At 43.1% G+C, this 62,479-nt stretch overlaps 1 protein-coding gene across 1 annotated transcript; it reads left to right on the top strand.

The window, feature by feature from the left end:
* The first annotated feature begins 2,547 nt into the window (after positions 1 to 2,547).
* LOC137527366 (tetratricopeptide repeat protein 16-like) lies at positions 2,548 to 43,127 on the top strand. Its single transcript, XM_068247878.1, has 3 exons — positions 2,548 to 2,724; positions 7,422 to 7,522; positions 42,322 to 43,127. The coding sequence occupies exons 1-3, from the start codon at positions 2,548 to 2,550 to the stop codon at positions 42,323 to 42,325; spliced, it is 282 nt and encodes a 93-aa protein (XP_068103979.1). The 3' UTR covers positions 42,326 to 43,127.
* Positions 43,128 to 62,479: the final 19,352 nt, after the last annotated feature.

Raw genomic sequence — 62,479 nt, 5'->3', positions numbered from 1 at the left:
ATGTGTCTGCCTGCTTCTCCAGGTCTGAAGTCCCTTACCACTTCCTTTAGCTCCGCTCTGAAGACCCTAGTGATATCAGCTAGTAGGGTATCCAGAGGTGGGGTCTGAGCTGGAGCAGTGTCCTGGGTAGTGTTTCGCTTCTGGGTTGAAGGTTGCGGCAGGCTGGCTGACTTAGGCGAGGCCTGTTGTGGAGAAGCTGGTGCTCCGTCGGCCATCTTGATTTTTGTGGCGCGTGGCGCCGCCGCTTTTACTCTTGGAGTAGCTGCCGGTTGCGAGGATATTTCCTTATTTTTCTTGCCCCTTCCTCTTCGCGACATACCAGGTGGGGTTTGCGTCAGTTTAGGTGCATATTTCTGGGGCTTAGCCGGTTCAAATTAGCGAAGAGTGTCAGCCCGACTGCGGAGCAGCGGAATCTAGGTCATGTTGCGTCCGCGCCGCGCATGCACCCCCCTTTGTTCTCATTCTAAGGCCCCGTTCACACTGCATGCGTTTCCAGCCGCGTTTTGGAAACCCGTGCAGGAGACAGACACGCACGACGACATCAGACAGTGCATAGAGTGCACTGTCTGATGTTCAAACTGCATGCGTTCCGGACCTGTGCGGTCCGGGAACGCATGCTGCACGCATTTTTTGTAAAAACGCGTGGCTGTCCCATTCACATTTCAGTGATGGGATCAGCCACGCAACGCACACTAACGCGGATGGCGTGCGTTCGTACGTGTTGCGATCCGCATGCGTGGCCGTCCGCGTTTGTGATGTTAACGGGGCCTAATTCATTTTTTTCATTTTCTTTGTAATGGATAATAGCTTAGTGTTGTAAATTGCAGTTTGCCCTTAAATAACACTAACCTTCCCCCTTGCAGAGCCGTGTGCAACAGACGCTACTTACAGAACCTCTGGGTGTCATCATCTGCACTTCCTGCAGCTCCCAGCTGCTTTGTTGCGTCCTCTGTGTACAACTCCTTAGGCCGGTTTCACATTAGCAGCCTGCATTTTAGTTGTGGTGTGATCTAATAATCGCAATGCTAAAAAGAAGCCTCCTATACACCCACAATGATGCGTGATAATGTAATTATTGGCAGCAAACCAAACTATAAGTGAGGCTCTCTAGCTCTCACTTCCTGTGGCCAAAAGACGAATTGCAAGGAAGTGTATTGAAAAAATATGCTTCTGCGCATATTTAAAATTTCTGCGGGGCCATTGACCTACATGATTTCCGGTCAACATACGTCGCCGCGGATGTTGACCTATAATGAGATGATGCTTGCGCACCGCAACAGGTATGAAATGCCCCATACACTTTCATTACTTTAGTGTTACCCTGCAGTAAAAAAGTGTAAAGCAACAGAATGAAAACATCCCAGTGTGTAAGGGGCCTGAAGCGTGCATGTGACCTGATGAGGGTCAGGTGACATGCCGAAAGCCGTATGAGGATGCAGCACAGCAGCTGGGAGCTCCAGGAAATTTAGATGACTGGGCCCAGAGGTTTTGTAAGTCGCTTCTGATGCACACAGCTCTACAATACACTAAAGTTCCGCCCCCATTCTCCCCCTCAGGGATGCCGGTTGGTTAAGACTGCCGGGTACCTGAGTTATGGATAGCAGGGGTTTTACTGTAATTGGATTTTAGCCTGACCACAGGGAAAGCCATGTTAATCTATTTGTATATTTGCCAAGACATCCTCTCATTATTAGTGCTTATGTGCACCATTGTTCTTTCAGCTACGAGAAAGGCCTGCTGTGCCTGTCGCAGGAGGAATGGGAGAATGCTGTCATCTCATTTTCTAAAGCCATCAACCTCTGCCTGGAAAAGGTATCCATCTTACTGAGCTCAGTCATTAAAATCTACCATGTCCCACCCAAATTATGAGAGGGTTGTAGCCTGAAATCTACTGTTCTTTCTAACAGTATAAACCATGTAGTTACATGAGGAGGCGGAACTTGTAGATTACAGGATGTAGGTGGGGAGAATTTGTAAAACCTCAATCTGCTAATAGGAAATGCGCTATGGATAGATGGGCTGCAGTACAGAAGAGGAGGGGACTCAGAGATAGACTAGGAAGGATTGCACAGCACCAGACAATTTGCACCGCACGTTATAGCTGCAGTGAGCCCCCCCAAAAACCTTCAATATAGGTGGGTAGCCTGGTATAGCTGCCCCCAGTATTGTTAGCTAGGTACAGTTGCCCCCAGTATAGGTTAGCCAGGTACAGTTGTCCTCAGGATAGGTTGGCCAGGCACTCTCTTCACTTCATGTTTCTGCCTGGTGCTGTCCCCAGACTTCTGCCGCCTGGGGGAGTTGCCTCACTTGGCATCATGGGCAGACCGGGCATGGTATGGGTATTAGTGATTGGGGGTAGCGAAAGATACCGGTAGTACTTGTGGGGGTGGGGGAGACGACAGATTGATGTCTGTGTATTAGCAGCACAGGTACTATTAAATGTTTAAAAGGAAGAAAATGTGGCAGTCTCTATATCTATCTCCATACAGAGTCATCTTTCAGGTCATGCTGGTGCTGGCTCCTTTGCTCTCACTGTACTGTTCATTAATGCCATCTGGTGGTCACACTGTTGCATTGCAAATAGAGTTATATGTCAAGAGAGCGGAAGCCTTTCTACAGCTAGGTGACTTCCAGTCTGCAGCACTTAACCTACAGAAAGCTTGTTCTGATGCCAACCCCTCTGAAGAGCACATAAAACTGCTGGCGGGGACATATTACCTGCAGGTGAGAGCATGGAAATAACTAACAAATTCATCTAGACCAGGGGTGTCAAACTCAAATACAAATGGGGCCAAAATTGAACACTGAGACCTAGTCGTGGGCCAACCTCAATGTCTACTGGTCACCTTATAAAGTTCCCTGGTGTCTAATGGCCTACTTCCAATGCCCATGCAGTTCTCTGGTGTCTAGTGGATCCCACCTACCCTAAACATTTCCCTATTGTTTAGTTTTTTCGCCTATCTCCCCCATATAGCTTCCCTGGTGGTCTAGAGGGGACCAAAAATAATGCAAAGTGGGGAAAACTCTTGAGGGCCAAATTGAAAGGCTCTGAGGGCTTGATTTGGCCCACGGGCCGGAGTTTGACATGTACGATCTATTCTAGACAATATTAATTACATTTCCAGTAACCTTCCCCCGCCCCGAAGTGTGAATGCGGCTACCCTGCCTGGCCATATGTGTGCATACTTGCAAACACTTGCAAATTACATTACATAATTATTACATTATATGCAGCCTTACTTGCTTCTTAATGGTATTTGCTTAAAAACGGCCCTGACTACTTATTGCACAAAGGAATTGTGTGCCTGGAGTGATATTGGTCCTGGGGGTGCCCTGCCCTTGATTAAGCCCAACACCTGAACTAAGCCACACCCCCACCATAGGCAAACACAGGGGGGATTACAGCTGCCCAGAATTCCCCCTCAGACCAGGGCCAGTGCAGTGTCTGGGGACGGGCACAAGTTGAGACACCAGAATATCTGCAGGCATCCTGCAGCTCACAGCTCTGCCCCCTTTCTTTCCCTGCTACAGTTGAGTTTTGATGGAGCAGCAGTGTGTGTACAGAGCATTAGAGCAGCAGTGTGTGTACAGAGCATGGAGCAGCGGTGTGTGTACAGAGCATGGAGCAGCAGTGTGTGTACAGAGCATGGAGCAGCTCTGGGGAACTTAAGAGTCAGATATGAGCACAGCCCTGTGCCCTGCTGTGTGAATGCTTCACTTTCCCCTTCATTACAAATGTCAGCTGTCCTCATTATTATCTGTATCCAAACTGCTCCTGATTGATCCCGTTGTCGATCGGGAGCAGATGGAACATTTAGGATGGGAAATTGCATTATGTGTACCCAGCATGATGTCCTACCATATTATTGTACTGTATTGTGCGTGGCTGAGGGAGACCTTTCAGGAATCCCCCCCCCCCCTTGGAAATCCTGGGCTTGCCCACTGGTGTTTGTGCCTCCTCCTACAGTCACAGTACTTCGCTGCATTTAGTAAATTTACTGACCTGCTTTTGGCCTTCTTGGGCTTGGTAAAAGCTTTATGTAATGCCCTTCAGTGGAATTCCCAGACGCTAACCTGAATTGGCACATGCCATATTGTATTCTTCAAGATAAGGTGTTGCGCCCAATTTAGACAGCAGCAATAACTGTGAGGGGGTCCCACTTCCTTATATTGTAATACTGGATAAACAAACAGACTGCGCTTGTCAAAAATGGATAATATATGAAAGCTTTAATATGGTTGTCAGGTGCACAACCCAAATAAATATGCATGCAAAGGAAGCAATTTTCCTGTAAAAACTGTTATAAAATCAATGTGGTGGTATTTCCTGAGGTAGCAGGATAATAGGGTCTTTAGTCCTATTAGGATTTGTTGGACACAGAAGTTCTGTTCTCAAATATGACACTATAGATGTCTAATTCCGTGTCTAAATAGTAGTTTATATGGAGGTCTCCAGAGGTGTAACCACGGCCGGCCTTTGACCTGAGCGACCGGTGCGATCGCTCAGGGCGCCGGCTTCCAGGGGGCGCTCCTGCCGCCTGTGTTTTAATGAGGAGCTGCGGCCCCGGCTGGGTCCGTCTTGCTCCACCCCCTGGTACCGCTGCTGGGGGGCAAAGTTGACAAACATGCTGCCCGTGATAGAGGGGGAGCCGCGGGGAGGGCAGCCCAACCTCTCTCTCCCTCCCTTCCTCTCCGGGCCGCCCTCCGTGCTCCCCCCTCCGATGTAGCAGAGAGAACAACTCACCTTCCTCCCTGGTTCCGATCGCCGGCGCCTCTCACTTGCCGCTGGTCTCCTCTTCTACACTGATGCACACTAAACTTCCTGCTTAACAGGAAGTTTAGTGTGCATCAGTGACAATGTAGAAGAGGAGACCAGCGGCAAGTGAGAGGCGCCGGCGATCGGAACCAGGGAGGAAGGTGAGTTGTTCTCTCTGCTACATCGGAGGGGGGAGCACGGAGGGCGGCCCGGAGAGGAAGGGAGGGAGAGGTCGGGCTGCCCTCCCCGCGGCTCCCCCTCCACTATGAGGGGGAGGGGCACCTACCTATCTAATCTATACTGGGGGCAGAAACCTATCTAATCTATACTGGGGGCACCTACCTATGTAATCTATACTGGGGGCAGAAACCTATCTAATCTATACTGGGGGCAGCAACCTATCTAATCTATACTGGGGGCACCTACCTATCTAACCTATACTGGGGGGGCAGCTACTTATCTAATCTATACTGGGGGAAGCTACCTATCTAATCTATACTGGGGGCAGCAACCTATCTAATCTATACTGGGGGCAGCAACCTATCTAATCTATACTGGGGGAAGCAACCTATCTAATCTATACTGGGGGCAGCTACCTATCTAACCTATACTGGGGGCACCGCACCTACCTATCTAATCTATACTGGGGGGAGCTACCTATCTAGCCAATACTGGGGGCACCTACCTATCTAACCTATACTGGGGGCACCTACCTATCTAACCTATACTGGGGGCAGCTACCTATCTAATCTATACTGGGGGCAGCTACCTATCTAATCTATACTGGGGGCAGCTACCTATCTAATCTATACTGGGGGCAGCAACCTATCTAATCTATACTGGGGGCACCTACATATCTAATCTATACTGGGGGAGCTACCTATCTAGCCAATACTGGGGGCACCTACCTATCTAACCTATACTGGGGGCAGCTACCTATCTAATCTATACTGGGGGCAGCTACCTATCTAATCTATACTGGGGGCAGCTACCTATCTAATCTATACTGGGGGCAGCTACCTATCTAATCTATACTGGGGGCAGCAACCTATCTAATCTATACTGGGGGCAGCTACCTATCTAACCTATACTGGGGGCACCTACCTATGGTAGATCCCCCCCCCCCTTAGTGTATATAGGCTACTAGTCTCGTAGATGTAGGCAGATTCCCCCTTTAGTGTATATAGGCTACTGGTCTCGCAGTCGCAGATCCCCTTTTAGTGTGTTTAGGCAGCAGATTCCACCCCCCCCCCATTAGTGTATGTGTGTGGTGCGCTCACACACAGAGAGGATGAATTGGGGGGGGGGGGGGGGGCGCCAAAATCTGGTTATGCTCAGGGCGCTGTGAAACCTAAGGCCGGCCCTGGGTGTAACATCCAGTTATATGCACTTTGGTATAATAGAGTAATCTCACCCTCTGTGGTTTTCAATCCAGGAGCAAATGTTATCTTCAGAGGAGCCGCTCAATCTCACCCGCCCCGGCCGGCGGTAGAGTGAGAGAGACTGGACTACTGCTAGATAGCGTGCAGTGTCGGGCAAGGGTGCCCGGCTCCCGGGGGAATCCAAGTGGCGTGGATGATAGCAGCCTTCAGCTGGTCGGGCTTCCGTCCTTCGCTAGCAGTGTTGCAGCACGGAACTCCGACACGCCTCCTTCCCCTATGCGGCGTGAAGCATGAAGTGCTCCAAAATCTCCTGATAGCTAGCTGCATTGACCCTGCTCTTAATAAAACACAGTGGACCAACACCAGCAGCTGACATGGCACCTCAGACCATCACTGACTGTGGGTACTTGACACTGGACTTCAGGCATTTTGGCATTTCCCTCTCCCCAGTCTTCCTCCAGACTCTGGCACCTTGATTTATGAATGACATGTAAAAGTTGCTTTCATCCGAAAAAGGTACTTTGGACCACTGAGCAACAGTCCAGTGCTGCTTCTCTGTAGCCAAGGTCAGGAGCTTCTGCTGCTGTTTCTGGTTCAAAAGTGGGTTCATGCTTCCATCTGCTGAAAAGCTTTATGGAGATGAAGATTTTATTTTTCAGCACGACCTGGCACCTGCTCACAGTGCCAAAACCACTGGTAAATGGTTTACTGACCATGGTATTACTGTGCTCAATTGGCCTGCCAACTTTCCTGACCTGAACCCCATAGAGAATCTGTGGGATATTGTGAAGAGAAAGTTGAGAGACGCAAGACCCAACACTCTGGATGAGCTTAAGGCCGCTATCGAAGCATACTGGGCCTCCATAACACCTGATCAGTGCCTCAGGCTGATTGCCTCCATGCCACGCCTCATTGAAGCAGTCATTTCTGCAAAAGGATTCCCGACCAAGTATTGAGTGCATAACTGAACATAATTATTTGATGGTTGACTTTTTTTGTTTTAAAAAACACTTTTCTTTTATTGGTCGGATGAAATATGCTAATTTTTTGAGATAGGAATTTAGGGTTTTCGTGAGCTGTATGCCAAAATCATCAATATTAAAACAATAAAAGTCTTGAACTACTTCAGTTGTGGGTATTTGAATCTAAAATATATGAAAGTCTAATGTTTATCAGTACATTACAAAAAATAATGAACTTTATCACAATATGATAATTTTTTGAGACGATCCTGTATATTGCTGTGGCTTCTGCGCTGTTCTCACAATTGTATTACTCTGCAGGGACAGAGCCTGTTTCAGCAGATGCGGCACATGGAAGCTTTGGAGTGCTTCACTCGTGCCTCTGAGCTGCAGCCACAATACAGACATTACCGTATGCGCAGGTAAGATAGTTTAGCTCATGTATAGCAACAAGTTTAAAGTGTAACTCCGGACTACAAATCACCTGTAAGGAGGATGACAAATTGTCATCTCTTCAGGAAAGCACCTGTTAGGTTCCAATACAGTTGGAGCCTTTGAAATTGGATGTTGTAATTTAGGGCCGGTTTCCACTACTTCAGTGATGCGATGCGGCTACCTAGCCGCATCTCATCACTTCCGCCGGTGCGGAAGTCAATTGATCTCCCGATGCGCATCTCCTGATGCGGAAGTCAGTTGAGGAGAGGGGATGCGGCTGCGGCTGGATGCGGCCGTGTGATAATCTGTAGCATGCTGCAGATTCTCATATCGCTCCGCACCGCTCCGCACAACATGCACGCAGTGGAAACTCTTCCATTGCCGTGCATGTTTCAGGACACCTATGTTGGCGCATCACACCGCTCCTAGTGGAAACGGGCCCTTAGGTTACCCTGTGTAAGTACAGCCGTCAGTTACTGTTAAAAGTCATTATCATAATTATTTAATATTCCTATGGTTTTGGGATGTGGGAGGAAACCTGAGGAGCCAGAACTGCAAGGCGAGAGTGCTATCCACTACACCACCAGGAAAGTAAGAGCTGAAACACATTATGGGGCCTTGAGCAAAACACCGCATTGCTTATTAAAGAGGACAAACACAGTAACAATACTTACAGTGAACTCTGTGTATGGCTGCCATAAGGATTAGACAGACAAGCTGTTACACATATAAGATCCAAGTACATACAGTGGTGGGAAAAACGATTTGCCCCCTTCCTGATTTCTTATTCTTTTGCATGTTTGTCACACTTAAATGTTTCTGCTCATCAAAAACCGTTAACTATTAGTCAAAGATAACATAATTGAACACAAAATGCAGTTTTAAATGATGGTTTTTATTATTTAGTGAGAAAAAAAACTTCAAATCTACATGGCCCTGTGTGAAAAAGTAATTGCCCCCCTTGTTAAAAAATAACTTAACTGTGGTTTATCACACCTGAGTTCAATTTCTGTAGTCACCCCCAGGCCTGATTACTGCCACACCTGTTTCAATCAAGAAATCACTTAAATATGAGCTATCTGACACAGAGAAGTAGACCAAAAGCACCTCAAAAGCTAGACATCATGCCAAGATCCAAAGAAATCCAGGAACAAATGAGAACAAAAGTACTGTAATTGAGATCTATTAGTCTGGTAAAGGTTATAAAGACATTTCTAAAGCTTTGGGACTCCAGCGAACCACAGTGAGAGCCATTATCCACAAATGGCAAAAACATGGAACAGTGATGAACCTTCCCAGGAGTGGCCAGCCGACTAATATTACCCCAAGAGCGCAGAGAAAACTCATCCGAGAGGCCACAAAAGACCCCAGGACAACATCTAAAGAACTGCAGGCCTCACTTGCCTCAATTAAGGTCAGTGTTTACGACTCCACCATAAGAAAGAGACTGGGCAAAAACGTCCTGCATGGCAGATATCCAAGGCGCAAACCACTTTTAAGCAAAAAAAACATTAAGGCTCGTCTCAATTTTGCTAAAAAAAACCATCTCAATGATTGCCAAGACTTTTGGGAAAATACCTTGTGCACCGACGAGACAAAAGTTGAACTTTTTGGAAGGTGCGTGTCCCGTTACATCTGGCGTAGAAGTAACACAGCATTTCAGCAAAAGAACATCATACCAACAGTAAAATATGGTGGTGGTAGTGTGATGGTCTGGGCAGGGGCGTTTCTAGGGTCCTTGGAGATCGGGGGCACCTGTGGGCACCAGTTGGGGAGGTATATGCGGCGCGCAAAGCGCGTCGTGGCAAAAATGGGCGTGGCCATGAGGTGAGTGGGTGTGGCCATGGGCGGGGCCAAATGCACATGAACTTAGCAGCGGTGTAAGCTACAGATAACGGGCCTGCCCATCGAAATATTGGATGGAGCCCCCTGTCCTTTATTTAGATAATTTACAATCAGTATAGGCATAGATCAAAGATGTATACGCACATACAATTTTGATTGGTCAATCACTGACCCCCAATTTTACCACCCCCGTGCAGTAAGTGGGCCAACAGACAATGAATTTTATGAACAGAGCTAAAATTGGCTAATCAAAATTGTATGTGTGTACCAGGCTTTACAGCTAATACTGTACATACTGAAAGTAGCAGGGATCAGCATACAATATAGCTGATTTACAATCAGTAAAGGCACAGAGTAACACCTTACACTGTACACACTGGAGGTAAATCAGCACACAGTGCAGGCACTAGAGAACAGCGTATACTGTACATACTGTAGGCAGCAGAATTCAGCACACTGCAGCTAGCGTGCCAAAAATATGAGGATCACGTTGTGTGGCGTGCTTATCGCGCTGCACCGAAGAATGGGTGGGCCATGGACCAGAATATAGGTGTGGTAACGGGTGGAGACAAATTTACATGAACCTAGCAATGGTGGGACATTAGATTATGACAGTGGTGGCGAACCTTTTGGAGGCCGAGTGCCCAAACTGCAACCCAAAAGTCACTTATCTATCGCAAAGTGGCAACAGCAATTTAAACTAAATACTGTACAAACGTTTTAACTCATACATGAACATTATGGAAAATCCAAGTTGAAAATAAACTGTGAAGATAAACAATTTCATCCATCCTACTCCTGAAAAATGTATTCAATTTTTTAGAACCTCCCAGTTTTATTTTCAGTTTTAAAAAGCTAAAAAAGTAGGTTTAATGCTATTGTCTCATATGATAAGAAAAACAAAAGTTTGCTTTCCAAAAGCAGAAAGAATTTGCGATAATTCAGGTTGGAGTGAGCTCGAGATGTCTCCCAGGCACCACTGCTGAATATATGCAAATTAACCATTGTACCCTTAGAAGCTAAACACACCTCCAGAACCGCTGGAATGCAATGATGTGTCAGCTTGTTAATATGTACAGAGCCATAATAATCCAACATGCATACAGACTGTTTCGGATTGTTTGATCCTCATCAGTGCATGGCATGGATTAATTTGGCTCTATGGAGTAGGGCTTGTAAATCCGAGAGGCACAGACTAACCAGCAAGCTCATGATAAGGATTCAGCTTTTCCCATAGTCTCGCAGTTAACAATCATGTGACCCCCAACAAGACAAATTCAGCAATCATAAGGCCCCCAACAAATCATGAGGCCCCCAACAAGACAAATTCAGCAATCATGAGGCCTCCAACAAATCATGAGGCCCCCAACAAGACAAATTCAGCAATCATGAGGCCCCCAACAAATCATGAGGCCCCCAACAAGACAAATTCAGCAGCCACGAGGCACATAAATAGACAGCATTTCACATAAATAGGCAGAATGCCCCCTTAATATGGTAGTCCCCCAAGTTAGGTAGTGAGTGACAGGGACCCCCAGGTTAGCTAGTGAGTGACAGGCGCCTCCAGTTAGGTAGTGAGTGACAGGGACCCCAATAGTGAGTGACAGGGAGCCCCTTTAGGTAGTGAGTGAGTGCCAGGGAGCCCCTTTAGGCAGTGAGTGAGTGCCAGGGAGCCCCTTCAGGCAGTGAGTGAGTGCCAGGGAGCTCCTTCAGGCAGTGAGTGAGTGCCAGGGAGCCCCTTCAGGCAGTGAGTGAGTGCCAGGGAGCCCCTTTAGGCAGTGAGTGAGTGACAGGGAGGCCCTTTAGGTAGTGAGTGAGTGACAGGGAGGCCCTTTAGGTAGTGAGTGAGTGACAGGGAGGCCCTTTAGGTAGTGAGTGAGTGACAGGGAGCCCCATTAGGTAGTGAGTGAGTGACAGGGAGCCCCATTAGGGAGTGAGTGAGTGCCAGGGAACCCCTTTAGGTAGTGAGTGAGTGCCAGGGAGCCCCTTTAGGTAGTGAGTGAGTGACAGGGAGCCCCTTTAGGCAGTGAGTGAGTGACAGGGAGCCCCTTTAGGCAGTGAGTGAGTGACAGGGAGCCCCTTTAGGTAGTGAGTGAGTGCCAGGGAGCCTTTTTAGGTAGTGAGTGAGTGCCAGGGAGCACCTTTAGGAAGTGAGTGAGTGACAGGGAGCCCCATTAGGCAGTGAGTGAGTGACAGGGAGCCCTTTAGGCAGTGAGTGAGTGACAGGGAGCACCTTTAGGTAGTGAGTGCCAGGGAGCCCCTTTAGGCAGTGAGTGAGTGCCAGGGAGCCCCTTTAGGTAGTGAGTGAGTGACAGGGAGGCCCTTTAGGTAGCGAGTGAGTGCCAGGGAGCCCCTTTAGGTAGTGAGTGAGTGCCAGGGAGCCTCTTTAGGTAGTGAGTGAGTGACAGGGAGCCCCTTTAGGAAGTGAGTGAGTGACAGGGAGCCCCTTTAGGCAGTGAGTGAGTGACAGGGAGGCCCCTTTAGGAAGTGAGTGAGTGACAGGGAGGCCCTTTAGGTAGTGAGTGAGTGACAGGGAGGCCCCCCCTCTAGCCGCCGCTCCCCCCTCACCTGCCAGTGTATTCAGACGTCAGGATCAGCGGCGACCCGACCAGTACTAGCGGGCGCCGGACGCACCCGCTCGATATGCGGAAGTGATGTCACTTCCGCATATCAGTGCGGGCGCTGGGTCCTAGCACCTGCACGATTGGTCGCCCACTCGCCGCCTGATCCTGAGGTCTGAGTGACGCGGCGGCGGTGGCTGGATGGAGCCGCTGACAAAGGGGGTGGCGGCGCGAAGAGATCTGTGGCACCCCAGGACAGATTGGGGGCACGTGCCCCCCCAAAATAGGGCTAGCGACGCCCCTGGGTCTGGGGTTGTTTTGCTGCTTCAGGACCTGGAAGGCTTGCTGTGATAGATGGAACCATGAATTCTACTGTCTACCAAAAAATCCTGAAGGAGAATGTCCGGCCATCTGTTTGTCAACTCAAGCTGAAGCGATCTTGGGTGCTGCAGCAGGACAATGACCCAAAACACACCAGCAAATCCACCTCTGAATGGCTGAAGAAAAACAAAATGAAGACTTTGGAGTGGCCTAGTCAAAGTCCTGACCTGAATCCTATTGAAATGTTGTGGCATGACCTTCAAAAGGCGGTTCATGCTAGAAAACCCTCAAATAAAGCTGAATTACAACAATTCTGCAAAGATGAGTGGGCCAAAATTCCTCCAGAGCGCTATAAAAGACTTGTTGCAAGTCATGGCAAATGCTTGATTGCAGTTATTGCTGCTAAGGGTGGCCCAACCAGTTATTAGGTTCAGGGGGCAATTTCTTTTTCACACAGCTCCATGTAGGTTTTGAGTTTTTTATCTCACTAAATAATAAAAAACATCATTTAAAACTGCATTTTGTGTTCAATTATGTTATCTTTGACTAATAGTTAACGGTTTTTGATGAGCAGAAACATTTAAGTGTAATAAACATGCAAAAGAATAGGAAATCAGGAAGGGGGCAAATAGTTTTTCACACCACTGTATGCAAGCAATAAAATATGGTGCGCATAAGGCGAGCCCCTCGACTTACGAACACCCAACTTACGAACGACCGCCGATATGAACAGCATGGATTATCTGTTTCCATGGAAACAAGTAAAAAAAAAATTCAAATCAAACTTGTATTTTTTGAGAAAATCAATTTACTCGAACACGGCTTGACCGATTTGAACGAAACTTGGTATACAGATCCCTTACTACCTGGGATGATATGTTCTGGGGGTCTCGCATCCCCCCTGCACACCTGGGCAGAGCTACAAACAGCAAATCAGATTCCACCCATTCATGTCAATGGAAAAAATGTAAAAGGCTGCCATTCTCACAGTAATCAAGCCAGAGTCCCCACACTTGGCACAGTTGGTCACTTGGTGACCGAGGTTACAAATCCAGGAAAAGTGGGAGGAGCTTAAAACAGCCAATCAAAATTCAGCCATTCATTTTTTATTGTAAAATGTAAACTGCAGCCATTCTTAGATTGTTAATCGCAAGGTTCTTAAACTTGCCACAGTCGGTCACTGGGTGAATGAGATTAAGAGTCAAGAAAGTGGGTGGAGCCTACACCAGCCAATCAAAATTCACCTATTGGTTTTCAAGGGGAATATTTAAACTGCTGCCATTATTACACTGTTAATGGCAGAGGCTTCAAACTTGCTACAGTCGGACATTGGGTGACTGGGGTTCAAATTCACTAAAGGCAGGGGTGCCCACACTTTTTTGACTCGCGAGCTACTTTTAAATTTCCCGAGCTCAAGAGATCTACCAACATTTAAAATAGCCAGGTATAGCTGCCCTTAATATAGATAGCTAGGCAATTTTTCCCCAATATAGATAGCTAGGCATAGGTCCCCCCCATATAGCTAGGCATAGGTGCCCCCCATATAGATAGCTAGGCATAGGTGTCCCCCACATAGATAGCTAGGCATAGGTTTCCACCCACATATAGATAGCTATGTATAGGTGCCCCCCACATATAGATAGCTAGGCATATATGCCCCCCACGTAGATAGCTAGGCATAGGTTCCCCCCACATATGGATAGCTAGGTAAACGTGCCCCCCATATATATATAGGTAGCTAGGCATATGTGCCTTCCATAAAGATAGTTAGGCATATGTGCCTGCCATAAAGATAGTTCGGCTCCCTCCCTCCACCAGGCGCTGGTCTCATCCACCCCCCTTCACTCACCCTGCATGCCCAGAGGAGCATGCAGCACTGAGACATCTGATAGCGGCGAACAGCAGTGGAGAGGAGAGCGGAGGGTAATGGCGTGTATACAGGCAAAGCACTTCCTGTATACACGTCCTCACCCACGGCTCTCCTCTCCACTGCGGTCACGCAAGGCATGCAGGGTCAGCGACGGAGATCCAGGCGACACATTGAGGACTGGAGAGCGGCAGGCCAGACAAAGGAAGTGGGAGAGCTGGGGAGGAAGGAGGTGGGTGGGACGCGGCTCTTCCATTGCACCCATTGGCTGTGTGCTGCTCTGCATAGGGCAGCAGAGCAGCACAATCAGACGGTACGCCAGCGCTGCATATAGTCAGCGTCTGGCGTACTATTTTAAAATGCCGACGCGATCTACCCAGCAGTCCTTCGCGATCTACTGGTAGATCGCGATCGACGTATTGGGCAGCCCTGACTAAAGGGATGGGGCCACAAACAGCCAATCAGATTTCTTTGCTGGATAAACTGCTTCCATTCACACATTTTTGATGCCAGGAAAATTAAAGCTCACAAACTTGGTCATTGAGTGACTGTGTGTCAAGGTTACAAAAAAGTGGGTGGAGCCAAAAACAAATTTCACTGGTGAAATATAAACTGCAGCCATGCTTACACTGTTAATGGCAGGGTTCTCAAAGTTTGCACAGTTGGTCACTGGGTGACTGGGATTAACATTCAGGAAAATGGGTGGAGCCTACAACAGCCAATCACAATTGACCTGTTGATTTTCAAGGGGAATATTTAAATGCTCCTATTCTTACACTGTTAATAGCTGTTAATAGCAGATGCCTCAAACCTGGTACAGTTGGTCACTGAGTGACTGGGGTTCAAATTCAGAAAGGGGCGGAGCAACAAACAGCCAATCAGATTTGATTTATTTCAAAGGGAATATACAAATGATTGATACCAAGGACCCCAAACCTCGTAATTGAGTGACTATATGTCAAGGTTAGAAAAAGTGGGCGGCACCAACAACTTCATTTTTTACATGGAAAAATATAAACTGCAACCATTCTTACACTGTTAATGGCAGGGCTCCCAAACTTGACACAGGTGGCCACTGGGTGACTGGGATTAATATTAAGAAAGTGGGTGGAGCCTACTACAGCCAATCAAAATTCACCTATTGATTTTCAAGGGTAATATTTACATTGCTACCATTCTTACACTGTTAATGGCATAGGCCTCAGACCTGATGCAGACAGTCATTGGGTGACTGGGGTCCAAATTCACTGAAGGGGATGGAGCCACAAACGGCCAATCAGATTTGTTAGATTGATTTCAGCCATTCTGTTATTGGCAGGGATCTCAAACTTCACACAGTTGGTCACTGGATGACTGGGATTAATATTCAGGAAAGTGGGTGGAGCCTACAACAGCCAATCAAAATTCACCTATTGATTTTCAAGGGGAATATTTACATTGCTGCCATTCTTAAACTCTTAATGGCAGATGCCTCAAATCTGGAAAACAGTCAGTCACTGGGAGACTTGTGTTTAAATTCTGAAAAGGCTGCAGGCTACAAACAGCCAATCAGCTTTGTTTAATTTCAATGGAAAAATTCAACTTATTGATGCCAATGACCCCAAAGCTCATAAACTTGGTTATTGAGTGACTGTATGTCAAGGTTAGAAACATCCAAAAACAACTAACTTTTTACATGGGAAAATATAAACTGCAGCCATTCTTACACTGTTAATGGCAGGGTTCTCAAACTTGACACAGTTGGTCACTGGGTGACTGGGATTAATAATCAGAAAATTAGGTGGCGCCTTTTTTTTTTTTTTTTAATAGAAGGGATATTTAATTTTTAACACAAGTCTTTTGAGAACTGGCGAAAAGTTGACCAGCAGTTTCACACCCGACTGCTGCAGCTTTAGATTTTTTTTTTTTTTTTATGTCAAAAATCTTCCTTCACAGGGGTGAAGAAAACTGTGCAAAGTCGCCCAGTAACAAACTTTGCACAGTTTGTTACTGGGTGACTTGGATTAATATTCAGAAAAGTGGGTGGAGCCTTAAAAAGCTAATCAATATTCACCTGTTGATTTTCAAGAGAAATATTAAAATTACTGCCATTCTTGCGCTGTTAATGGCACAAGCCTCAAGCCTGGTACAGTTGGTTGGGTCACTGGGGTTCAAATTCAGAAAATGGGTACGGAGCCACAAACAGCCAATTAGATTTATTTTCATTGATGCCAAGGACCTAAAAGCTCACATACTTGGTCATTGAGTGACTGTGTGTCCAGGTTACAAAAAGTGGGGAGAGCCAAAAAAAATTAATTGGGAAAATATAAACTGCAGGCCTTTTTACACTGTTAATGGCAGGGTTTTCAAACTTTGCCCAGATGGTCACTGGGTGAATGAGATTAATATTCAGGGAAGTGGTTGGAGCCTATTATAGCCAATCAAAATTCACCTGTTGATTTTCAAGGGGAATATTTAAATTGCTATAGTTGGTCAATGAGTGACTGGGGTCCAAACGCTGGAGAGTTGCGGAGTCACAAACCATTAATCTGATTTATTTAATTGATACAAATTATTGATGCCAACGCTCACAAACTTGGTCGTTGAGTGTTTGTGTGTTAGGGTTAGAAAAAGTGGGTGGAGCCAACTCCAGCCAAATACATACCCGGGCAACGCCGGGTCATCAACTAGTAACATACATAAAATGTTTCTTTAATCTCAATTGATTATGTAAAAACAGCTGTTACTTTCCAGACGACCCCCATAGATATCTGTAGACAACCCAGCCGCACAGTACAGCCAGCACAGTAGCAATACGTTTATTATTCCAGTGACTACAACAAACAGACAGCTCAGTACATGCTTATAATTATGGGATGGTTTTGCACTCCTTGAGCCTTGCAAATAAGCACAAGTGAGGAGCTCAGACACAAAGGATCAGGAGAAAGATGCCTTGTAACATAGAGTATGCAAAAAGGTTGGCATGCTCTTGTCTATCAAGTATGAAAATGTATTACAAAACCTTTACTTTATGTCATGATCGCTTCTGCAGCATGTACTGCTGGCTGCAGAGGTACTGCAGCCAAGCAGTTCTGATTCCTTCAAGAAAAACAAAAACAAAAATAAAAAAAACAAAAATAAAAACAAAAATAAAAAAAACAAAAATTTGCTTTCCTAAAACAGAAAGAATTTGCGATAATTCAGGTTGGAGTGAGCTTGAGATGTCTCCCAGAGCACCACTGCTGCTGAATATATGCAAATTAACCATTGTACCCTTAGAAGCTAAACACACCTCCAGAACCGCTGGATTGCAATGATGTGTCAGCTTGTTAAATTGTACAGAGCCATAATAATCCAACATGCATACAGACTGTTTCGGATTGTTTGATCCTCATCAGTGCATGGCATGGATTAATTTGGCTCTATGGAGTAGGGCTTGTAAACCGAGAGGTACAGACTAACCAGCAAGCTCATGGTGACCCAGAACTCATTGGAGTGTGTAAGGGACTACAATGGTCCTAAAAGCCCCCTTACTAAGATGTTAAGAAAAACAAAAATTTGCTTTCCTAAAACAGAAAGAATTTGCGATAATTCAGGTTGGAGTGAGCTCGAGATGTCTCCCAGAGCACCACTGCTGAATATATGCAAATTAACCATTGTACCCTTAGAAGCTAAACACACCTCCAGAACCGCTGGATTGCAATGATGTGTCAGCTTGTTAAATTGTACAGAGCCATAATAATCCAACATGCATACAGACTGTTTCGGATTGTTTGATCCTCATCAGTGCATGGCATGGATTAATTTGGCTCTATGGAGTAGGGCTTGTAAACCGAGAGGTACAGACTAACCAGCAAGCTCATGGTGACCCAGAACTCATTGGAGTGTGGAAGGGACTACAATGGTCCTAAAAGCCCCCTTACTAAGATGTTAAGAAAAACAAAAATTTGCTTTCCTAAAACAGAAAGAATTTGCGATAATTCAGGTTGGAGTGAGCTCGAGATGTCTCCCAGAGCACCACTGCTGAATATATGCAAATTAACCATTGTACCCTTAGAAGCTAAACACACCTCCAGAACCGCTGGATTGCAATGATGTGTCAGCTTGTTAAATTGTACAGAGCCATAATAATCCAACATGCATACAGACTGTTTCGGATTGTTTGATCCTCATCAGTGCATGGCATGGATTAATTTGGCTCTATGGAGTAGGGCTTGTAAACCGAGAGGTACAGACTAACCAGCAAGCTCATGGTGACCCAGAACTCATTGGAGTGTGTAAGGGACTACAAAGGATCAGGAGACACACTCCAATGAGTTCTGGGTCACCATGAGCTTGCTGGTTAGTCTGTACCTCTCGGTTTACAAGCCCTACTCCATAGAGCCAAATTAATCCATGCCATGCACTGATGAGGATCAAACAATCCAAAACAGTCTGTATGCATGTTGGATTATTATGGCTCTGTACAATTTAACAAGCTGACACATCATTGCAATCCAGCGGTTCTGGAGGTGTGTTTAGCTTCTAAGGGTACAATGGTTAATTTGCATATATTCAGCAGTGGTGCTCTGGGAGACATCTCGAGCTCACTCCAACCTGAATTATCGCAAATTCTTTCTGTTTTAGGAAAGCAAATTTTTGTTTTTCTTAACATCTTAGTAAGGGGGCTTTTAGGACCATTGTAGTCCCTTACACACTCCAATGAGTTCTGGGTCACCATGAGCTTGCTGGTTAGTCTGTACCTCTCGGTTTACAAGCCCTACTCCATAGAGCCAAATTAATCCATGCCATGCACTGATGAGGATCAAACAATCCGAAACAGTCTGTATGCATGTTGGATTATTATGGCTCTGTACAATTTAACAAGCTGACACATCATTGCAATCCAGCGGTTCTGGAGGTGTGTTTAGCTTCTAAGGGTACAATGGTTAATTTGCATATATTCAGCAGTGGTGCTCTGGGAGACATCTCGAGCTCACTCCAACCTGAATTATCGCAAATTCTTTCTGTTTTAGGAAAGCAAATTTTTGTTTTTCTTAACATCTTAGTAAGGGGGCTTTTAGGACCATTGTAGTCCCTTACACACTCCAATGAGTTCTGGGTCACCATGAGCTTGCTGGTTAGTCTGTACCTCTGGATGACTTCAGTATAAAGGTTTGCTTCCTGCAAGCGTGCTCCGCCCATCATAGTTTCAGTCAGTCTAGGCTGTTACTGGGTCTCTGAACACTGTGAAATTTAGTTCCTTGTATTGTTACTTTCTAGTTCAGTTTCTTGTGGAGTTACGTTATATATTTCCCAAGGGGACATATATACGTACTCCTTCTAGTATAGAGTTGTAGTATTGTATTTCCTAGCTTATTATTATTATTATTATTTATTGTATTTATAAAGCGCCAACATATTACGCAGCGCTGGACAATAAATATATACAATGCTACAAGGATGACATACATAGGGTTATACACATAGAACAAAGTTATACATGCAAATTGTACAAAATACATGATCATGCAATATGGGCTGGTTAGGTAGGCCCAGTAATACATGTACAGGCTGTCATAGGACAGGAGCACATGATCCTGTAGATTACACTAGGGAGTGGAGGACCCTGCCAGAGGCTTACAATCTAAAGGGAGGGGTGGAAACACTAGGTGGGGCTGTTAAATATTCCTTAGAGAGGTACTGTGTGGTAGGAGGTGGGTAGGCTATCATAAAGAGGTGGGTTTTGAGGGCTTGCTTGAATGTGTTGAAAGAGGGAGAAAGTCTGATGAGTGGTGGAAAGGCATTCCAGAGGGTGGGGGCAGCTCTTGAGAAATCCTGCAGGCGGGCATGGGAGTGTGAAATGCGTGGGGTGGTAAGGCGAAGGTCGTTGGAGGAACGGAGGCAGCGACCTGGTGTATACCTGTGAACAAGCTCCGAGATGTAGGTAGGGCAGGTTTTGTGCACAGATTTATACGCCAGGCATAGAATCTTAAAACTTATCCTGAAACGGATAGGGAGTCAGTGCAGGGATTCACAAAGGGGAGATGTGGATGCAGAGCGGTGCGAAGAATGGATGAGTCTTGCAGCCGCGTTCATCACTGATTGAAGGTGGGCAGTGCGTTTCAGGGGGAGGCCAGAAAGGAGGGAGTTACAGTAATCAAGGCGGGAGATGATGAGGGCATGGATGAGCAGTTTGGTCGTGTCCGGTGTTAAGAAGGGGCGGATCTTGGAGATATTACGGAGGTGGAAATTGCAGGCTCTGGTGATGTTTTGGATGTGTGGGATGAAGGAGAGGTCAGAGTCCAAGGTGACACCCAGACAGCGGGCCTGGGAGGTAGGGAGAATGGTTGTGTTGTCGATTGTGAGGTGGAAATCTGGGAGGGGTGCAGCAGCATGGGGTGGAAAGATCAGGAGCTCAGTTTTGTCTAGGTTAAGCTTTAGGAACCTAGCTGACATCCAGGAGGAGATTGCTGAGAGACACGAGGAGACCTTGTTTATGGTGGTAGATGAGAGATCGGGGGTATGGAGGTAAATCTGAGTGTCATCTGCATAAAGGTGGTAATTGAAGCCCAGGGAGGAGATAAGCTTGCCAATTGAGGAAGTGTATATGGAGAAAAGAAGGGGGCCTAGAACAGAGCTTAGTTGCTGTATTGCTTCAGATCTAGCTAGTCTTCCTGATTTATGTTATATATTGGTTTATCGCCAATATATACATATTCTAGTCAGCGTTGGTTATTTTGCTAGGCTTGCGTCATATATTGGTTCTTTGCCAATATATACGCATACTAGCGCGTTTGTTATTTTCCATATTGCGTTCGCGGATTATTATATCACATTGATAGCTGTAATTGTAAATTCTTTGTGATACTATTGTGTGAATTATCTGTGCTCTTGTACTCTGCTTTGTGGGTTGCGCGAATCTCCTGCGAAGGAGCGGCGAATCCTTCCAGTCCTGTTCTTGCGAAGTAGGCCATCGCTACGGTCGCGATTGGCTGCTTCATTCCAGTCTGTTCTGTCTGTGGATGCTTGCTGTCACTGTGGCAGTGACTAGTTTAGCAAGCATTCATTCTGTCTAGTCTTGTAGGTTGCACAATCTCCCGCGAAGGAGTAGCGAACCTTTCCAGTCCTGTCCTTGTGAGGTAGCCATTGCTGCAGCTGCTATTCTGTCTTATATCTGTCTGTATGTTTGCTATCGCAAAAGTAGCGCAACATTGCACTGCACTGCCATTGCGTATTTTATGGAAGCCCAGAGCTGCAGTTGCTCTGGGCAGCCTGTGTGGCCTCTTCCATTATCCTGCTCTTAGCCTATTTGCTTTGGGTGGTCAGAAAGTATGCCCCCCCAGCATTACATTATGATGGGCCAAATACAAAATCAAAGGGAGGAGGCTTCTGACACCGTGTATTATGGCTCCCTGTCTTTTAGAAAATTTGAAAAGCTTGGCCCTGAAATTGCAGACAAATTTATACCAGAACTGGTTAGATCTGTGGCAAATCCAGATTTTCGAAATTCTGCAATTTCTACCTGGGCTGATCAGATCGTTTGCACTCTTTTTAATGGCAAACTTTTTGATTGGGCTGTTGATGTTCTGGATCACACTCATTTGAGACAAAAGCCTCTGGAATTCATAGCTTTTGTGATTCACAACTGGTTATGCATAAATTCATTGCCATTTCCTCTTAATGAACTCCTGACTAGTCAATCAAATGTTCCTTCAGCAGCAGTTAAAAGCAATCCGTATGCAGCAAAGTCTAAAGCCTTGCATAAGACTACGCGTCAGACAATGTCATTAGCTGATAATGAAATGCAATTGTCTTTCAGGGGAGTCAAATGGACCTATGAAACTACAGGCCCATACAGACGTCGGATTTTTCAGAACGACGGGTCGTTTGAACGTCCCGTCGTTCAGCCGTCCGCACGCCAATTCGGGCGTGTGTACAGACTGTCGTTCGCGTGATAAGACTGAGTCTCAGTCTTATCATGCGAACGACAGTCTGTACACACGCCCGATTTGGCGTGCGGACGACTGAACGACGGGACGTTCAAACGACCCGTCGTCCGGAAAAATCCGACGTCTGTATGTGCCTTACCAATGAACTGTCCTTGCTAGCCAGGGAGAATAAAGATTTTTGTTTAAAATAATTGTCTGAATATTCTTATGTGGAAATATTACAGAGCATAGAGCAGATCCAATTGTTTGTACAACAGGGAAAATTTACATCTTCTACAGTTCAACCCCTGTTACAAGTCCTGGAGATTCTTAAGAATAGAAAATACCCTAGTAATGAATCCATCCATGTTCCTGCCTCAGCTGATACCAGGGAAAGCACACTGTCAATTGGAGATGATTCCACTTCTCCTGTAAATGTTCCTGTAATTCCACCTACTAGGTTTGCTCCAGATGCACACCTTGCCTCCCTAACCCGTTACAACGGTGGCAATAAATCTTTTTTGGAATTTTTGCGGAACTGCAAAATTTTGAATTCATGTTCCTTTTTCAGATCAGCTACTGCAGTTCAGCAGAGCAGGTTTATTATCTTGTACCTGCTTGATAGCAAGATGAGAACTTGGGCTGAGGAGCTTGCTGACGAAGATGAGGTTTTTGATGATCCCCTGGAATTTGTTAAATTGATCGCAAAACGTTTTGCGAAAAAATACAAATTCCTACTGATTTGTTTTCTACATCCTGCAAATCATATGATCCAGCAGACACCAATAGAGGCACTACATCATTTCCTGAGTCTCAGCAGTCTAATGTTCTATTACCCAAAGTAAAAGCATATGTGAATCCTATGATAGACAGAATCGCCTGGTATATTAAAGGTGTGAAAAGATCTATGTATGTTCCTGACTCAGATCCGTATGAATGTTTTTTCCTGACACGAGTATGTGGGAACCTCCGTTTAAACAATGGGAGATCGGAAGTCTGGTTGATGAGTTGGACACTGATTGGAAATTGTTTTGAGATTATTATATCGTGAAGAGTGAAGTGTTCTTAAATGGTTGCATTGATTCTATTTGCTCTTTGATTGAAACTGGTGAATGGGAAGACTTGGTGAACCTTGATGTTTGGGAGTTGATTTTGTCTGAATTTCATACATTCCAACCAACTGATACCAGTAAAAGCACATTGTTGGCTGGCGATTGTTCCAGCTTTTCTGAGGTGCAGTGATCGAGCCTGGAGACCTTGAAGCCTTTGTCTCCGAAATTTCCAGCTTCCCAAAGGAGTACGATTTCAGATTCGCAGATTTTGCATTCTGATTCCCCTGACTCAGCACTGTTGGCTGAGTTTTGGGGTGACACAGAGCTTCTGTTATGTGAACCTGATGCTGAAAAATCCTTGCCTTGTCCAGAGTGTTTTTGTGAATTCTCCCTGTGTCATGGATAGCTTAATGATGATTCCCAGCGAAACTGAAGTTTCTGGGTCTTTGCATTCATCAGTGAATGTTCCAGTAAATTCGCCCTGTACCATGAATTGTGCAGTAGACCTCTCCAATGAACCTCAGGTCACAGAATTATTATGCTGTTCAACAGGTGCTTCCATGGTTCTGCCCTGCAATATGGACGGTTCAGTGATCCCGTCCAGTGAAGCTGAGGTTGCAGAGTCTTATGCTTCACCCGGTACTTTGGATACTTCAAACCCTCTAGCAGAGGACTCAGAGGCACTGCTTACCTCAGTGGGTGTTGCAGTAATTTTCACCTGTTTAGCGGCTGTCTTAGAACTACAGTCCACTCTAAATAAACTTGATGAATCTTTGTCCAGTGGAGCATTGTCCTCGTCAGGGGGTATTTTGGATACATTGCCCTGTACACAGTCTGATATTACTGAGGTTGTGGAGTCTCTGTCCAATGTTGTAACAACCGGGGAACTCCAGCCCTGTCCTATGAATGTTTCAGAAGTCTTGCCCTGTAACATGGATAATTCTGATTCTCTGGTAAAAATAAAGGTTTTAGAATTTCAGTCCAGTATGAGTGTTCCTGAAACCCTGCCTTGTATCTCAGAAAATTCTGGTTCTCTGGCCAGTGTGGCAGAGGTTCCAGAGTTCTCTTTCTGTCCAGTGAGTTCCCCAGTTTTGCCTAGTTCAGTGGGAGTTGCTGCAATGCTGACTTGTTTTGCAGCTCTTTTGGAGCTCCATTCCAGTGTACTAGAGGAGTCTCTGTCCAGTCCAGAGGAGGTTGTAAAACCCCTATCTAGTAAAGTGCATACATCAAGATTTGTCCTGTCCTGTAAATGCCCCTGAACATGATTTGTTAATAACCTTGCTAGGATCAGTGACATCTAAGTCTGATCCTGCATCCTGTAGTGAGAGTCCAGTAGCTGGGAAGCCTAGTCGTGGTTATTTTCTGCCCAGTTCTGATTTCGGTCCTATCATGACTGACTCTGAGGTTCGCAGTTCCTTAACATGCCCAGACGTTTCTCTTGTACCAGTGTGCCCAGATGTGCTCGGTGTGCCAGAATGCCCAAGTGTGTCTAGTGTGCCAGCATACTCAGATGCTTCCTTAGTGGAGACATGTTCTGATATTGCCAACCTGCCTGCATGCCCAGAAATGGTTCCTGAAAGTCCTGATCTTGATGTTGGTCTTTGTAACCCAGACTCTGGAATTGCCCTAGGTTCCATAGGGGTTCTTGATAGTTCTCCATGTGAACCTAAGGGACATTATAACCTCTTGAGATCTCTAGGGAACTTCAAAGTGTTCTGGGAGATTTCTGAGGAAACTTGTCTTGGTGCCCTGGACTGGTTCAACAGTGGGCTCTGTGTCGGTAAGGACAGTTCCGGTGGGCATTGTAAAAGGTTTGGCATTCTTGGACAGTCCCTGGAGGGTGATTGGTATCGCTCAGTTTCGGGGGCTTTTTCCTGGAAATCACAGTTCTGATGGGTGTCACACTGGGGCTTGTAGTACTGATGGGCATTGTTCTGTAGGTTCTGGTTCTGATTGGTCCAGTCTTGGGGTGACTGATTCTGGAATTTGGTCTTGTCGGGCTGTCCCGACCTTCACGAATTATCACTTAGATCAGTTTGCTGTTTTTTCTGCATTTGATTTTGTGGTTTGGGTGGTCCAAGAGAATCATGTCAGTTCCTATAGGCGTCTGGAAACGCCTTTAAAGGAGGGGGGTACTGTCATGATCGCTTCTGCAGCATGTACTGCTGGCTGCAGAGGTACTGCAGCCAAGCAGTTCTGATTCCTTTTACATGCATTTGCTAGCATAGTTCTGCATGCATTGCTTGTGATAGTCTGTCAGCTAGGGAATGGTAATCAAGCCAGCCTGTTTGTGACTGATTACCATTCACCTGTGTGGAGATTTGCATCTCTGCTCTCGTTGGATGACTTCAGTATAAAGGTTTGCTTCCTGCAAGCGTGCTCCGCCCATCATAGTTTCAGTCAGTCTAGGCTGTTACTAGGTCTCTGAACACTGTGAAATTTAGTTCCTTGTATTGTTACTTTCTAGTTCAGTTTCTTGTGGAGTTACGTTATATATTTCCCAAGGGGACATATATACGTACTCCTTCTAGTATAGAGTTGTAGTATTGTATTGCCTAGCTTAGTTGCTGTATTGATTCAGATCTAGCTAGTCTTCCTGATTTATGTTATATATTGGTTTATCGCCAATATATACATATTCTAGTCAGCGTTGGTTATTTTGCTAGGCTTGCGTCATATATTGGTTCATTGCCAATATATACGCATACTAGCGTGTTTGTTATTTTCCATATTGCGTTCGCGGATTATTATATCACATTGATAGCTGTAATTGTAAATTCTTTGTGATACTATTGTGTGAATTATCTGTGCTCTTGTACTCTGCTTTGTTTGTTGCGCGAATCTCCTGCGAAGGAGCGGCAAATCCTTCCAGTCCTGTTCTTGCGAAGTAAGCCATCGCTACGGTCGCGATTGGCTGCTTCATTCCAGTCTGTCCTGTCTGTGGATGCTTGCTGTCACTGTGGCAGTGACTAGTTTAGCAAACATTCATTCTGTCTAGTCTTGTAGGTTGCACAATCTCCTGCGAAGGAGTAGCGAACCTTTCCAGTCCTGTCCTTGTGAGGTAGCCATTGCTGCAGCTGCTATTCTGTCTTATATCTGTCTGTATGTTTGCTATCGCAAAAGTAGCGCAACATTGCACTGCGCTGCCATTGCGTATTTTATGGAAGCCCAGAGCTGCAGTTGCTCTGGGCAGCCTGTGTGGCCTCTTCCATTATCCTGCTCTTAGCCTATTTGCTTTGGGTGGCCAGAAAGTATGACCCCCCCCCCCAGCATTACACTTTACAGTTTACCAGTAGTGCTTTCACCAACACCCTTTTGTTTATCGACTCTAAAGTCTGTTGGACCACTATTACAATTGTCTACAGCACATGTGGGGTAGTCAATGAGCTCCCCCCATCACTTGATCAAGCAAAATTTTCAAACCAGATAACCTCTTCATTCAGCCCCTGATGAGTCACGTGACCGAGTGACGAAACTAGGAAGGAGTCTCAGATGGCATCGCAGCAGGAGAGGAACATACTGTTGAGGGAGGGTTGAGGAAGCTGGGCTGTCACCAGGGCAGTCTGACCAGAAGACCATTCGGGGGGAGAGCCTGTTGGCAAAACTTTATGCCCTTATTGCCATGCAGAAAAGTGTAAGTGCAATTTTTGAACAGCTGTTTTTATTATATTGCACTATGAATTGTGTTATTATTGATGCTGAATAAAGAGGCTATCTGGTTTAACGATTCTGCTTGATCGAGTGATGAGGGGAGCCCATTCAATATCCCACAGGTGCTATAGACCATTGTAATAGTGGTCCAACAGACTCAGTGAGTCGATAAACAAAAAGGTGTTGGTGAAGGCACTACTGACAAATTGTTGAGCGCTGATTGATGGTTATGAATGTACATTTATTACATTGTTTCGGTACAGCAGAGTGTCCCTACATCAAGGAAATAACATACCTGTAAATGACTATGACATCACATCAGTATGCATAGCAAAATAAAAACAAATAGATATGATTGCTATGATTGCTATACCACCACCCTGGCTGTACTGCCAGTAAAATCACCATAATAAAAATGCCCGAGGTCAGTTGTCAAATGATAAGTACTACTATATATAATTAATACCACAGGCTGCCCAATACAATAAGCTACAAGTCACCAAGGGGTTGACGAACAAAACATCGGTAATACAGCCATGCACACATAGTGGTAGTAATATCTACCTCCTCACATTCACGTGTACAAGACTTCTCACGTGCCTCACCCCTCCTCTGGAATGCCCTTCCACAACACATCCGCCACTCTTCCACCTTCGAAATCTTTAAACGCTCCCTCAAAACCCACCTTTTCCGACAAGCATATTCTCTAGCTTAGGCCATGCACCCACTAAATAACCTAATTACGCACTGCCTGTACATATACTGTATACTTCCCCCACCTCTTGTTTCCACCCCATTCCTTTAGATTGTAAGCTCGCAAGGGCAGGGCTCTCACCCTTTTGTGTCATGGAATGTTATTAATTCAATTGCTTGCACACTGTTAGAAATTTATACATTTTAGTCATCATGTTAAATCAAGTTGTAATCAGCAGTGCTGTATCTTGTATCAGTGTTCATATTTCATGTATATCATTGTCTGTATCATTATGTATCCCTTGTTTGTTTTCTTACATTGTACAGCGCCACGGAATATGTTGGCGCTTTATAAATAAATAAATAATAATAATAATAATAATAATAATAAAATATCGTAACTAGCGATACTGCAGGCAGAAGTAAAGGTAATATTACCGTGTGCATGGCAGTATTACCAATGTTTTGTGCATCAACCCCCAAGTGTTTACAGCAAAGAAGAGAAACCAACCACAGCTAATTCGCCAGAGCAGAATATAGCATAAACCAGTAGGTCTTAGTGCATCCAGTGTGCTACCTGTCTTGCAGGATGTGTGCAAGGGGAATCCTCGGCAGGATAGCTGACACCGCCAGCCTGGACTATTTCATTCCTCTAACCACGTTGTTAGTCCCCGCCCACACCACGTGAACAGCCAGTTGGTATCCATGGACAGAGACACCCATTTTGGCAGAAGTTAATGAAACCACTTGAAATCAGAAGAAACTGAAGTTAAGAAACATAACTGTACTTTTCCTCTTGTTCCAACTCCTTCAATGCAAATTTGCCCCAAAATGAAAATACCAAATACACCTCTGTGCTGCACAAACTTTCAGTGAGCCAAAATCATGTCAATTCGCCGTGAAAGTTTGGGAATTTGGCCTGTCCATCCCTACTCACGAGCTACTAAAGTGGAAATATATCATCATCATGGCCAGGCAGTCAGCATTTTGTAAATGGGATAAAGGTGACTGCATCCACATTCCTCTACCTTCAGGCTCCTCGTACTAGTGAAAGGGTTAATGACCTCAGTGAGAAAACTATTCCCTGTGTCAGCACCAAACGGATAAAGGAAGCAAACAGACATTTTCTAGACTGAGCAGTGCACAACACGCAATCATTGCAGCCTTGTTTTCCATTGGTCCATCATGGAGTGCAGTGGCCCCTGGAGATTGTTCAAACCTCCTGAAGAGTGAGATAAAAATGGGTTTCTGTGTATAGCTAAGGTTGCAAAAAAAAAAAAAAAAAAACAATGGAGCAATATAAAATCCATCTGCACAGTGCTCTATACAGAATACACTCTGGCTGTACAATGAAAATATTTTTTTAAGTTTGAAAAAATATTAGAAGTGCCAAAGTTTCAGCATTGACTTGAAGAGGATTTGTATTGACCTAAAGCAATGTAGACCTGTAATTCTGAAAAAAAAGCAAAATTAAGATGCATATTTCTGTAGAGGGAAGTCTCTGTGTCCTCCAGAGGCTTCCCACATGCTCCTCAAGAAGACCACTGATCTAGTGCTGGAACCCTCTGGAAGTTCGTGGGAACACTCCTGTCCATAAAGGAGCATGGCCCCACTGCGCAGGTGCAGGACATCTTGCACCTATGCAGTAGCATGGAGTCGCTCCGGCTCAATGGAAAATGCCAAGCTCTGTGCTACTGTGAAGGTATGAGTAATCGTAGCAAATCGGATTCTTACAAATCTACCCCCTGTCAAAAAATCAAAAATACCTTCATGAGTTCTGCGACAGACAAGCAACTCTAATAGTGCAGAGCGGGGCTGCAGGGAAGGGAGTTAAGGTTGAGATGAATGTCTTGTACGGTTGTGATCAGGGGTGATTGTACCATGAAGCCACCTGAATTAAATGATTCAGGTGTCAAAATAAGGTGATGCTGCTGGCCCCAACTAAATGGCGCGCAGCACAAATATCAAATCCAGCCACGGGTCCTCTCCACTTCTGCACTGCAGCCTATCACTGTGCAGCCACATCTCTCTGTATATCTCCTAATGTCACATGACATGCATAGGAAGCCTACAGTGCTCTGCGAGGTGAAGAGGTCATCATTGTGGAAAAGCAGCTTGTTGTGCTGTGTGAGGAGTCTGACGAGGAGGGAGGAGGCAGCAGTGTTACATTTGACTTGCACAGCAGAAAGGAAGAGGTGGTATTGCTGTCCTGATTGAGTAGGAATGGACGGCTGAGGGTGAGCAGTTTGTTTGTCACAGACTCTCAGCCAGTGTGTTATTGTGTTGAGCTGCAGCATGTCATGTCATGTCTCGGGTTGTTACATATGCTCCCTTGCTGACTGAGAACATTAAATGAAGCAAGGTGTATTGTTGGATGCTGTGCGATCATTCAAAGTTGAGGGGGGGGATTAGTATCCTCACAAGTTTGCCTCAGGCAGCAAAATGTCTAGAACCAGCCCTAACAATGTCTCCCCCCTACAAAACTTTTAGGGGGCCCCCCTTCTTACATTCAGACCTCCAGTGCTCAGCAGGGAGAAGGGGCCTGGATTTTTTCCCTCCTCCTTCCCCACCAGGGCCCCTCTCCCATGCTCCCCTGGCTGTGTCCGTTCATCCCGACCCACAGATCTTGTGCAGCAGGAGTGACAGCCAGGGCTTACCTCTTCCACAGCCACTAGGTGCCCTCTGGTCTCTCTGAGTTTCTGTGCGCATTGGGTGACTTTACGTGACATGCAGAAGATTAAAGTGGATCTGAGATGAACTTTTACTCATTGCATAATTGTGTTCCTTTCCTATTTTTTATAGGGCATTCCTCAAGCCAAATACTTTTTTGTTTTTGTTTTAATACTCTAATTCCCTATAAACTAAACAAGCCACGCCCACAGGTTTTCAGAGAGCCAAGGCACTTTCAGACAGTAGCAAGGGCTCATGGGAGCTCAGTCTGGGCAGGAGGAGGGGGAGGTATTACTAGCCAGAGATTTCAGAGGCAGAGGGGAGGAGTAGGGGGGATGAGTTTTTTTTTGCTCAAGATGCAGATAAGCCTGCCTCTGTGTAATCGTATTGCAAAAAGGGTGTGTGCATCAAACACCAAGTGAACCCTTATATACCTGGCTTATATAAAGCTGTTTGCAGATAGATTTGCTGTGTAAACTATCTAAGCTTTAGATAAGATATATAGACAAGTTACTTGTTATAGTTAGTTTTTAATCTCGCATCCGCTTTAAAGAGAATCTGTACTCTAAAATTCTTACAATAAAAAGCATACCATTCTATTCATTATGTTCTCCTGGGCCCCTCTGTGCTGTTTCTGCCACTCCCAGCTGCAATCCTGGCTTGTAATTGCCATTTTTATGCATTGTTTACAAACAAAAGACATAGCAAGTGATAGGCTGAGAGTAGCTCAGTGTGTGAGTCATACAGAACTTGCAGGGGGCCTGGAGAGGGTGTGTATAGCTTCTATCCAATCACAAGCAGCACAGCACATTCCAGCCTGACTACCTGAGCCCGACAGACCCGACAGAGGAGAGAAGATTAGATCATATAACAGAGATAACACAGCCACTTTGCAACTAGGAAAGGCTGCAGTAAGACAGAGCACATTAGAACAGGTATAGGAACTTATAGGATAAAAGAAATAAGGCTCAAAATTTTGTTACAGAGTCTCTTTAAGAGGAATACAGAGACCAGAGGCCACCTAGTAGTTACAGCGGGAGTGAGTTGGAGAGACCCAACAGTGGAAAAGGTGCGCCCCGGCCATCACTACCACTGCGCTAATCTGTGGGTTTGGGTGAGAGCAAAATTCCAGAGGTTAAACTAAAACTCAGCATTAGTGGACATGGGCCACGCCGAAAGTGGTTAACTCACCTTGGTTGCTGCCTCTGAATGCAGTGTTACACGCTTCTCTGCATCCTCCTGATAATCTATCCATCACAGCCAGAAGAAGGAATTACCGGGGGGCGGAAGGAGGAAGTATCAGGAGGATGGCATAGAGTGCTGTGTTTAGAGGTAAAAACAAAGGTGAGTTAACCTCCTCTGGCACGTCCCACGTACACCAACACTCAGTTTTAGTTTGGCCTTAGGCAAGAAATCCATTAGCTGAAACTGTATTAATTAATCATCTGTCACCTAACGGCAGCAATGACTTTATTTCTTAGCACAGCTTCCATTTCCTGGGTCAATAAGGATTTGCATTTTGGGAGAATTTTCCCCTCCTTCCCTTTCCGATAACACAATGTTTTTTTGACCAGTTGAATGTCCAGCTCTTGCTACTGGGATTTTCTCATTTGTCACCCAGCGGTGAATTAGCAGTGCACACCTAGGACAAGTTAAACTTTTAAAGCACGTGTGCTATTTTAGTCGCACAGTTTTGACCTTCTAGCTTCTACCCCTTTCTTATCCAAGTGTGAATATTGCCAGGTCTGCACTGTGCATGCTGATACGACACTAGCATGATTTCATGGAGTCATCAGCTTAACAAATATGCTGCTGATTTGCATAAACACAATTATTTCTGCAAGACTTCTCAATAACGCTCCAAATACCAATAAACAGTGTTTTTTATTCCCTGCTCTATCTTCAGTGCAATTAGATTTAAGAGGTTATATGGAAATATGTCTAAAACAATTATTCATTTACAGACAGGAAATATTTCCTCTAAATGCGTTTGTCTTATCTCTCATGGGATGTGATCTACATGTTTAACATATTATAGAGAGCAGCCACAGGAGACAAGGGCACTGCATAGGGGACGGGAGGACGTCAATGCAAAAACTGCTGTGTCACACTTTCATTTCACAAATACAGTGTGTATCTATACAGTAGTAAAATAAAGAAACTGAACAAATAGCAATTTGAAGGAAAACCCCGGGATGTGCTATAAAAAGTATCATGCCCGATGTAATGTCAGCTATTAGAATTAAAGACATATCATTAACAGACATTGGTCCATACTTAAACAGGGACTTCCGACTGTGAGGGAATTCCATGATTGGCCTCTTATGTCATTTAAGAGAGCACCCTCCTTAAGGGATAAACTTGTACATAATCATTTAGGACCCACTAAAGTGAAAGTGACCAAGAGAAATGGCACGTTTCCTTGTATAGGGTGCCATTTGTGTAGCTATATCACAAAAGGGGAGGTTTTTACCCACCCCAGCCGAGGGACAAAATACAAAATCAGAGGCAATTTTACCTGCGAGTCTAGGTTTGTTATTTATTTGTTACATAGTTACATAGTTATTTTGGTTGAAAAAAGACATACGTCCATCGAGTTCAACCAGTATAAAGTACAACACCAGCCTGCTCCCTCACATATCCCTGTTGATCCAGAAGAAGGCGAAAAAACCCTTACAAGGCATGGTCCAATTAGCCCCTAAAGGGAAAAATTCCTTCCCAACTCCAGATGGCAATCAGATAAAATCCCTGGATCAACATCATTAGGCATTACCTAGTAATTGTAGCCATGGATGTCTTTCAACGCAAGGAAAGCATCTAAGCCCCCTTTAAATGCAGGTATAGAGTTTGCCATAACGACTTCCTGGGGCAATGCATTCCACATCTTAATCACTCTAACTGTAAAGAACCCTTTCCTAAATAAATGGCTAAAACGTTTTTCCTCCATGCGCAGTTCATGTCCTCTAGTCTTTTGAGAAGGCCTAGGGACAAAAAGCTCATCCGCCAAGCTATTATACTGCCCTCTGATGTATTTATACATGTTAATTAGATCCCCTCTAAGGCGTCTTTTCTCAAGACTAAATAAACCCAGTTTATCTAACCTTTCTTGATAAGTAAGACCTTCTATCCCACGTATCAATTTTGTTGCTCGTCTCTGCACCTGCTCTAAAACTGCAATATCTTTTTTGTAATGTGGTGCCCAGAACTGAATTCCATATTCCAGATGTGGCCTTACTAGAGAGTTAAACAGGGGCAATATTATGCTAGCATCTCGAGTTTTTATTTCCCTTTTAATGCATCCCAAAATTTTGTTAGCTTTAGCTGCAGCTGCTTGGCATTGAGTACGATTATTTAACTTGTTGTCAATGAGTACTCCTAAGTCCTTCTCCAAGTTTGATGTCCCCAACTGTATCCCATTTATTTTGTATGGTGCTAGTCCATTAGTACGTCCAAAATGCATGACTTTACATTTGTCAACGTTGAATTTCATCTGCCATGTATGTGCCCATATAGCCATCCTATCCAGATCCTGTTGCAATATGATACTATCTTCCTGAGAGTTGATGATTCTGCACAATTTTGTATCATCTGCAAAAATAGCAACATTGCTCACTACTGCATCTACTAGGTCATTAATAAATAAATTGAAGAGCACTGGACCCAGAACAGACCCCTGTGGGACCCCACTGCCAACAGTCTCCCATTTTGAGTACGATCCATTGACCACAACTCTTTGTTTTTGTCTATTAGCCAGTTCCCTATCCATGAACACAGACTCTTCCCCAGTCCTTGCATCCTCAACTTTTGCACCAGACTTTTGTGGGGAACAGTGTCGAAGGCCTTTGCAAAGTCCAAGTATATCACATCTACAGCATTCCCAATATCCATATTAGCATTCACTACCTCATAAAAGCTGAGCATGTTAGTCAAACAGGACCTGTGTTTAGTAAACCCATGTTGATGCTGAGGAATAAGATTATTTTCTACTATGAAGTCATGTATAGTATCTTTTAGTAACCCCTCAAATAGTTTGCATACAACTGATGTTAAGCTTACAGGTCTATAATTTCCTGGATCTGATTTTTTGCCCTTCTTAAATAATGGGAAAACGTGGGCTGTACGCCAATCCACTGGGACTCTGCCAGTTGCAAGAGAGTCACAAAAGATAAGATAAAGGGGTTTAGCTATAACTGAACTTAATTCCCTTAGGACCCGAGGATGCATGCCATCCGGGCCAGGTGCCTTGTCTATTTTTAATTTATTTAGTCTTGCCTTCACTTCTTCCTGCGTTAAGTATTTAATATTACAGTTAGAAGATTGAGACTCTTCTGCCTCTGTAGTTTGCAACAGTGCTGTTTCTTTTGTGTAAAATGTCCCTGCGGGCTGGGGTATGTGGAGAAAACTACCCAACCCCTTAGGGATATAATTTCCTCACAGAAGTCTAATATCAGAAATCAGAATCGGGAACTATCAGTTTCGGACCATTTTTGTGTAAAAGGGCACCGTCTCTGCCAGCTTAGGGTGCAGGTTATAGAGGGTATACCACTACTACGTAGAGGAGGTGACCGGCAGAAATTATTTGCACTTAGGGAAAACTATTGGATAAAGAAATTGGACACTTTAGAACCAAAAGGTCTGAATAGAGACTATGATTTATCTATGCTATTGTGATTTATGTGTTGTAACCTGCAATATTTTATGATTCCACCAGGGGGAGCCTTCTATATACTTATTGAAATTGAGGGACGCAGTGAGGTAATATATCTTCTGTTGTCCTGATTATTATTATTATTATTATATACATAGTGTGTAGTTGTATATTATTATACTAAACATTGTCCTTATCATGCACTCTAGGCTTAGGGTGTGATGGGCGTCGCGTGCATCCATTGATGTCTTTTTGTTTTCCTAGTAGGAGTACGTGGTCGCTTTAAACCACGCCTCCTGCTTTGGGACTCTGTGCGGACGCTGTAGGCCGCATACTGATTGGCTGTCCCCGCCACCGGCTTTGTATGACCTAGCGGCGGTGTTTTTTGCAGCTTCCGGGAGCGGACGCTGTCGGCCTCCTTGCAATTGGAGGTAAGTGAGCGGTCATGCCCCCTATGACAGCGCACAGTCTGGGAGCGGACGTTGTCGGCCTCCTTGTAATTGGAGGATGCGATAGGCGACATCACGCCCCCCATGGTAGCGCGATGATCGCGCATGGGGGTTTTCCGCCTACTGCCTTGGTTGCGGTGAGCGGATGTTGTCGGCACTTTTCCTATTGGCCTGTTCAGACCATGTGGCACTACAGCATACCTCTTTGTGGACGTTGTCGGTGGACTTTTGATTGGTTGCCTGTGGAGCCTTTAGCACCACGAGCTTTGGACTTATATAACACAGGTACGCACTGTAGGTATTCACTTTATGCCATATTTATATGTGTTTAGATCTGTGGGCATTAAGTACTGTTTACTTGTACACTGTGGTTGAGGTCCATATTGGGCGCTTGATGATTGGACAATTGGAATGTGGAGGCACACCTGATTCGTGGAAACACTTTCATACATATGCAGGTTAGATAATGAGATAGTTCTCTATGTGGTCCTCTTCTAGACTATAAGAACATAAGTTTTAACTGGTGTTAGTTAGTGTGGGTCCATTATGATTTGAGAAAAGACTATTGTGGTCCGAAACGCCTGTGCGTCATCTGTATGTGTACCCATACCTTTTAAGTGTGTTTTTATGGATTGAGCTATAAATAAAGAAATTTTGATGGTGCAGATCTTGAGATATCTGACTACAGACGCTCATTGCTCCAGAGTGGATCTCAGCACATCAGTACACACCATCGGTGCACTAAACAGTTCAGATTGTACAAACTTTTGTAAAGCACACGATAAGACACAGAGGTAAGAGGCCTCTGTCGTTCAGAATGTGGGAAAACTTTTCTTAATGGAAAGAGCCTTTAGAGACACCTAGGAAAACTCACACAGGTGAGAAGTTGTATTCATGCTCAGAGTGTGGGATACGTTTTACCCAGAATGGAAACATCAGACAAATGAAAATACACTCTGGGGAGGAGACTTTTTCATGTTCAGAGTGAATGAAACTTTTATAGACACCAAAAAACTCACACAGGTGACAGACCGTATTCATGTTCAGACTTTTGTAAAGCACATAATGACACATAGAGGTAAGTTCAGAATGTGGGAAAACGTTTCATGATTGAACATGAATAAGGTTTCTCACCGGTGTGAGTTTTTGTAGGTGTCACTGAAGGCTCTTTCTGAGGGCGGGAATGGTTTATTCAAAGTGGAAACCTTAATACACATGAGAATACACACTGGGTAGTGGCCTTTTTCATGTTTAGAGGGCGGGAACGTTTTCTATGACAGCGGAAACTTTCATAGACACCAACAGACTCACACCGGTGACAGACCATATTCATGTTCAAACTTTTGTAAAGCACATGATAAGACAAACAGGTAAGAGGCCTCTGTCATGTTCAGAATGTGGGAAAACATTTCATGATAGAAAGAGCCTTCAGAGACACAGAAAAAAACTCACACAGGTGAGAAACCATATTCATGTTCAGAGGGTGGGAAATGTTTTACTTAGAATGGAAACCTTAATAGACGCCTGAGAATACACACTGGAGAACGGCATTTTTCCTGTTCAGAGTATGGGAAAGATTGTTATGACAGAGAAATCATTCTTAAACACCAAGAGACTCACACAGGTGACAGACCGTATTCATGTTCAAACTTTTGTAAAGCACATGATAAGACACATGGGTAAAAGGCCTCTGTCGTTCAGAATGTGGGAAAACTTTTCATGATAGAAAGAGCCTTCAGAGACAGCTAAAAAAACCTCACAGAGGTGAGAAACCTTATTCATGTTCAAAGGGTGGGAAATGTTTAACTCAGAATGGAAACCTTAATAGACACATGAGAATACACACTGGGGTGCAGCCTTTTTCACGTTCAGTGTGCTGGAAAGTTTTCTATAACAGAGGAAACTTTCATAGACACCAAAAGACTCACACAGGTGACAGACTATGGGCCTGGTTCACAAAGCGGTGATAACTCAGTTATCACGCCTAAAAGACTTCAGGCGTGATAACTTTTGCACCGCTGAGTTAGCACTGCTTTGTGCTCTTTATCGCACGCAAAGTCCTGCACGCAAAGTTTTGCGCGCGCAATCGCGTAATTCCGCGCGCAGCGCCCATAGGGTTTAATGGGCGCATCGCGCGCACTGCAAAACTTTGCGCGCGGGAATTTCGCGCGAGTTTCATTTTATCACGCCTAAACTGAGTTTAGGCGTGATAAAGGGCTTTTCACAGGCGTGCAAACACTTTGCACCGCTTTGTGAATCAGGCCCTATATGAATGTTCAAACTTTTGTAATGTACATGATAAGAGAAACAGGTAAGAGGCCTCTGTCATATTTGGAATGCGGGAAAACTTTACATGATAGAAAGAGCATTCAGAGACACCTAAAAACTCATATAGGTAAGAAGCCCTATTCATGTTTAGAGGATGGGAAATGTTTTACTGAGAAAGGAAACCTTAATAGACACGTGAGAATACACACTGGGGAGCGGCATTTTTCAGGTTCTGAATGTGGGAAAGATTTCTACAATGGATGAAACTTTCATAGACACAGAGTGTGGAAAATTATTCTATGACAAATTCAACTTTCATAGACACCAAAAGACTCAAACAGGTGACAGATTGTAATTCATGTTCAAACTTTTGTAAAGCACCTAATTACATAGTTATTTGGGTTGAAAAAAAAACATACGTCTATCAAGTTCAACCAGAAAACAAAGTACAACACCAGCCTGCTCCCTCACATATCCCTGTTGATCCAGAGGTAGGTGAAAAACCCTTACAAGGCATGGTCCAATTAGCCCTAACCTGGAAAAAAATTCCTTCCCGACTCCAGATGGCAATCAGATAAAATCCCTGGATCAACACCACTGGGCATTACCTAGTAATTATAGCCATGGATGTTTTTCAGTGCAAGAAAAGCATCTAAGACCCCTTTAAATGCAGATTTAGAATTTGCCATAACTACTTCCTGTGGCAATGCGTTCCACATCTTAATCACTCTTACTGTAAAGAACCCTTTCCTAAGTAAATAGCTAAAACGTTTTGCCTCCATGTGCAGATTTGTAAAGGCCTAGGGCCAAAAAGCTCATACGCATCCACATGATAAGTCACACAGGTAAGAGGCCTCTGTCATGTTCAGAATGTGGGAAAACTTTACATGATAGAAAGAGCCTTCAGAGATACCTAAAAACTCGCACAGGTGAGAAGCCTTATTCATGTTCAGAGTGTGGGAAATGATTTACTCAGAATGGAAACCTTCATGGACATATGAGAATACACACTAGGGAGCGGCCTTTTTAAAGTTCAGAGTGCGGGAACGATTTCTATGATAGAGGGAGATTTCATAGACACCAAAAAACTCACACAGGTGACAAACCGTATTCATGTTCCGACTTTTGTACAGCACATGACAAGACACATGGGTAAGAGGCCTCTGTCATGTTCAGAATGTGGGAAAACTTTTCATGATAGAAACAGTCTTCAGAGAAACCTAAAAACTCACACAGGTGTTCAGAGTGTGGGAAATGTTCAGAGTGTGGGAAATGTTTTACTCAGAATGGAAACGTTCATGGACCCTTGAGAATACACACTGGGGAGTGTCATTTTTCAAGTTCAGAGTGCGGGAAAGATTTATATGATAGAGGAAAGTTTCATAGACACCAAAAAGCTTACACAGGTGACAGACCGTACTCATGTTCAAACTTTTGTAAAGCACATGATAAGATACACAGATAAGATGCCTCTGTCATGTTCAGAATGTGGGAAAACTTTTCACGGTAGAAAGAGCCTTCAGAACACATCTAAAACTTACAGATGAGAAGCCTTGTTCATGTTCAGAGTGCGGGAAAGATTTCTATAGGAACGTTTCATAGACACTAAAAAGCTCACACAGGTGACAGACCGTATTCATGTTCAGACTTTTTTGTAACGCACATGATAGGACACAAATGTAAGAGGCCTCTGTCATGTTCAGAATGTGGGATATCTCAGATCATGCTCCTGTTTTTCCCCAATTGGCCTTCCCGGCTACTTAGAGCAAACAGTACCATGGAGATTGAACCCTCAGTTGCTCACAGATGACTCAGATTGGAGGGAGATCTCTGAGGCTTTGCACAATTATTTTAGAGAAAACACTACTGATGAGGTTTCTGGTCTAACTGTGCATCTATTTTTTTTTTTAAATTAATTAAAGAGATGGAGTTTTATTGACGTGTGCTCCTGGAGTTTCTACGTTCTTCTGCAATGTTCTAACGGTGTGGGAAGCCCACAAGCACAAACGTTTTCTTAACTGTGAATCTAAGATGGTGGTATATCTCCCTGAGTGCCCGTGTGGACTACAACATGTGGGGTTAAGATTATACAAGACAATAGTGCAATACAATAAGAATGGATAATAGTGCAATGCAGTGCAATATAATTTAAGGCCACTAGATGGCGGACATGAAACTGAATTATAAACTGATAAACCTAGACTGCTAACATGCCAAAAATGTCCGAAGGAAAATGGATAATAGTGCAATATGTGGCATCTCTGGAGGTGGAATAAATTCATGGAAGTATCTTGGTGTGGCCTACATAGCACTGTTGCTTTTTCGTAGCATATTGCATCTGGTAAAGAAGGATATACCTGTGGAACAGCTGCAGTGTGGTGACTGAAGGAAGAAACCAAAGGCTACCGTTTGGGGTGCCTCTTCTGAATAATTGCTAGGAATGCTGACATATCCAAGTTCTTGGCTTCTCTCCGATCACCCCAGACCTTGCTGAGGAATTGGATGAAGACATTTCTATTCCAGAGTTCCTCGCTGCAGTTAAAGGCCAAAAAAACTGATAAATGTCGAGGCCCAGATGACCAAACCTCGCAGTACTATAGGCTCTATGCTTCTGCTCTGGCTCCAGCCTTCCTTGAGTTATTTAATGGGATCCCTTCTGGCATCACTCCCTCTCAACAGTTGCTTGAGGCTCACATCACAGTGCTATCTAAAAGTGGCAAGGACCCAGGTCTTGGTCAGAGCTACTGGCCAATACCCTTGCTGAACCTAGATGTGAAAATATTAGAAAGAATATTGGTCACGCACCTGCAGGGGATGGTTGCTGACAAAGCGAATAAAGATCAAGTGGGATTTGTGATGGGGCGGGAGGCACGGGATAACACCACCAAGGTAATTGGTGTGCACTCAGATGCCGAGAAGGCCCTTGACAGGGTCACCTGGGATTACATGTCTGCCGTTTTTTATCCAATCTGGGACTGGGCATGACAATGAAGTCTTGAATAGGGCTGATATAGTCAAATCCATCTGGGAGAACACAAGTCAACAACACCTTGTCAGAGCCCATCTTACTGAAAAATGGTACACATCTTGCCCACGTCTCCACTCGTCTACATCCTGATGCTGGAGCCCTTCCTTAATTTTGTAAGGTCAGATGTGAATGTACAGGGGGGAAATAATTTGGCAACAATCTCCTGTTTTTTTTATCATTCAGTCCCTCCTATCCTTACCTAATATCATGCTCTGCTTCTGTTGGTGACATCCCTGTGAATGTAGTGCTTGGACTTCCTCTCTTCATTAGAGATGTGGCGAATGGTTCGCCGGGCGAACATCTCTTAGGGGTTTACTACTTCCGGGTCGCTCTGACCCGGAGTAGTACGCCTGCGATGCCCGGCGGAGCGCGTCCTGTTGCCGGGCACTCTCTGCGCATGAGCGTGACATCGTTCATGACAAAGTGCCCGGCAACAGGAGCGCGAACTAGGACGCGCTCCGCCGGGCAGTGCAAGCGTACTACTCCGGGTCAGAGCGACTCGGAAGTAGTAAACCCCCCAGGGATTCAGAGATGTTCGCCAGCTACTCTTCATTAACAGATATCCTAATGAACTTTGCTTTGAATCTTGTTTTTTTCTCTGCCTGCCAGCAGAGGGCTCACTCCTTCAGAACTTGTATTATGCTACAGACTGTTGGGAGGAGATCTGAAAGGTCACCTGATCTCTCAGCAAGGACAACAAGGATATAAACCAAGCCTGAGCACTAATCCAGTGCTAGTTCATCATACCAGTGTTCTGGCCTTCCTAATCTGGGTTATCGGCCCTTGTACTCTGTTCCTTTCTGCCTTGTATTTTGTTGCCTTCCTGTGTATGATCTACTGCTTTCTCCTAGACGAGTCTTTGCCAAGGTGACTACATTGTATGGTTTATGCCCTAGTTTATAACTAACCGTTTGCCGTATCTTGTATCCTGCAAATTACCTTGTGTATATATTTGTAAATATCTCTTGTATATAATAAGCAGGTTCAGTGGTCTGTGTGCACAGAATTGTGTGTGTGTGTGTGTGTATATATATGTGTGTGTGTGTGTGTGTGTGTGTGTGTGTGTGTGTGTGTGTGTGTGTGTGTGTGTGTGTGTGTGTGTGTGTGTGTGTGTGTGTGTGTGTGTGTGTGTGTGTGTGTGTGTGTGTGTGTGTTACGGCCAGAACCCGAAATCTGGTCACTTCGGGTTATGGCTGGTCAAAACTAGAAGTGGCTGTCTCACTGCGCCCAATGTCCAAAATGAATGGATTCCTGGTGGCTCCGTTCCTCTCCCTGGCTCTGGCTCCTCCCTCTCCTATTGGGTTCTGGCAGCTTGGAACACATGTGATGCACCCAGAGTCGTTCGTTGTGGTAGGGAAGCAGAGCGGGAACGCTGCAGACATTGCTTCTGCCAGCACCCGCTCTGCAGGAATAAATGGCACAAATCCCTGCTTTCTTTCCATGCCATTGTGTGTCCCTGCCAGATGATATATATTGGGATTACTACTAGAATGATGCAGGAATGTTATCAGGACCATTGTAGATCCTTGGGCAATCCTCAAGCTAAGGTGTGTCCCCAGGTGATGGAACCTATGAATCGGGTCCATATGGGTGACTCCACTAAACTTAGATTTTTTGGCCTGGAACAGGTGACTAGGGACAGGAGGAGTGGTGATTGGTTTAGAAAATTACAGTGCAGAGAAAGCTTCTGGATCTCTTTTTTCGATGCAGTGGGCCCTTTGGGCCTAAATGAAATAAATTATCTATCTGTATTTTTTTAGTCCATGATGTTGTTTATTGCTATTCTGTATGTGTCTTTATATATAGTTTTTTCTAATTGTATTCTCTCTTGCTATCTCCTGTAGTTGATATTCACTTGGTTCATTCAGAGGCGGGCAGACTCCAGAGTGCACTCACTCCCTGATGTCAGTTGTATCGGCGGGTGAGTTGGTTTCATGGTAGGGATAGTTTCTATAATTTTATTTGTTAAGCCCCTTTGTTTTCTTGGGTTTTTGAACAGTGCTTTAATGATTTGTGGCTGGCGTCCCGTTGCCGCAGCAACGGCCATCTCAGCCCTGATTGGACTGACTATTTTTGGTCCTCTCAGGCTATGATAGAGTGCAGTGGAATGGTCTAAAACTGTGGGCGGGGAAGCCCTAAAACCTGCTGCGCAATGTGCTTCACGTCATCCTATTCGGATGACGCTGCTGGCAACCTGGTTGGTCACCGTGTTTAGCAACTATTTCCTGTTTCCTGCTGGTGGAACGCAGATCCAGGAAGTGTGAGAATGGAGGGGATGGCGGTGTGCTTCAGGCGTCCCGTCTGCCCAAGTATTTACATCCATTATCAGTGAGTACACTATTTAAGGGATTGCTATTGGGGGGCTCAGTGTCCTGATGAAGCACTCCACTGAGTGAGTGCGAAACAGCTGCTGACCTACTGCATGCTGTACCCTCTCCATATGTTAGCTATCGTTCATTGCTTGGCAATTTTTTAAGTGTATGATTAAACTTCTGTCCATAACATATACACTGGGTTTCTCTGCATTACGCCTTATGCAGGGAGATCTAATTTTATATAGTTCGGATGCAAGTGTAGGATTATTATTTTGTATTCATTCCTGGATATTGTTGCATTTATTTATATTGCTGTGCAAGAGGTTAATGTACATTGCTGGTTTCATTTCTTTATTTATATTCCTTGCCTTTGTAAATAAACTCCCATTATTCATCTATTCCTGGCCTTGGTATTTCAGTTATTTCCTGAACAGTGACATTTCCATTTGGTTGCAGGTCTTGTGCTTTGCTCATGAAGTGCTCGTGAAGTGCAATGCACGATTCCTGTGCAACCCTTACACCTAATTTAATCTCAGCCTTTACTTTCTTTGGTTGTATCTCCAACTTAAAGATTATTTAAAATCATTTGCTTTGAATATTACCCTGAGTCAACATACATTGGATCTCTGCAAGAAAGCTTTTTCGTTCCAATGGGGTCTCGAGTCAATTGTATATCTGAGAATTAACCTCTCTGCCAATCTAGATAATGAATTCAAACTCAATTTTGCACCTCTGGCTAAGAATGTGGGAAAATTGTTGGAAGACTGTGGATGATTGAAGTCACTTTCTTGTTTTGGGAGGGTTGCAGCCTCCAAAATGTACATCTTACCAAAATTTCTGTATATCAGTCAGGCTATCCAAATTTAACTCCCATTCTCCTATTTTAAGGACCTCCACAAGCAGGTTCACGTGTTCATTTGGGGAAAAAGACACCACTTATCATTATCAAGATGCTAAGGTGTATGAAAATAGATGGTGGACTGGGTCTACCCAATTTCAAAACATTTAGCTGCTCATTTAGCTGCTCAACTGACTAGAATCATTGATTGGCCGGCCCACGTGGACACAAAGGACTGGGATATACTGGTGAAATCATTTGTGGAATGTGATTTGGCTGATTTACCATGGCTAGGTTAAACCACTTCCCCCCCACTATTAGATGGTCTCACCCCCTGATAGCTGCTTCCCTTGGGGCCTTTAATAGATCTACTAAAGCCTTATCCCTCTTCTCACCTATGGGGCTCATAACCCTAGATGTGAGAAATCCTCACTTTGCTCCAGGATTGGAAAAAAAGTTCTTGGAAGAATCCGTTCCCTAGCATACCCCTAGATTGGTTGACTTTGTTGTAAATGGTCGGGTGGCCCCATAGGAAACTTGCAAATCACTGACTTCTCCTAATCCAATCTCTCTTTGGAAATACTGTCAAATGGCCAATTGTGCCTCTTCTGGAAAGATGGACCAGTACCTTAGGTGCACATACACGCCATTTGATCAGAAATGTAGATCCCAAAACCATGATAAGCACACAACCTCATGGCTTTATAATCTGCTCAATCCAATTGATAGCCAGATGCTTCTACCCTTTCAAGCTGAGTGGCATGGGGCCCTGGGGAGGCAGCTCCAATGCGCAGTGGGACCAAATGTTTCTTAGGGCACATAAGACATGCCTCAATGTTTATGCACAGGAACAGAATTACAAATGTCTTACTTCCTGGTACTGTATTCAGGCTAACTTACATTAAATCTTCTCTTCAACTTCAAACTTGTGCTGGAGATGTCAACTTGCGAGTGGAGACTTAAAGCATAAAGCATGGGATTGCCCTAAGATACAACCCTTCGGATTGCAAGTGCATGATTTAATCTTTAAGATAACTAGCTGATCCCTCTAGTTTACACCTGAAACTTTCTTGCTACATGGGGCATCAAAGTCTTTTAAAAGCCATAAAAAGTCCCCACTTACACATCTGATTAACACTGCTTGTGCACTGATCCCAGCTCTTTGGAAGTCTGCGTCTGTCCCTACCTTACACCAGTGGTTCCATGGAATTCAAAAGATGAAGGAAATTGTTGAGAAGGCAATATTAATCGCACATGATAAAGTGGACATGACACTCACACTCATTTGGGCCGCTTGGTGTGAGTTCCAAGATTCTGATGACTATAAACAAATTATAAATCCTGTTGTTTAAAACTGACCTGCTTTGAACTCTGATTAGAGAATATGGGAACGATGTTGTCTTTAGGGGAGTCTGTGTGTGTGTGGGGGGGGGGGGATCAGGGGTCTTAAGAGATTCAGCTGCTTGTTCACTTACACTGCTTTTACTTATTGAGCAAATTGTAGATCAATACTATTTGGATTAACCACTTGCCGACCGCCTTAAGCCGATGGGCGGAGGCAAGGGCTGGGCCCAAACGACCGCAATACGCCCATCGGCGGTGGGCGTGGTTATGCGGCGATCACGTCATTCGTGACACGATCAGTCGCCGGCGACAGGCTCCGCCCCCCTCGTGCTGTAACCCGCCGGCCGTTCGGAAGCGCCGGCGGGTTACTTGCTACCGGATCGCCGCATCTAAACCGTATAATACGCTTTGTAATGTATACAAAGTGTATTATACAGGCTGCCTCCTGCCCTGGTGGTCCCAGTGATCGAGGGACCACCAGGGCAGGCTGCAGCTACGCAGGTGAGCACCCAAGCACACTGATCTCCCCCCCTTCCCTCTGATCGCCCACAGCACCCCTCAGACCCGTTTGCACCCAATCACCCCCCTAATCACCCATCAATCACTCCCTGTCACTGTCCAACTGTCCCCTGGGGGCTCCTGATCACCCCCCACACTCTTAGATCCTCCCCAGACCCCCCCAGCCCGCCCCCCCCTGTGTAGTGTATACATCTATCCTCCCCTGTAATCAGCTGTCAATCACCTGTCATTCACCCGTCAATCACCACCTGTCACTGCCACTTATCAGATCAGACCCTAACCTGCCTCTTACGGGCATCTGCTCACCCTCCCACACCATCAGAACGCCCGCAGACCTACCCTCAGATCACCTCCAAAGTGCATTGTTTACATCTGTTCTGCCATCTAATCACCCACTGATCACCCATCAATCACCCCCTGTCACCACCTGTCACTGCTACCCATCAGATCAGACCCCTATCTGCCCCTAGGGCACCCAATCACCCGCCCACACCCTCAGAACGACCTCAGACACCCCCCCCCCCCGCCGTGTACTGTATACATCTATTCTCCCCTGTAATCACCTGTCAATCACCCCGTCACCACCTGTCACTGCCTCCCATCAATTCAGAACCTAACCTGCCTCTTACGGGCATCTGATCACCCTCCCACACCATCAGATCACCCACAGGCCTACCCTCAGATCACCTCCAAAGTGCATTGTTTACATCTGTTCTGCCATCTAATCGCCCACTGATCACCCATCAATCACCCCCTGTCACTGCTACCCATCAGATCAGACCCTAATCTGCCCCTTGGGCACCCAATCACCTGCCCGCACCTTGCCAGTGCATTGCTTGCATGTATTTCCCCCTCTAATCACACCTTGAGACACCCATTAATCACCTCCTGTCACCCCCTAGCACACCTATCACTCGGCTAAACCCTCAGATCCCCCTCAGACCCCCTTCCGATCACCTCCCCAGTGCATTGATTGCATCTATTTTCCCCTCTAACCACCCCCTGAGACACCCATCAATCACCTCCTGTCACCCCCCTAGCACTCCTATCCATCAGATCAGGCCCAATACAACCTGTCATCTAAGAGGCCACCCTGCTTATGACCGGTTCCACAAAATTTGCCCCCTCATAGACCACCTGTCATCAAAATTTGCAGATGCTTATAACCCTGAACAGTCATTTTGAGACATTTGGTTTCCAGACTACTCACGGTTTTGGGCCCGTAAAATGCCAGGGCGGTATAGGAACCCCACAAGTGACCCCATTTTAGAAAAGACACCCCAAGGTATTGCATTAGGTGTATGATGAGTTCATAGATTTTATTTTTTGTCAAAAGTTAGCAGAAATGGATTTTTATTGTTTTTTTCACAACGTGTAATTTTCCACTAACTTGTGACAAAAAATAAAATTTTCTATGAACTCACCATACACCTAACGGTATACCTTGTGGTGTCTTCCTTCTAAAATGGGGTCACTTGTGGGGTTCCTATACTGCCCTGACATTTTAGGGGCCCTAAACCGTAATAGTCTAGAAACCAAATGCCTCAAAATGACCTGTGAGTAGAACGTTGGGCCCCTTAGCGCAATTAGGCTGCAAAAAAGTGTTACACCTGTGGTATTGCTGTACTCAGGAGAAGTAGTATAATGTGTTTTGGGGTGTATTTTTACACATACCCATGCTGGGTGGGAGAAATCTCTCTGTAAATGGACAATTGTGTGTAAAAAAAAATCAAAAAATTGTCATTTACAGAGATTTCTCCCACCCAGCATGGGTATATGTAAAAATACACCACAAAACACATTATACTACTTCTTCGGCAGTACCACATGTGTGGCACTTTTTTTGCAGCCTAACTGCACTAAGGGGCCCAAAGTCCAATGAGTACCTTTAGGATTTCACAGGTCATTTTGAGACATTTGGGTTCAAGACTACTCCTCACGGTTTTGGGCCCCTAAAATGCCAGGGCAGTATAGGAACCCCACAAGTGACCCCATTTTAGAAAGAAGACACCCCAAGGTATTCCGTTAGGAGTATGGTGAGTTCATAGAAGATTTTATTTATTGTCACAAGTTAGCAGAAATTGATTTTTATTGTTTTTTTTTCACGTCAAGTGTCATTTTCCGCTAACTAGTGACAAAAAATAAAATCTTCTATAAACTCACCATACTCCTAACGGAATACCTTGGGGTGTCTTCTTTCTAAAATAGGGTCATTTGTGGGGTTCCTATACTGTCCTGGCATTTTAGGGGCCCTAAACCGTGAGGAGTAGTCTTGAACCCAAATGTCTCAAAATGACCTGTGAAATCCTAAAGGTACTCATTGGACTTTGGGCCCCTTAGCGCAGTTAGGGTGCAAAAAAGTGCCATACATGTGGTATTGCTGTACTCAGGAGAAGTAGTATAATGTGTTTTGGGGTGTATTTTTACACATACCCCTGCTGGGTGGGAGAAATATCTCTGTAAATGACAATGTTTTGATTTTTTTTTTTACACACAAGTGTCCATTTACAGAGAGATTTCTCCCACCCAGCATGGGTATGTGTAAAAATACACCCCAAAACACATTATACTACTTCTCCTGAGTACGGCAATACCACATGTGTGGCACTTTTTGCAGCCTAACTGCGCTAAGGGGCCCAAAGTCCAATGAGCCTCTTTAGGCTTTAAAGGGGTGCTTACAATTTAGCACCCCCCAAAATGCCAGGACAGTAAACAAACCCCACAAATGACCCTATTTTGGAAAGTAGACACTTCAAGGTATTCAGAGAGGGGCATGGTGAGTCCGTGGCGGATTTCATTTTTTTTTGTCACAAGTTAGTAGAAATGGAAACTATTTTTGTTTTGTCTCAAAGTGTCATTTTCCGCTACCTTGTGACAAGAAATAAAATCTTCTATGAACTCACCATCCCTCTCAGTGAATACTTTGGGATGTCTTCTTTCCAAAATGGGGTCATTGGGGGGGGGGGGGGGTGTTTATACTATTCTGGAATTTTAGCACCTCATGAAACCTGACAGGTGCTCAAAAAAGTCAGAGATGCTTCAAAATGGGAAAATTCACTTTTGTAAACGCTATAACTTGTACCCAAACCAATAAATATACACTGAATGTTTTTTTTTTAATCAAAGACATGTAGCACAATAAATTTGGACAAAAATGTATACAGAAATATTACTTTATTTGAAAAATGTCAGCACAGAAAGTAAAAAAAAATCATTTTTTTGACAAAATTCATGTCTTTTTTGATGAATATAATAAAAACTAAAACTCGCAGCAGCAATCAAATAGCACCAAAAGAAAGCTGTATTAGTGACAAGAAAAGGAGGTAGAATTCATTTAGATAGTAGGTTGTATGACCAAGCAATACACCGTGAAAGCTGCAGTGGTCTGAATGGAGAAAAAGGCTCTGGTCCTTAAAGGACTTACGAGGCGAATTGCTTAAAAAAAGTTATGTACCTCATTGCTAAAGCAGACCTCAGGGCAGACGAACAGCACCTTCCTTTTCACTATCAGGTGCTTTATCCTTCTAATCCAGGTTACATTGCAGCTCCCGACCCTCCTCAGGGTCGCCCGAGCAGAATCGCCGCTTTAAAAATCTAACTCCTACGCAGCTTGCATAGCCGTGGCTGCTCAGGACTACAGCCCCGCTCGTGTCCGCCCTCACTCCGTGCGCTCTATTATACGTCATGTGGGCGGCTCCACATGACCACCCACATGACGAACTACACTGCCAGCCAGCCACGCCCCCTCCGCAGAGAATACAAGCGCTGAGCGAGTGAGTACCTGCTCGCTCAGCGCTTGTATTCTCTGCGGAGGGGGCGCGGCTGGCTGGCAGTGTAGTTCGTCATGTGGGTGGTCATGTGGAGCCGCCCACATGACGTATCATAGAGCGCACGGAGTGAGGGCGGACACGAGCGGGGCTGTAATCCTGAGCAGCCACGGCTATGCAAGCTGCGCAGGAGTTAGATTTTTAAAGCGGCGATTCTGCTCGGGCGACCCTGAGGAGGGTCGGGAGCTGCAATGTAACCTGGATTAGAAGGATAAAGCACCTGATAGTGAAAAGGAAGGTGCTGTTCGTCTGCCCTGAGGTCTGCTTTAGCAATGAGGTACATAACTTTTTTTAAGCAATTCGCCTCGTAAGTCCTTTAAGGGGCGAAAAAGACTGTGGTCCTCAAGTGGTTAAGATGAGTGCCTAACTTATGTGAATATTTGATCAGGTCATCATCTTCCACCTGCTGCTTCTCCCTGTTCCGAGCTCAGGTCAGATGAAGGGAATATTGGTGAAAGTGTTTTAAATGTCATTATAAACACATATAATGTATAAACACATATAATGACACAGTTAAGAAAAGGTGGGGGGGGGAAAGGCTACGCATCCCTAAACACATGTTTAGGGAGGCGCAGCCTTTCCCCCTACTTTTTCTTAACTATGTAACTATCAGGTTAGTTGCTCCCAGCCCCTCCTCCTGAGTTTCCTGTTTGCATAATAAGTAGTAGCAGATTTGGATATGATTTGCATCTGAATTGAATGTGAAGTGTGCAGAAAATCTATTTAGGTGCTGCACACTGAGCTGGTGGTCATTTCAGATGCAGCCTTAGCGGCATGTGCTGGCGTTCTCCTCACATACAATGACACCTATAAAATATTACACATTGCGTGCGTACAATGTTATCTGTAAAAAAAATGATGGTTCATATTTGCATATATATATTACACAGGAAAAGAGAGTAAAAGAGGGACAAAATGTGCAAGCTAGTTGAATGGAGAAGGAACAAATACATGTTTTAACTGTTCACATGCCCAACTCTTCTTCAACATGAAAAATACTTGTCGAACCCATTCTGTAAGAAAACAGAAGAGAGACAACATATGTTGTCATAACAGAAGAGAGCCAACACGTGTCATATCATGACACATATAAAATGTTACATATACTGTGCATACAATGTTATCTGTGAATAAAGATGGCTCATATAGCATATACGGTATATCATACTGGAAAATAAAATAAAGGGGAGACAAAGGGTGGAAGAAAGTTGAAAGGAGAAGAAACAAATACATGTTATAACAGTTCACATGCCCAACTCTTCTTCAACATGAAATATTGTCGAACCCCGCCTGTAAGAAAACAGAAGAGAGACAACACAAAAAAGAGATACCAATTTACATGCATTACCACATACAATGCCAAATAAAAAATACTACACTTGAAATGTACACAAAGTGACCTGAAAAAAAAGATTGCTTTTATATACATACATATTATACTGGAAAAGAGAAAAAAAAAGTCAGACAAATAGAGTAAGAAAGTTGCAAAGAGAAAAAACAAATCCGATGCCAAACTCGACTTCAACATGAAAAATATTTTTCAACCGCCATCAGTAAGAAAACAGAAGAGAGACAACACAAAAAAGAGATACCAACTTACATGCATTAACACATACAATGACAGATATAAAATACTACTCATGAAATGCACACAAAGTGACCTGTAAAAAAAGATTGAATTTTTTTTCTTTTCCAGTATAATATGAATGCATATATAAACAAACAAAAAGAGAAAGTTGCAAGGAGAAAGATCAAATACCGTATATACTCGCAAGCAAGCCGACCCGCATATAAGCCGACCCCCCAACTTTTAACTGAAAAAACAGGAAAAAAATGATTGACCCTCATGTAAGCCGGGGGTAGGAAATGCTGGCCGTGTGATCCCCCCCAGTGTGTCCCAGTATAGCTAGTATAGTGCCCAGTATGGGTATGTAGTGCCTCAGTATAGCTAGTATAGTGCCCAGTATAGCTAATAAAGTGCTCAGTATAGCTAGAATAGTGCGCCAGTATAGCTAGTATAGTGTCCCAGTATAGCTAGTATAGTGCCCCAGTATAGCTAGTATAGTGCTCAGTATAAGTAGATAGTGCCCAGTATAGCTAGTATAGTGCCCATTATAGCTAGTATAGTGCCCCAGTATAGCTAGTATAGTGCTCAGTATAAGTAGATAGTGCCCAGTATAGCTAGTATAGTGCTCAGTATAGGTAGATAGTGTTTCCCCCCCCCCCCCCCCCGTGGCCGCCGCTGCTACTAGCTTACCCGGCGGCTTCCAATAATCCTCCCTCCGTCTCCTGCACGGGGCATGTAAATAATTCACAGCAGCTCGCCCCACGGCGGCTGCTGCGTGATGACAGGAAGCTGTAGGCAGAGCGGCTTCCTGTACGGGCGATGTGTATCGCCGTTGCTATGGGAACCGCTCTGCCTACAGCTTCCTCCGTCATCATGCAGCAGCCGCCGTCGGACGAGCTGCTGTGAACTATTTACATGCCCCGTGAAGGAGACGGAGGGAGAAATATTGGAAGCCGCCGGGTAAGCTAATAGCAGCGGCGGCCGAGGGGGGAGGAGGGAGCCAACGGACCATGACTCGCAAGCAAGCCAACCCCCCAACTTTTGGCCCACTTTTGGGGGGTCAAAATTTCAGCTTGCTTGCGAGTATATACGGTACATGTTGTAACAAATCCCATGCAAAACTTTTCTTCAACTTGAAAAATACTTGTCGACCGCCATCTAAGAAAACAGAAGAGAGACAACACAAAAAAAGAGATACCAACGTACATGCATTAACACATACAATAACAGGTATAAAATACTACACATGAAATGCGCACAGTGACGGGTAAAAAAAAAAAAAAAAAAAAAGGTTCATATATATGCATACTTACTATACTTGAAAAGAGAATAAAAAACAGACAAAAAGTGCAAGAAAGTTGCAAGGAGGCAGAACAAATACATGTTATAACAAATCCAACGCCCAACTCTTCATCAACATAAAAATACTTCTCGAGCTCCATCTGAAAGAGAAAAAAAGAGAGAGAACACAAAAAAAGAGAAAACAACGTACATCCATTTACACAAAAAATGGAAGATATTAAATATTACACATTGCAAAACTAAAGGATACTACAGGGTGGGCCAATAATATGGATACACCTTATATATGGATACACCCCATATACCACACCATACCATCAATTGTTTTGTTCTAAAAGTCTTGGAGGGATCTATCCAATGTGGGTTACTGTCAGACCAATAGCGAAGGTTTTGTTTGTTAACTTCACCATTCACATAAATTTGTGTATCCATATAAATGGCCATATTAAGGTGTATCCACATAAATGGCCCACCCTGTAGTGTGGCCTCCTCCTCCCCAATAGCCACCCTGTACCTCTCCAGATTTCTTTTCTTTTACAGTTACTGTGCAAAATCTGCACAGTGAATGTGAAGACACAAATACACCCAACTGCCACCACCATAACAATTCACATGCACAACTCTTCTTCACCATGAAAAACACTTGTCGACCGCCATCTGTAAGAAAACAGAAGAGAGACAACACAAAAAAGAGGTACTAATTTACATGCATTAACACATACAATAACAGTTATAATATACTACCCATGAAATGCACACAAAGTGACCTGTGAAAAAAGATTGTTTATATATGCATACATATCATACTGAAAAAGAGAAAAAATGTCAGACAAAAAGAGTAAGAAAGTTGCAAGGAGAAAGAACAAATAGATGTTATAACAAATCCGATGCCAAACTCCTCTTCAACATGAAAAATACTTGTCGATGAATGTGAATGTGAAAAACAAATACGCCCAAATACCACCGCCATAACAATTCACATGCACAACTCTTCTTCATCATGAAAAACACTTGTTGACCGCCATCTGTAAGAAAACAGAAGAGAGACAACACAAAAAGACATACTAACTTACATGCATAACACATAGATTAGCAGATATAAAATACTACACATGAAATGCACACAAAGTGACCTGTAAAAAAAGATTGCTTTTACATGCATACATATTATACTGGAAAAGAAAAAAAAAGTAAGACAAAAAGAGTAAGAAAGTTGCAAGGAGAAAGAACAGATATATGTTATAACAAATCCCATGCAAAACTCTTCTGCAACATGAAAAATACTTCTCCACCGCCATCTGTTAGAAAACAGAAGTGAGACAACACAAAAAAAGATACCAACTTACATGCATTAACACATACAATAACAGATATAAAATACTACGCATGAAATGTAAAAAAAAAAAGTACATATATGCATACTTATTATACTGGAAAACAGAATAAAAAAATAGACAAAAAAATGCAAGAAAGACAAAGCAACATGTGATAACAAATCCCATGCCAAACTCTTCTTCACCATGAAAAATACTCGTTGAACCCCATCTGTAAAAAAAAAGAGGACAGACAACACAGAAAAAAAGATACCAACTTACATGCATTAACACATACAATAACAGATATAAAATACTACCCATGAAATGCACACAGTGACCTGTAAAAATAAAAAAAGTTCATATATGCATACTTATTATACTGGAAAGGAGAATAAAAAACAAACAGAGTGCAAGAAAGTTGCAAGGAGACAGAGCAAACACATGGTATGTGATAACAAATCCCATGCCCAACTCTTCATCAACATAAAAAATATTTCTCGAGCTCCATCTGGAAGACAAAATAGAGACAACACAGAAAAAGAGAAAACAACATACATGCATTTACACATACAATGGAAGATATAAAATATTACACATTGCAAAACTAAAGGATACTACAGGGTGGGCCATTTATATGGATACACCTGATCTATGTATACACCCCATATACAACATCATACCACCAATTTTTTTTTGTTCCAACAGTCTTGGAGGGATCTTTCCAATGTGGGTTAGTGTCAGACCAACAGTGGTGGTTTTGTTTGTTAATTTCACCATTCACATACAATTATGTACCCATATAAATAGCCAAATTAAGGTGTATCCATATAAATGGCCCACCCTGTACTGTGGCCTCCTCCTCCCCAATAGCCACCCTATTCCTCTCCAGATTTATTTTCTTTAACAGTTAGTGTGCAAAATCTGCACAGTGAATGTGAAGACACAAATACGCCCAACTGCCACCGTCATAAAAATTCACATGCACAACTCTTCTTCACCATGAAAAACACTAGTCGACCGCCATCTGTAAGAAAACAGAAGAGTGACAACACAAAAAAAGAGGTACCAATTTACATGCATTACCACATACCATAACAGATATAAAATACTACCCATGAAATGCACACAAAGTGACCTGTAAAAAAAGATTGTTTATATATGCATACATATCATACTGAAAAAGAGAAAAAATGTCAGACAAAAAGGTTCAGAAAGTTGCAAGCAGAAAGAACAAATAGATGTGATAACAAATCCGATGCCAAACTCCTCTTCAACATGAAAAATACTTGTTGACCGCCATCTGAAAGAAAACAGAAGAGAGACAACACAAAAAAGAGGTACCAATTTACATGCATTACCACATACCATAACAGATATAAAATACTACCCATGAAATGCACACAAAGTGACCTGTGAAAAAAGATTGTTTATATATGCATACATATCATACTGAAAAAGAGAAAAAATGTCAGACAAAAAGAGTAAGAAAGTTGCAAGTAGAAAGAACAAATAGATGTTATAACAAATCCGATGCCAAACTCCTTTTCACCATGAAAAACACTTGTTTACCGCCATCTGAAAGAAAACAGAAGAGAGACAACACAAAAAAGAGGTACCAATTTACATGCATTACCACCTACCATAACAGATATAAAATACTACCCATGAAATGCACACAAAGTGACCTGTGAAAAAAGATTGTTTATATATGCATACATAGAAAAAGAGAAAACAGCATACATGCATTTACACATACAATGTAAGATATACAATATTACACATTGCAAAACTAAAGGATACTACAGGGTGGGCCATTTATATGGATACACCTGATCTATATATACACCCTATATACCACATCATACCACCAATTTTTTTGTTCCAACAGTCTTGGAGGGATCTATCCAATGTGGGTTAGTGTCAGACCAATAGTGGTGGTTTTGTTTGTTAATTTCACCATTCACATACAATTATGTACCCATATAAATAGCCAAATTAAGGTGTATCCATATAAATGGCCCGCCCTGTACTGTGGCCTCCTCCTCCCCAATAGCCACCCTATTCCTCTCCAGATTTATTTTCTTTAACAGTTAGTGTGCAAAATCTGCACAGTGAATGTGAAGACACAAATACGCCCAACTACCACTGCCATAACAATTCACAAGCATACATATCATAGTGAAAAAGAGAGAAAAAAAAATCTGACAAAAAGAGTAAGAAAGTTGCAAGTAGAAAGAACAAATAGATGTTATAACAAATCCGATGCCAAACTCCTCTTCACCATGAAAAACACTTGTTTACCGCCATCTAAAAGAAAACAGAAGAGAGACAACACAAAAAAGAGGTACCAATTTACATGCATTACCACATACCATAACAGATATAAAATACTACCCATGAAATGCACACAAAGTGACCTGTGAAAAAAGATTGTTTATATATGCATACATATCATACTGAAAAAGAGAAAAAATGTCAGACAAAAAGAGTGAGAAAGTTGCAAGGAGAAAGAACAAATAGATGTTATAACAAATCCGATGCCAAACTCCTCTTCAACATGAAAAATACTTGTCGACCGCCACCTGAAAGAAAACAGAAGAGAGACAATACAAAAAAAGAGATACCAACTTACATGCATTAACACATACAATAACAGATATAAAATACTACTTATGAAATGCACACAGTGACCTGTAAAAAAAAAAGATCATATATGCATACTTATTATACTCGAAAAGAGAATAAAAAACAAACAAAAAGTGCAAGAAAGTTGCAAGGAGACAGTGCAAACACATGGTATGTGATAACAAATCCCATGCCCAACTCTTCATCAACATAAAACATATTTCTCGAGCTCCATCTGGAAGACAAAATAGAGAAAACATAGAAAAAGAGAAAACAACATGCATGCATTTACACATACAATGGTAGATATAAAATATTACACATTGCAAAACTAAAGGATACTACAGGGTGGGCCATTTATATGGATACACCTGATCTATGTATACACCCCATATACAACATCATACCACCAATTTTTTTGTTCCAACAGTCTTGGAGGGATCTTTCCAATGTGGGTTAGTGTCAGACCAATAGTGGTGGTTTTGTTTGTTAATTTCACCATTCACATACAATTATGTACCCATAAAAATAGCCAAATTAAGGTGTATCCATATAAATGGCCCACCCTGTACTGTGGCCTCCTCCTCCCCAATAGCCACCCTATTCCTCTCCAGATTTATTTTCTTTAACAGTTAGTGTGCAAAATCTGCACAGTGAATGTGAAGACACAAATACGCCCAACTGCCACTGCCATAACAATTCACAAGCACAACTCCTCTTCACCATGAAAAACACTTGTTTACCGCCATCTGAAAGAAAACAAAAGAGAGACAACACAAAAAAAGAAGTACCAATTTACATGCATTACCACACACAATAACAGATATAAAATACTACCCATGAAATGCACACAAAGTGACCTGTGAAAAAAGATTGTTTATATATGCATACATATCATACTGAAAAAGAGAAAAAAAGTCAGACAAATAGAGTAAGAAAGTTGCAAGGAGAAAGAACAAATAGATGTTATAACAAATCCGATGCCAAACTCCTCTTCACCATGAAAAACAATTGTCGACTGCCATCTGTAAGAAAACAGAAGAGAGACAACACAAAAAAGAGGTACCAATTTACATGCATTACCACATACCATAACAGTTATAAAATACTACCCATGAAATGCACACAAAGTGACCTGTGAAAAAAGATTGTTCATATATGCATACATATCATAGTGAAAAAGAGAGTAAAAAAAATCAGACAAAAAGAGTAAGAAAGTTGCAAGGAGAAAGAACAAATAGATGTTATAACAAATCCGATGCCAAACTCCTCTTCACCATGAAAAATACTTGTCAAACGCCATCTGAAAGAAAACAGAAGAAAGACAATACAAAAAAAGACATACCAACTTACATGCATTAACACACACAATAACAGATATAAAATACTACTTATGAAATGCACACAGTGACCTGTAAAAAAAAAGGATCATATTTGCATACTTATTATACTCGAAAAGAGAAGAAAAAACAAACAAAAAGTGCAAGAAAGTTGCAAGGAGACAGTGCAAACACATGGTATGTGATAACAAATCCCATGCCCAACTCTTCATCAACATAAAAAATATTTCTCGAGCTCCATCTGGAAGACAAAAGAGAGACAACACAGAAAAATAGAAAACAGCATACATGCATTTACACATAGAATGCAAGATATAAAATATTACACATTGCAAAACTAAAGGATACTACAGGGTGGGCCATTTATATGGATACACCTGATCTATATATACACCCTATATACCACATCATACCACTCATTTTTTTTTTCCAACAGTCTTGGAGGGATCTATCCAATGTGGGTTAGTGTCAGACCAATAGTGGTGGTTTTGTTTGTTAATTTCACCATTCACATACAATTATGTACCCATATAAATAGCCAAATTAAGGTGTATCCATATAAATAGCCCACCCTGTACTGTGGCCTCCTCCTCCCCAATAGCCACCCTATTCCTCTCCAGATTTATTTTATTTAACCTTTAGTGTGCAAAATCTGCACAGTGAATGTGAAGACACAAATACGCCCAACTGCCACTGCCATAACAATTCACAAGCACAACTCGTCTTCACCATGAAAAACACTTGTCGACCGCCATCTGTAAGAAAACAGAAGAGAGACAACACAAAAAAGAGGTACCAATTTACATGCATTACCACATACCATAACAGTTATAAAATACTACTCATGAAATGCACACAAAGTGACCTGTGAAAAAAGATTGTTCATATATGCATACATATCATACTGAAAAAGAGAAAAAATGTCAGACAAAAAGAGTGAGAAAGTTGCAAGGAGAAAGAACAAATAGATGTTATAACAAATCCGATGCCAAACTCCTCTTCAACATGAAAAATACTTTTCGACCGCCATCTGAAAGAAAACAGAAGAGAGACAATACAAAAAAGAGATACCAACTTACATGCATTAACACATACTATAACAGATATAAAATACTACCCATGAAATGCATACAGTGACCTGTAAAAAAAAAGTTCATCTATGCATACTTATTATACTGGAAAATAAAATAAAAAACAAAGTGCAAGAAAGTTGCAAGGAGACAGAGCAAACACACAGTATGTGATAACAAATCCCATGCCCAACTCTTCATCAACATAAAAAATATTTCTCGAGCTCCATCTGGAAGACAAAAGAGAGACAACACAGAGAAATAGAAAACAACATACATGCATTTACACATAGAATGCAAGATATAAAATATTACACATTGCAAAACTAAAGGATACTACAGGGTGGGCCATTTATATGGATACACCTGATCTATGTATACACCCCATATACAACATCATACCACCAATTTTTTTGTTCCAACAGTCTTGGAGGGATCTATCCAATGTGGGTTAGTGTCAGACCAATAGTGGTGGTTTTGTTTGTTAATTTCAACATTCACATACAATTATGTACCCATATAAATAGCCAAATTAAGGTGTATCCATATAAATGGCCCGCCCTGTACTGTGGCCTCCTCCTCCCCAATAGCCACCCTATTCCTCTCCAGATTTATTTTCTTTAACAGTTAGTGTGCAAAATCTGCACAGTGAATGTGAAGACACAAATACGCCCAACTGCCACTGCCATAACAATTCACAAGCATACATATCATAGTGAAAAAGAGAGAAAAAAAATCAGACAAAAAGAGTAAGAAAGTTGCAAGTAGAAAGAACAAATAGATGTTATAACAAATCCGATGCCAAACTCCTCTTCACCATGAAAAACACTTGTTTACCGCCATCTGAAAGAAAACAGAAGAGAGACAACACAAAAAAGAGGTACCAATTTACATGCATTACCACATACCATAACAGATATAAAATACTACCCATGAAATGCACACAAAGTGACCTGTGAAAAAAGATTGTTTATATAGGCATACATATCATACTGAAAAAGAGAAAAAATGTCAGACAAAAAGAGTGAGAAAGTTGCAAGGAGAAAGAACAAATAGATGTTATAACAAATCCGGTGCCAAACTCCTCTTCAACATGAAAAACACTTGTCGACCGCCATCTGAAAGAAAACAGAAGAGAGACAACACAAAAAAGAGGTACCAATTTACATGCATTACCACTTACCATAACAGATATAAAATACTACCCATGAAATGCACACAAAGTGACCTGTGAAAAAAGATTGTTTATATATGCATACATATCATACTGAAAAAGAGAAAAAATGTCAGACAAAAAGAGTGAGAAAGTTGCAAGGAGAAAGAACAAATAGATGTTATAACAAATCCGATGCCAAACTCCTCTTCAACATGAAAAACACTTGTCGACCGCCATCTGAAAGAAAACAGAAGAGAGACAATACAAAAAAAGAGATACCAACTTACATGCATTAACACATACAATAACAGATATAAAATACTACTCATGAAATGCACACAGTGACCTGTAAAAAAAAAAGATCATATATGCATACTTATTATACTCGAAAAGAGAATAAAAAACAAAAAAAAAGTGCAAGAAAGTTGCAAGGAGACAGTGCAAACACATGGTATGTGATAACAAATCCCATGCCCAACTCTTCATCAACATAAAACATATTTCTCGAGCTCCATCTGGAAGACAAAATAGAGACAACACAGAAAAAGAGAAAACAGCATATATGCATTTACACATACAATGTAAGATATACAATATTACACATTGCAAAACTAAAGGATACTACAGGGTGGGCCATTTATATGGATACACCTGATCTATATATACACCCTATATACCACATCATACCACTCATTTTTTTTTCCAACAGTCTTGGAGGGATCTATCCAATGTGGGTTAGTGTCAGACCAATAGTGGTGGTTTTGTTTGTTAATTTCACCATTCACATACAATTATGTACCCATATAAATAGCCAAATTAAGGTGTATCCATATAAATAGCCCACCCTGTACTGTGGCCTCCTCCTCCCCAATAGCCACCCTATTCCTCTCCAGATTTATTTTATTTAACCTTTAGTGTGCAAAATCTGCACAGTGAATGTGAAGACACAAATACGCCCAACTGCCACTGCCATAACAATTCACAAGCACAACTCGTCTTCACCATGAAAAACACTTGTCGACCGCCATCTGTAAGAAAACAGAAGAGAGACAACACAAAAAAGAGGTACCAATTTACATGCATTACCACATACCATAACAGTTATAAAATACTACTCATGAAATGCACACAAAGTGACCTGTGAAAAAAGATTGTTCATATATGCATACATATCATACTGAAAAAGAGAAAAAATGTCAGACAAAAAGAGTGAGAAAGTTGCAAGGAGAAAGAACAAATAGATGTTATAACAAATCCGATGCCAAACTCCTCTTCAACATGAAAAATACTTTTCGACCGCCATCTGAAAGAAAACAGAAGAGAGACAATACAAAAAAGAGATACCAACTTACATGCATTAACACATACTATAACAGATATAAAATACTACCCATGAAATGCATACAGTGACCTGTAAAAAAAAAAGTTCATCTATGCATACTTATTATACTGGAAAATAAAATAAAAAACAAAGTGCAAGAAAGTTGCAAGGAGACAGAGCAAACACACAGTATGTGATAACAAATCCCATGCCCAACTCTTCATCAACATAAAAAATATTTCTCGAGCTCCATCTGGAAGACAAAAGAGAGACAACACAGAGAAATAGAAAACAACATACATGCATTTACACATAGAATGCAAGATATAAAATATTACACATTGCAAAACTAAAGGATACTACAGGGTGGGCCATTTATATGGATACACCTGATCTATGTATACACCCCATATACAACATCATACCACCAATTTTTTTGTTCCAACAGTCTTGGAGGGATCTATCCAATGTGGGTTAGTGTCAGACCAATAGTGGTGGTTTTGTTTGTTAATTTCACCATTCACATACAATTATGTACCCATATAAATAGCCAAATTAAGGTGTATCCATATAAATGGCCCGCCCTGTACTGTGGCCTCCTCCTCCCCAATAGCCACCCTATTCCTCTCCAGATTTATTTTCTTTAACAGTTAGTGTGCAAAATCTGCACAGTGAATGTGAAGACACAAATACGCCCAACTGCCACTGCCATAACAATTCACAAGCATACATATCATAGTGAAAAAGAGAGAAAAAAAATCAGACAAAAAGAGTAAGAAAGTTGCAAGTAGAAAGAACAAATAGATGTTATAACAAATCCGATGCCAAACTCCTCTTCACCATGAAAAACACTTGTTTACCGCCATCTGAAAGAAAACAGAAGAGAGACAACACAAAAAAGAGGTACCAATTTACATGCATTACCACATACCATAACAGATATAAAATACTACCCATGAAATGCACACAAAGTGACCTGTGAAAAAAGATTGTTTATATAGGCATACATATCATACTGAAAAAGAGAAAAAATGTCAGACAAAAAGAGTGAGAAAGTTGCAAGGAGAAAGAACAAATAGATGTTATAACAAATCCGGTGCCAAACTCCTCTTCAACATGAAAAACACTTGTCGACCGCCATCTGAAAGAAAACAGAAGAGAGACAACACAAAAAAGAGGTACCAATTTACATGCATTACCACTTACCATAACAGATATAAAATACTACCCATGAAATGCACACAAAGTGACCTGTGAAAAAAGATTGTTTATATATGCATACATATCATACTGAAAAAGAGAAAAAATGTCAGACAAAAAGAGTGAGAAAGTTGCAAGGAGAAAGAACAAATAGATGTTATAACAAATCCGATGCCAAACTCCTCTTCAACATGAAAAACACTTGTCGACCGCCATCTGAAAGAAAACAGAAGAGAGACAATACAAAAAAAGAGATACCAAC

This window comes from Hyperolius riggenbachi, chromosome 8 (genome assembly GCF_040937935.1).
Source record: "Hyperolius riggenbachi isolate aHypRig1 chromosome 8, aHypRig1.pri, whole genome shotgun sequence".
Classification (NCBI taxonomy): domain Eukaryota; kingdom Metazoa; phylum Chordata; class Amphibia; order Anura; family Hyperoliidae; genus Hyperolius; species Hyperolius riggenbachi.
This window is presented reverse-complemented; position numbering and strand designations above follow the sequence as displayed.

Excerpts from the sequence above, each read along its gene's own strand:
- LOC137527366 (XM_068247878.1), top strand. The coding sequence starts at position 2,548 with ATGCCATCTGGTGGTCACACTGTTGCATTGCAAATAGAGTTATATGTC. Across the intron at positions 2,725-7,421 it reads CGGGGACATATTACCTGCAG|GGACAGAGCCTGTTTCAGCA; the intron begins GTGAGAGCATGG and ends ATTACTCTGCAG.